At 39.8% G+C, this 72,089-nt stretch overlaps 1 protein-coding gene across 1 annotated transcript; it reads left to right on the forward strand.

Moving 5' to 3' along the window:
- The first annotated feature begins 4,551 nt into the window (after positions 1–4,551).
- CAND1 (cullin associated and neddylation dissociated 1) lies at positions 4,552–44,925 on the forward strand. Its single transcript, XM_014863988.3, has 15 exons — positions 4,552–4,958; positions 14,612–14,755; positions 23,482–23,636; positions 25,453–25,576; positions 27,391–27,647; positions 27,732–27,837; positions 28,903–29,048; positions 32,517–32,809; positions 34,357–34,498; positions 34,851–36,344; positions 37,086–37,181; positions 40,197–40,366; positions 40,449–40,613; positions 42,059–42,166; positions 42,886–44,925. Exons 1-15 carry the CDS (start codon positions 4,891–4,893, stop codon positions 43,108–43,110), a joined length of 3,693 nt encoding a protein of 1,230 aa, XP_014719474.1. The 5' UTR covers positions 4,552–4,890; the 3' UTR covers positions 43,111–44,925.
- Positions 44,926–72,089: the final 27,164 nt, after the last annotated feature.

Raw genomic sequence — 72,089 nt, forward strand, 5'->3', positions numbered from 1 at the left:
AACAGAAATGTAATTATTAGTTGGCAGACAGTGCTGGGTCTTTCCTCCACTTCCCATTCCGAAAAAACCAAACAGAAAGACCCCACCACTCAGAGGAAATGAGAATTCCTGTAGGAAAAGAAGGGTTTGGAGAGCTTCGAGGTCTGCCCAAGAGTTACTAAGAGTGAAGGAAAATACCTGACAGAGTATGTTTGAAAGCAGTAATCAGAAAAACAAAACAAGGAAACATTTCACATTGGTACCCCCAAAACTACAGACTATTCATCCCTTGGTTGGCCACCTACCGCTCTGTGCCCATGTGAGGAGGGCAGAAGAGAGATGGAGAGAAGTGGCAGGATAGAGAGGGTGTATAGAGCAGCAGCCTGCAGCCCTCCTCTGGTGTAGTGAGGACATGGGGGCTTCCAGCGGGCCAGCCACACAGCTCCCTCCAAGCTGGGCTTCAGCCTTCTTGAGGCAGCCCGTCTACGAGCGCTATTTGCCACCGGAGGGCCTTGGAGTGCTCAGATGTGCTGTGCCGTGGAAGTGTGCAGAGGGAAGGCCTTGAAAGACACCCTAAAGAACTCACAACCTTGATTCTCACAAGAGAGTTGGTATTTGGGGCTTTGCCGGATGGCATCAGCCGTCAAGAGAGAAGTATAATCATAACCATCGAATAACAAAGATTTGCCTCTTCCCTTATTTTCTCTTTTGTCATCTTCCTAACCCTACAGGATCGAGAAGCAGACGGGGTATCAGGACGGACATCGGACTAAACTAGACTGGACTTCAAGGGAAAGCTACGGGGACTGCCTAGGGTCACTAAGGGTCATGGAGAATATCCGACAGAGTGTGTTTGAAAAACAAAGCAACAAGTAACATTTCATGCCGGTACCCCAACAACTCCATACTGTTCAATAAATCAATTATATAATGTTTCCATTGCCCTCCCTTTATTGATGTTTATCTCTTAATACTTACTTCACCTCAGACTATGCATATTTGAGCATTTTAAAGACAATTTCAGCATCTATTCCTCATTTCAAATACAGAATATAAATACAAATTTATTTTGATTCTATACTTATGGTAAGCAATTTTCTCAGTTTTGCCTAAAATATAAAACATTTGATATGAAATTTAAGATTTGGTCAGCCTGAAGTTTCCTCAAGATTAAGGAGCATGTCTTGCTCATCTTCGCATCCCCAGCATCTGGCACGGTGTCTGGCACAGTGTAGGCACTCAATAAGTGTTTGTGAATTAACTAAACTGCTGGTTGATACTTGAAGAGCCTCCCAACAGCTTGAAGGTCTCCGTTTTCCTTCCTCTCGCAAATTCCTTGTCTCGGTTTTCCATTATGACCATTGACTAGAAAGAAAATTCTTAGAGGATAGCCTTATCTAGACGTATTTCCTTTTGCATTTAATATTAATTTAGAGTTTACAGATCCTTAAAGGAAAGCATTTTCCCACTGTTTATATTCAGTGATACACAGATCAACTCTCTAAGTGGTCAAGAATATGAAATAAAATTAAGTACTATTGAGTGCCTATTACGAGTGTGGCACCAGCTTAGTACTTGAAAGAAGCAGAAGTGATCTGAAGTTGATATATGTCTTAAGGAACTTACACTCCAGTTGGAGGCTAGCATATAAACAATATGATTGCTTCAAGATCCTAGAAAGGGAGACAGGGGAGGGGAAAGGCATTCTGGGGAGGAGAAGCCTTCCAGAGTAGAGGTTTGGTGAATGGGCTCTGAAGTGAGCCTGCCTGGGTTTAATCCTCACTGCACCTGGTTGGCGACCTTTACCAAGCTACTTCAGCTCTCTGTGCTTCTTGTACTTAAAATGTGGATTAAATGAGTTAATGCAGCACCTGAGCTGTAAGTGCTGCTGCTGCTGCTGTACAAAATCTTGGAGTTGGATCTTTGAGGGACTCAAAAAAATTGATAGGAGCAATTCCTAGCCCAGGGAGGAGGGTTTGGAGGGCACTGTCTTGATCCTGCTCTGGAGGGTTCAATAAGCTTTCCAGGTGTTTGAGTAAACCGCAAATAATAGCGGGAGAAACATCAGAAAGAAAAGGTAAGGGATGCGTGAAGGAGGCCACTGATTGCCAAAACTTTTGGACTTTATTCAGTAGTAGAGAGCCACTGAACTTTTTAAATTGGTGAGTAGCACTATAAAATAATGTTTTGGAAAACTCTAACCAGGCTATGTAGACTGGTGTGGCATAGGGATAAGTAAACAACTGAGAGAATGTAATGATAATAGCCAACTTTTATTAGATGCTTTCCATAACCTTTGTAAGTGTGCAAGAAATATTAGTTATAAATATTGTTATTACGTTCCCGGCAATGTGCTGAGAACGGTATATGGGATATCTGTTATAGACTGAATTGTGTCCCCCCTGAATTCCTACGTGAAGCCCTAACCTCCACTGTGACAGTATTTGGAGATAGCGCCTTCAAAGAGGTACTTAAGGTTAAATGAGGACACAATTAAGGTGAAATGAAGTTAAATGGGTGGGGCCCTAATCCAATAGGATTGGTGTCCTTATAGGAAGAGAAAGAGATACCAGAGGTACGGGTGCACAGAGAAAAGGCCATGTGAGCACACAGTGAGAAGGCGGCCATCTGAAAACTAAGGCCTCAGGAGAAACCGACCTGCTGGCACATTGATCTTGGACTTCCAGCCTCCAGAACTGTGAGAAAATAAATTTCAGTCGTTTAAGCCCGCGAGCCAGTGGTATTTGTACGGCAACCCTAGCAGGCTAAGACAATAGCTCATTTGACTCTTAAAACAGCCGGATGGGGTAATATTCTGATGATCATTGTGTTACCCATGAAGAAATCAAGGCTCAGAGGGCTTAAAGTGAATTGCCTAAGACAGCTAATAAGTGGCGTTAAACAGGATTTATATTAAAGCTGTCAGACGACAAATAGTATAGTTCAGTTGGAGACTGACAAATGACAGGATTTACACACACAAAAGGAGAAAACATGACCTGGTGTCTGATTGCACTGGGGCTAAAAGAGTCATCACCAGATGACTGAGATTTTAAGCCTCAGGGTCCACACAAGATAAATGCCCAGCTTGTTTGTGTGTGACATGTCTGTACAGTTTATATTAAAGATTTTGGAAAGGCCGTTCAGAGCAGAACGGAATTAATTGTGGCTGAAGCACTCAGGGAACCTAATGATGGCTGACTCGGGTAAAATGAGGGAAGAGATATGGTACCACCGGGGAGAAAAACAGTGTTAAAGTAAAAAGACAGAGAGGGGGTAAACAAGAATAATGAGGGGAAATTCAGGTAAGGACTGCGAGTACAGATCATGTTTCACCTTTTGAACTGTTTTTGCCTGTACCAGTGCCTGGCTTTTAGGAGGCACTCAGTAATATTTGGTGAACAAAGGAGAGAGTGGTAGAGAAACGTTAGATTTAATACTCGGAAGAAAGGGGCTATTGAAAGTTGTTTTTTTAAACAGGAGCAGTAACAGAGTGGGATTGAATTTTCCTTGTCTCTTGACCGGGCTTGCTCTTTTTCCTTTTAGAAAGGCCTGTTAGCTAGCTCCAATCCCAATTAAGCAGATAAAAACGTGGATACTGAAACAAATGATTCGGGATCTAATCTCCCATTGCTGCGTGTGTGTCTCAGGGAACAATGAAATGCACAGCCGCAGGATTCTCGGGTGCACAGAAGCGGACCGCAGGGGGCGGACGCTGAGCTGCCCTCACTAAAGGAGTAGGCCGAGCACAGTCATCAGCCATGGCCCATCGGTCTCGCCGCGGTCCCTCTGGCCTTAGGGCGCCGGCCCTTCCCTGCGCCGAGCAAGGATGCTTGTCACTCCAGGATCAGCGCTGGGAAGCCGCTGCTAGGCCTCTGCCGACACCACCAACAGATGCGCAATGCGCCTGCTCCACCGCAGCAGCCCCGCTCTGCAGACATCCCATAGGAGGGAAGGCCGCCGTGCTAGGACACCACAGCCCGCCGCAAACAGCCGGCGCGCGCGGGTCTAAGATTCCAGCCCCGACAGCCGCTCGCCGGACTGCAAATCCCGGCATGCGCGCCTCCCCCGGGAGCCAATGGGGAAGCTGCAAGTTCCCTCAGCCAATCATATCCCGACCCAGTGCAACACCCAGACTGAATTCTGGGACTTGTGGTTTTCACGTGGCAGCATTGCACCATCGTGGTTCAGGCAATGTAGGCCACGCGTCCGATTCGAAACGAAAGCTCCTTCATGTAATTCTTCTGTTGGTCCCCAGACTCACCCCCTTAATTAGCATTAGTTTCATGCCTTACACTCCTTAAAAATCGTAAGCTTATCTCTTACTGTCATACAGAAAAAAAATCAAGTTATTTTCAGAGAAGGCACGCTTGTCCCAGTCGCCCCCCCGTCCTTTAACCGTCGCTTTCAAGTCTCGCGAGAACAGCCTCTTTGGGTCGTTTTCACGCCTCCTGTAAGGCGGTCCGTGTGGAGATTGACACAGACCTTGGCCAACAGGACTGCCCTGTGGCCCGCGTCTCCGCAGCGTGCGTGGGGCGGCCGCCGTGAACCCTGACCTTCGCTTCCCGTACGTCGGCGTCTCCCGCCCCCGCCCCGGCGTGCAGGAGGCGGGCTCTGGCCTCTCGCCCTCCGAGGGAGTGCGGCGCGAGTGGGAGCGCGACGGCCCGCTGGAAGCGTCCTACTGCCCGCAGAGGCGCCGCCGAGGTCCGCGCGGCCCGTGCGCTCGTCCTCCGGCCCGCAGCGCCGTGGTCAGGCCTCCCGAAGCCTCCGCCTCCCCGCGGCCGGGACTGCCCGCCGAGGCGCCTCCCTCGTCAGGTCGGCGTCGCGCCGCGACCCTGGAAGCGAAGCCGCGGGCGGGAGGAGGAGCCCCAGCGGCGGCGGGCGGCGGCCGTCGGCGGCGAGGCCGGCAACATGGCGAGCGCCTCGTACCACATCTCCAACCTTCTGGAGAAGATGACGTCCAGCGACAAGGACTTCAGGTGAGGCCGAGGCGCGGCCCGTGCCCGCGCGGGCGCTCGCCCCACCCTGCGGCTGGCGGCCCCCTCCCCCTCCCGCGGGCCGTTGCCCGCCGCCCGGCCCTGCCCTCTGCGTCCCCGGTGCCCGGCCTGCCCGGCCCAGCGCTAGGCCGCCCGCTGCCCACCGGGGCCGCGGCCTCCGCGAACGGACGGCGCCGTCACCTCGTGTCCCCTTCGCGGAGGTGGGAGGCCGGGGGAGGGAGGGCGCGTGGCTTGGAGGGTTTCCCGCCAGCATCTCTGTCATTCTCGCGGGTCGCGGAGCTCGGGGTTTCGGTCTCACATCCCTGCGGCCAGCGTTACTGCCAGAAAGGGGCATCGCTGGACCGCAGGCAGGACGTCCGCCGAGCGGAGGGGTCTGAGCGAGAGGAGGAGTGGCCGGGGACGCGGACGGGGAGTAGGGAGGTGTACCACCGCGGTTCGGTGCCGGGAGACTGGGACTGTCGGTTCCGAACCGAATTGTGTGTTCGCGGATTATCTTGGTTTCTTTCTGTTTTTTTTTTTTTCCTGCACTACAGGAATTGTTATATTCCTTCCTTCCCGCCTGTTGTCCCATCCCAAAATAAATAAGCTCCCGGTCTAAAAAAGCTGCTTATTTCTTTGATACTTGTTTTGTTCCCTATGACTTAGCGGTTGTGTTTTGTATGCATTTTAAAGGAAAGAACAAATAGGTTTCAGTTAAAATTGTGGATGAAGAGCTTATGTTAATTTATTTTGGGTACGCATGGTACGCTTTGACATCTGAAGACATGTGTAAACCTTATCTACCAGGAAGAAATTTTCCGATTTGGGTGGGAACTATCAAAAATGTAATGATCGTGTTCCTAATTAAATTGATGTACTGGCGTATTAAAATGGCTCATGAAATACAGTTTTGGTTCTGTGACCTCAAAGCCAAAAATGATTTTTAAAAAGTTTTGCTATCGAGATGGTTTTTAAGTATTGCATTTGGAACTTCTTAAGTCCAGGTTTGCTAATACTAAAGATTTTAAGCGTTGTGACTTTTTGGAAGAGACATTTGTTTTGGGTATTTTGGTATTTTAGATCTGCTTAGTTCTAGGGCCAAAATCAAGATTATTGGGAGAAATAAAAGATTTTGTGTTTTTGAAGGATTAGAATCCTGTTAATTCTCTTGAGAGGTTTGCGTTCTTCCGGTGTAGCCCATTGAAATTTAGGTCAATATTTGAATGGAACGTATATATAACTTTCCACTATGTAGAGTGTGTGGTGTGATTTTCTTTTTTCACTCTTGTTTCTATCAGTTTGGCTCATTCTGTAAAAGTACTAAATTTCATTCTGGTGAAGATAGCACTTTCACTATAATGGTACAGTGTGTTCAACTAAGACTTGCGGATGTCTAGAATAAAGAAATCAAGTTATGTGATAATACTGCATATGTGATTATTGACTGAAGCTTCTTAAATTTGTTGTAAAGGAAATGTAATATATACGTGTTTGGGTTTTTTGTTTTTGTTTTTTTAAATAACCTATATGAAAGAAATAGTGCTCTGATGTTAAACTGTAGTCAGTGTTGAACTTGCTAAGGGTTCTCTTCCAGTTTGGGCTGGAATAAATCAAAACATTGCTTGGAGGATTATTCTAAAAGTGTAGTAATGATATGTTACTAATAGTTGGTGGTGAGCATTATAGAAGATATGTTTAGGTGACACAGTAAGTGACTTCCAGTAATTTGGCATCATTAAGATATTTTTATTAATGTTGTTTTAAAAAGTTGTAATACACTCAAGCCATCCAGTCAACAGACAAGTCTTTGGAACTAAAGCATTATGTATATTAAGTTACAGATATTAAGAGATGAATTAAAATAGTGAACATTTGAAGTCATGTATTTTGAGGATTTTTCTGTATGTTTCTAGTACAGGCATTTATTTGAATATATGTGTTCTATTTTAAAATGATGCTTTCTGATTCCTCAGAAATTTATTTACTTGTTTATTTGCATGTAAATATCAGTTTGTTGCCACATGTTTTAAAATCTTAGTGCCAGAAGGATTTTGAGGACGAGGTTAATTAACAGTATAGAATAGCTAACATGTGCAAACCACTCTACTTTGTGCTAAGGGGAGAAGAAAACTATACATCTAAAAGGGAGAAAAAAAATTTATTCTCCTCATGGTAGAATCCAAAGGGAATATGACCTACTAGTCACAAGATATGGGTTCTACTCATGTAGGATTTTTTGTTGTGACCTATCTGTGAAATCTTGGGCAGGCTACTTAATTTGGGATTAAATTTTCAGTTTGGGAGAGTTGTACATGGGTGATTACAAAAGGTCCCTTGTAGGCCCGAAATTTCGGGTCTCAGGATAGCTACGTGGTTCATTAATGCAAAGAAGATAAAGAAGTGGTACAGATTCAAAAGTCAACGTTCTTAAATAATCCTTTTGTAGATCTTAAGTCATAGTCTCAATTTATTAGGGGGGGAAAACTCTAATATCCTTTTTCTTCTGTGTTCTGGTATTCCCTATTCTCTGACGGTGGGATATTAAGGTTTAGTGCCAGTAGGTAAGTGATTTTGTAGATACCAGAATGAAAACTTTAATGTGCCTGAACCATGTGAATGCCCAATTTATGAATATTAATATTGAATATTCAGTAGGTTGGGGTAACTAATGAAGTTTTTATTTTCATATGCTTCACCAACTGAATAAAAGTATTCCAAGGAATCAAGAGCTAAAGAAACAATTTACCGTTTTTTATCTCTCTGTACATAATAGTTAATATTAATGCTTACTGTGGACTTTATACACTTGATCCTTTTTGTCCTTACAACTCTAGTAAAGTGGATACTAATCTCCATTACAGCTGAGGAAAGTGAGAGGTGGCCATGCTAAATACTTGCCGAAAGCCAGTTAGACAGTAGTAGATCTGGGATTCCAGATATCCCCTTAACTACCATATTATGCTACTTCTCCACAGTTTTGACAGGGAACATTGAGAGTAAGACTAAATTTTCAGTTGCAAGTCAGGCTTATGGAATATTTGTGCTAGAAGATGCTTTTAATAATTCCATGAGAGGGACTACAAAAAGTTTAAGATCTGGTGCTTGCCCTCAGTAATATCTACGTGCTTGTTGAATGACTAAAACACTATAGTAAAAAGATAAATAACCCAGGGCAATATATAGTTGTCAGGCATCAGTGGCAGAGAAGATGAAAGCAAGGAGATTCCTGTTTGAGGAGCAGTCTGAGCTAGGTCTTGAAATCCTAGCTAGAGCAAATGAGTACAGGTGTGAAAGCACACTTACATACAACTCCACTGGGAGGGAGGGAGTAGGTAGTCTGGACTGGAGCTGGGGGCGAGGATTGTTTAGGGAATTTCTTGAGCATAGGGACCTTGTCTTACTGAACTGAATCCTCCACTCTGTTTAGTGCCTTGGCCACGTGGGTTCTCAATAGATGCCTGTTTTAGTTGAATTGGATTTTAGTTCCAGAGTTAAGAAAAAAGCGTGTAATGATTTTGGGAAGTTTCTTCAAGAAGCCATTGTAAAATTTACAAGTTGATCTTTTAAAAATACCATTTGATAGGATTTTAAAATAATTCACTGCATTGTAGAGTTTCCTAGCTTGATAATGGTTTATGTTCCCAAATTTACTTATTTGTATGTTTTGGATATTGGAAGGCATTTTGTTTTGGAAACTTGAAAATGCTAATAAAAATCTCAGGTCTGTGATGGCGTCATAGGTTTTCAGAGCTAGCAGGGACCTTAGAGATCCTTTAACAGCTGAAAGTACTGTGTAGGTATTTACAATAGCATAACAGGAAATAAGTGAAGTTATCTCGACTGCTTGTGCTTGAAGAAAAGTAGATTTAATCAGAAGAAACAGACTTGTAGAGGTTAAGCAGGTGATTCTGGGCACTTGTAAAGTACTTTGCAGGTTGATGGCAGTAAGTTACTTGATTTCACTTCTGTGATTTTTCTTGATGTGGGTATACTGCTAACACTGATTATCAGTGATAATTAGGCCCCGCCACTGAAAAAGAGGAGAAAGAGACCTCACTCAGGAAACTAGGAAGACAGATGACTAAAAATTAGTTTTATTTACATGAACAATATTAAGACTGCCCCAAGTTAATTCATAACTAAGGTAATAAGTGAGAGCAAGTGAGCAGTGGTGTGTGTACAAGATCTTTGAAAGATAATAGGTTCACTGAGTGTTGCACTTGGCCCATATCATTTAGATTTCTGTTGGAAACAAGGGTAAAATTGTATTTATATGTGAGGGGAAGGGTTGTGGTGAGAGCTACTCATTGTGCGTTACAAGGTGTATATTTCTGTCATTATTTCTGCTTCTCTACCTTGGATTTACTAAAGATGAATAAGTTCTCTCCTCAAGGAACTTTTCAGTCCGGTATAATAAGCCAGGTGTGTAAGTTCCAGACAATGACTGTCTTGTTTATAACTGTGTTTGCACAGCCTGGCACAATTCCTAATGATGGTATCCCCAAAATACTTGTTGAGTAAATGAATGGGATGGCACTGCCTGTAGGTTATGTCCACCTGGGACTTCTCTGGGAGTCTGAAAGTTAACATCTTAATTTCTCCCTCTCCCACCCTAAGCCTTTTTTATTCTTACTTTGTCCTCTCACGTTACCGTCCACCATTTTTCTCAATTGGAAAACCTTGACGTCACTCTTCTCCTACCTTTCTTCTCTCCTTTAGTCCTCTGATGACTATTTCTCAAATTAATCTGTCTCAGGCCTCTTTTTGGTCCAGTCTGTTCTTAACTCTTCTGTTAGAAATTTCTTCCTAAATATCACAGCTGATCATTGCCTTCCGCACTAATTCCCATTGACTACAAGATGAACTCTACACTTCTTAGCTGTTGCCCACCTAAGCTTGCTGAACTTGCTCTTCCTCACGTCCCTGACAGTCCTCATGTAGCTAAGTTAGTGGATATTTTCTTTGTTCATCTATTTGATATGTAAGCACTGTTTACCACTTTTTCCTTCTTGAAATTCTCTTAGGTAGGCCTCTCTGGCACAGGTTGAGGAAGAACACACACTATGGGATGTTGCAGTAAGAGGGTCTTAGGACCTGTTTATCTTGGTAATTTGGGGAATGGTCTAAGGAAGTGGAGATTCACTTTAGATTGAATGTTGTCAGGAAGTGGGGGCAGTTCTGTCATTTGACATCTTAATGTTATAGGGAGGGCAAACTAAAGCAGAGGAAAAGCTGTAATTGGTGAAGAAGTATGAGTTACTCATTTAGAGAGGAGGATGTTTGGCATTTTGTGTTGCTAAGTGAACTTGTCTGAAATGGATGTTCTGTGAGGTGGTTTATGTCCACATCAACAATATGCTGTGGCTGTAAGCATCAGATCACTTTGACTAATATTGAGATTTAGGTATGAGCCTCAGTTCCTGGACTGCAGGGGCTTTTTTTTTCCCTTTTTCATTTCTCACTTTTGGTGAAGGGCAGACAAAGTTGGGTTGCAGGACGTTAATTTATGATCTTCACATATGAAGTTCACACCTTCACTATTGCTGAGATTTTGTTGATTAGGATCAGAGGAGTGGCCATTCAAGGCCGTCTGTAGTTGAACCAGGGTTTTTAATCCTTTCTCCTTTTGTTGTAAGATGAGTGGTTGAACCATCTGACGTGACAATGGCTGTTTAATAACATTAAGACTCTGGACAGGATACATACCAGACTGTAACACCCAAGCCCTGTGGTTTTTCTCCTCCTTTGTCCATTTCCTAACTCGTCCCTTACCATCTGTATATCCAATCCATTTCAGCCTATTAATTTTACCTTCGTAAATCTCAAATAGAGTTGGTTCTCATTATTTGCGGTAGTTATGTTCTGTAAAGTTGCCATGAATATTGAATTAGTGATACTGAACCATTGCTTCTAGGGGAAATACAGGTTTAGGTTCCAGTAGGCCTCTGGTCCCAGCACTTTCATCATTTGATTGCTTCATAACCTTGTTTTATGTGTTTCTGTTTAAAGATGCCTTATTTAATATATGTTGATTCATTAACATTGAACTCATGGCCAACAGCGCTGTACCTCATGCCTGAATGAAGCTTATCTAACATATGTGTATTTTTCTGAAAGACACATCACAGCCTTCTTGTACTTAGAAACACTAGACAGCACTGCGGCACTATGCTCGGGGGTCATTTTAAACAGCAAAATTGCCAACAAAAAGTACAAACATGCAAAAAATGTGGCACTGTATGGACCTGGAAGAGGATGCTTGTTTACAGTATGAGAGCTGAAACAAGAAGGCAGAGTGTTACCATATTCAAGATCAGCTGAGAATGGGTGGCTCAAAGTTTTCCTGGTTCTGCACAGGTCTGCAAGAAATGACTGTGAAAGTGATGGAGAATTGATTTGGGGGGTTACAAGTAAATTTACTCTGCTAATAATAGAATTGACTGTATTGCATTTTTCCATCTCCCTTGCTTGTCATAACCCTAATTCTGGCTACTGTCATTTCTCACTTAAATGGCTGCAAGAGCCCTCTCCTAACTGTTCTCCATTCAGTCCGGCCAGATGAAGACGGGTTCTCTCCAAACTCTTATCCCCGGTGTAGCTTTATGAAATGCAAATGTGATCATTCCACTTACTCCCCATCTCTACCCCCAAATGCCTTTCAGTAGCTTCCCATTGCTCTTCGAATAAAGACTAAAATCCTAAAACCTACAAACCTCTTTAATCTCTTGGCCCTTGATTGGCCACACCCCCTCCCCTTAAATTCCTGCTCATGCTTCGGATCTCAGTCTTCCCTGATACACAACCCCCAATCCAGTCTAGTCTAGGTCAGGTTACTTTGGTTATATCATTGTGCTTTCTTTGTGCCACATTCCTTTCCTTCACAGCATTTATCTCAGCTCATAATTACATATGTAATTACTCGTGTAGTTTTAAAAATTACTATGCCTCTAGTATACTGTAATGTAAGCTCCAAGACAGCAGGAACCCTGTTTGCATTTGCCAGCCCCTGTGTCCACAGCACCCAGCACAGTACCTGATACGTACATAATGGTTCTCACTATATAGTGAACGAGGATGTAAGACTTTTCTTGTCTTGGCCTCAGCCTACATTTCCTTCTTCTTCCTGTTCAATTTCTTCTATCTCCCTGTGCCCCTGCCACACGAACTGCTCCTTAGTCCTTCACTGTGAGGTGCTCCTTACCACCACCACACACACTCACAAAGATAAAAAATTTAAAATCCCAAACCAGCTTCTCCCATGCAAACCCCTGTTAATCCTTTGAGACTCAAACTAACCATCGCTTCTTTGGTGTGATGATTGCCAAATACCCTTGAGTATTGTTTAAAAAAATTTGTAAGATTGAGATTTGTCCATTTACCTGTCTGCCATATTAGATGAAAAAGTTTACAGGGAAGACTGAATCTACATTTGTCATCTCAGCCCTTAGCACCATACCTAAAGCAGTAACAGACATTTTACAGACTGGCTTTTGAATCTGGCATGGACAGCGTTCAGACTGGTCAAACAGCTTCCTTAACAAGAAGATTTATAGTCCAAATTTTTATATCAAATTAACAGAAGGAAGAAATCCTTAGAACTACCAGTAAAAAGTAACTCTTATAACCTTACACTATCTCAATGCAATTTTTCTGCTTTTTAAAAATACGTCTATTGATAATTTTACTGCTGTTCATTTCAACTTTTAAAAAACATTTGACCATTAATCATAGACTTTTGAAAATCAGTAGACTTCTTTATTAGAATATAAACTCTCTGGGGCTGGCCCTGTGGCTGAATGGTTAAGTTCACATGCTCCTCTTCAGTGGACCAGGGTTTCGCCAGTTCGGATCCTGGGTGCAGACATGGCACTGCTCGTCAGGCCATGCTGAGGCGGCATCCCACATAGCGGAGCCAGAAGGACCTACAACTAGAATATACAGCTATGTTCTGGGGGCTTTGGGGAGAAGAAGAAAGAAATGAAGATTGGCAGAGCTAAAATCTGGTGCCAATCTTCAAATTAAAAAAAAGAATATAAGCTGTGAGGTCAGGAACCAAGGTTGATTTATCTTCTATCCGTCCTTTGCTCCTAGTCCAGCCTTTGTAGAATAATAGGCAGTGAATAAATAAATGGTAAAGGAATGAATCTGTGTACCAGTAGAATCCCTTCAGAACCATAAAACAACTTTTTACATTGAGATTGTCTGCTTTTTACTTAAATTCTTGATGCCTGTGTTTTCTCTTCAACTAGATGGTTAGCCTTTCAGAGGTCCTACCTACTGTGGTGATTTCATGGATTTTTCTCTAAGTGTTAAGATACTTATAATGATTGTGTGTAGAAGTGCCTGCATTAGTGTGCTATTCAGTTTTTCTTTTTTTACTTTCCATAATATTCTGTGGTTTTAATTCGTTTTGTCATCATATAAAATGGGAAGGGGCTTCCAATTAGGAGAACTATGTGCATTTAAAAAAATGTACGATTAATTTACCTTGTGTTATTCCAGTTTGGACATAAGTTTTTCTTTATAAGCAGCTTTTGCAAAGCTTGCTAAGAATTGTGCTTGCATATCGTTTAAAACTTTGTCAAATCAGCATTAAGTGAACATACTAGTTACTGGAATTATCCTTAAGATTACCTTATAAGCACTGAATTGCTAAATTACTAAGTTGTTTTGCCACTCCTTACCACATAGCTTATTGCCTGGCTATCTGCACAGTTATTTATCATTTCAGCTCCAATAGTTGTTTTTTTAATTGACTTAAACATGGATTTTGACATTTCTGTGTGTAACATAAAATAGTAAATTTTTACTCAAACTGGATCTGGTTCAAATAAAAGGAAAAGGCGTTAAGTAGTTGGTATTTCAGTTAGATTATTTCAGTAGGTGGAGGTGAGCCAAGAATTATGAGAAAAATGCATTTGCCTTTAAACAGGTTTTGGGGCTTTATTTCGTTGTGATTATCTAATATTCTGAGAATTACTTTTAAAATAATGAATTGTCTGGTGAGGTATGTGAGGAAAAAATCTGAGTCTATTTACCTTATTTTTATCTCCTGTTAACCCTTTCATTAAAAGCTGAGATGAGACAGTTAATCATTCTGGGTTTTTTGTGAGGCTGTTCAGTCTTAAACCTTCCTTTGGCTGTGGTTCTTAAGGGGAGGGGGCTCAGTGTCAAGTGGAACAGCTTTCTAAAATCACCTTTTCATCATTTTGAAAATACCTCTCATACCTGGTGGTGGGAGTTGGGGGTGGAGGTGAGAATTTGTATTTTGGATATTTTCCATTAATTTCTGATATATGACCAGCAATCCAGCAAACACAATATTACACAGGAAACTATTCTTAATGTTCATAGTTAAAGGCTTCCTAGATATAATTCAAATCTTGGGCAGAGAAAAAGTAAAGAGGAGCTTTTATCCCCCTAAAAGCAGTGATACAATTAATTAGAATGAAAGAGCACTCCCTGTAGATCCTGTCAGTAAATTTGAAATCAAGACTAACCTGGGGAAGACACTTAGGGGTAATGAAACCTTATTTAAAAGAGTGTATCAGGACTTAGATAGATAGATAGGAATGATGGCATTGGATTTGGAAGCTGTAATCTTTTTAATTAATGCTTAATCTTCAATTATTGACAAATTGAAATTTTTTTGATAGGTTTATGGCTACAAATGATTTGATGACAGAACTTCAGAAAGATTCCATCAAGTTGGATGATGATAGTGAAAGGAAAGTAGTGAAAATGATTTTGAAGTTATTGGAAGATAAAAATGGAGAGGTACAGAATTTAGCTGTCAAATGGTAAGTTGTTTTTTCCTTGCTTCTCACCCCTTCCACTCCTGTTAAAAAACTCAGTGTAATAATTGGTAAATTATCCTAGGCTTGTACTGTGTCTTTCTGGAGTTTTTCTTTAGAATTTGTAGGTGATTGAGGAATGCTTAGTGTTTGTATTTGGTACATATGATACATTTCCTTATAGTTTCTCTGTTGACTAAACGTAGCTTTCATTTAATTCTTATGAGGTACATGTAGGAAACTCCAGAAAAAGTGATTCTCTCGTTTGTTTAACCTGCTGTTTTAGCTGGGTTAAAGGACCTGCCTGCCTCCATTCATCTCTGTATTCCAAGGAGGGGGTCAAAATATAAGAACCAATAATCAAGGAAAGTAAAAAATAATAAGACCTAATGAAGAATAGGAGCAGTTAAAACCGTGGTTAACACAAATCAACACTGATGATATAGTTAAAAAGGATCTTTCCTACAAATCGTGGAAATTCCAGTTGTCCTTGTGTGTACAATGCAGTAGGAGCATCTTGTTAGGCATGATGTTGACTGTTAGACTCTTATTCTTAGTAATAAAGTACAGAATTTGAGTTCTCAGTAAATTCTATTGACGTATCTATTTAAATTATGCATACCACATTTGAGAAAGCCTTAACAATTTACGTAGTAAGTTATTTGTAAGTATAACCTTCAGTGTCATATAAAAATTAAATTATAGAATTTTATGTGATACATTAATTCAAATAAAGCATTGTCTCATTACTCCTTTATTGGATTTTTTAATAAAGGCTTTATATTTGTTTTAGGCTAAGCTTTTACATACCTGCTGTAAAAGCAAGCAAAAACGTGAGAAATCATTGGTCAGTATAGAATTTATAGATGTGCAGGACAACTTTGTTTAACTTGGGACATTTGCAAATTTAAAATAAAATGGGTCTTCAAAAAATGGTAAGTTGCAGAATAATGCAAATGAATCTATAATTTTAATTATTTTTCATTTTTTAATTCTTTCGTTTGCCGTGTGTTTAGTAAACAAGATTAAGTTTTGTTCAAAATACATGGCAAACATTTACCAGCCTTTAATAATGATAATAATGATAATGATATGATGTATCATTATCATAATAATGATAATGTGGTCTTTGTCCCAGTTTGAGAGTTGAGAGGTGCATTGGTCGTAATCACTTGAGTATGAATCTTTACTCATTAGGAACCTGAGCTTTTGATTTTTTGATGATCTTTTATGCTTATAATTAACTGGTTGGGGGAAGAAATGACATATGTTGAAGAAAATTAAAAAGGAATTAAGATATAAGCAAAAGTAATATATTAGGAGTTGAAATCCAAGAGCTAATTCTTGGGGGAGGGAAAATCCTAACAGATAGATAAATTACTAAGTAGCCTTATCAGGAAATTGGGAAAGTTGTCGAAGAACTCATCACCCAAAAGAAACTCAGGCTCAGAAATCTTTTACATGAGTCTTCGAAACTTCAAAGAACAGACAGTTCTAGTACGGATACTTCTATTGCTAATCTGGTACATAAAGCATGAAAACCTTTCAGTCTTTTATGTAAACTGAATACTGATAACAAATCCTGACTAAAGAGAACACCAAAAAAGAAAACTACAGACCAGTTTCATTTTAAATGTTCAAGATAAAATCCAGCAGTGTGTTAAGTGTAACACACCATGACCAAGTGTGCTTCATCCTGAGAACATAAGGGCAGTTCAGTGTTATGTGCTTCATTAATATGTTCATTTCATCATGTTAATAGATCAGAGGAAGAAAAAACTGTCTGGTTATTTGTCAAGGTGCTGATAAGATTCCGCATTGATGCTTGATTTAAAAAAAAAAATAAAAAAACCTCAACACTTAGGCTACTTAGTATAGTCTAGAGTGAAATACCTTCCAAAAGCCAGCATCATCCTTAATGTGTCATTAGAGTGAAGAACAGGCCAGGGATACTTTATCTGACTGGAGAGAATTCATCACCTATTTCAAGTAAAACATTTAATAACATGGAATTGGTAGGATGTTTTTTAACATTAAAAGTACACAAACATGCACATTTATACCTCAGCCCAAAAGCCAATAAATTACCAGATACCTTTGTGCTAACATCAGGAACAAGGCAAAGATGTGTGTCTATCTCCACTGTGTTTCTTTTGAAAGTGTTAGCCACTGTAAGACAAGTGGGGAAAAATTAGATGCATAAGAATTTGAAAAGTGTACTTGGGAAAAATCAAGTTAATCAAGAAAAAAGTTTAATGTAAACAAGAATTCAGTGAATTAATAGGATATAAAAGTAAATAACAAAAAATCAGTCGCTTTCAAATAGGCAAATAATAACCAAGTGGAAGATATCATGGAAGCAAATGTTCATTTGTTCCAGCAACAGAAAGACAAAATGCCTAGAAATAAACTTAACAAGAAATGTTACAGTGGTGACCTTGATTGAGGGTGTTGTATGGTATAAGGTAAGGTTACAGTTTTATCTTTTTCAAAACTTATAGAAGGAAAACTTTAAAATACTCTTGACTGATAAAAATGTACTTGGAAACAAATGTACTTGGAACAAATGGAAAGACATCCCATGTCCTTGGATAAGATAATGTAACCAGGTTGTCGGTTCTCTTCAGGTTAATTTAACGCTAATTGTAAAAATCAGTAAGTTTTTTCCCCAAGCTAGAAAATTGACTCCAAGGTACATTTTGGTGGGAGGAAGAAGTGGGGCAGGGTGTTTGCCAAAGATAGCCAAGAAAGTCCTGAAAAATTAAAACAATTGCTGGAGTTGGAGGGGTGTTGGTTAGCCCTACTATAGAAACATACTATGATGTTTCTCTACTCAAAGCAGTGAGGTCATGAGGTCTTAATAGAGCAGTGGAGTAAAATGGAATGGAAAGTACACGATGAAGGTGCCACCACTGGAGACAAGTTGGACCTTTTTTCCAAAAGATTGAATAACCATTTGAAAAAGATAAAATTGTATCTTTACCTCACATACAACAGCGCTACTGAAGGTCACTGTTGTTTTGTTCACCTTAAATTGGTTTTGCCTTTTCTAGAACTTCAGAGAAATGGAATCATACCGTATGTGCTCTTTTGTGTCTGTTTTTTTTTCACTCGCCTAACATCTGTGAGATTCATCAGTGTTGGGTATATTAGTATTTCATGATACCACATGAACAGCCCATCGATACCACAGACTGTTTATACATTTAATTTCTTTCTAGAGTTTGGCTATTCTGAATAAAGATACAGTGAATATTCTTGTATGAATTTATTTTAGGACATGTGTCTGTCTTTATTATGGATAAAAACCTAAGAATGAAATTGCTGTTGTCCATTTAGATTTTTAAGAAACTGCCAAATTCCTACCTAAACTATTTGTACCATTTTACATGAAAGTACCAGTTGCTTCACATTTTCACCAACACTTGGTTGTATCGCTCTTTAATTTTAGCTGTTCCAGTACGTGTATAGGTGTTTTAATTTACATTTCTCTGATGACTAATGATGTCCAGTGCTATTTTGTATATTTATTGACCGTTTATTTTTTTGGACTTTTCCCAATTTTTAAAATTGTGTTTGTCTTTTTATTATCAAATTGTAGGAGTTGTTCTTGTATTCTGGATATAGCTCCTTTGACAGAGAATGTTTTGTAAATATTTCCTCCCAATTCGATGAGCTTAAGTTTTTTAGTTTTAGATTTAGTTTAGTTTGATTTAATGTATAAGTTAATTTCAATGTTTCTTTTATGGTTATTGCTTTCTGTGTCCTAAGAAATCTTTGTTTAGCTTATGTTGCAAAGATTTTTCTCCTGTGTTTTCTTCTAAAAGCCTATAGTTTCAGCTTTTACTTTAGCCCTGTGATCTGTCTTGAATTAATTTTTGTGAAATAGGAATTGAGTTCATTTTTATTTCCATGTGAATATCCAATTGTTGAAGCACCATTTATTGAAAACACTTCCTTTCCCTACTGAATTGCATTGGCATCTTTGTCACAAATCAATTAACTATAAAAGTGTGGGTCTGTTTCTAGTCTCTGTTCTGTCCCACTGATTTGTCTATTCTAATGCCAGTACAACACTACTTTATTAGCCTAGCTCAGGCTTTTTCAGCCTTGGGCACTGTTGACTTTTTGGGCCAGATCATTCTTTGTTGTGAGGAGTTATCCTGTGTATTCTGTGTGTTCTAGGATGTTTAGCAGGGTTTTGGCTATTACCTACTGTTTGCCAGTAGCATTCCTTCCTCACCTAGTAGTGACAACCAAAAATGTCTCAAGACATTGCCAAATGTCTGTTGAACTGTAAAAATCGCCCTTGGTTGAGAAACGCCGGTGTAGATCTGTACAGGTATCAAGTAAGGTAGTGTAAGTTCTCGAGCTTCATTCTTCCTTCCCCAGGAGTTTTGATTTTTTAAGTTCTTTGTATCTCCATGTTAATTTCAGACAGTTTGTCAATTTCTATTTTTAAAAAACTAAACTTCCTCTAATTTGAGGATTCTGTTGAAGCTGTAGAAATATTTGAAGATAATCAACATCTTAACAATACTGAATCTTTTAACTATGAACCATAGTATCTCATACTTACTTATTAGTTACAGTAGTTTTTGTTGATTCCTCAAGATTTTCTACCTAAATAATCTTCATCAGTGAGTATCCCCTTTCAATCCTGATTTTGGCAATTTGTGTTTTCTCTCTCTTTCCCTCAATTCATCTAATTTAAGGATTTACCAACTTTAATCTTATCAAAGAACTGAGTTTAGGGTTAATTTTCTCTGTTCCCTATTTTATTGATTTCTTTTATTATTTCTTCTACTCACTTTCTTCCCTTCTAATTCTTAAAATTGTCTAGAAGCAATTTTCAAATATTCGGAGGTTATCTGGATTTTTGTTTTTGTTTTTACTGGTTTCTAATTTAATTGCATTATGGTCAGAGAACAATACTGTTAAGATTTCAGGGTGTGTTTGGGTTTGTTTCGTCTACTTATTGAGATGTGTTTTATGGTTCAGCGTACGGTAGGCCCTGGTGAACGTTCCGTGCACGCTGGAGAGAGAGCGTGTTCTGCAGTAGTTGGTGATAATGTTTTATGAGTGTCAGGTCAGGGGAGTTGATAGTGTTGTTCAGATTTGTATCCTTTGTGATGTTTTTCTTTTGTTGATACTAAATACTGAGAGAGGGGTGTTAAAATTCCCAACTGTAGTTGTCCATTTATCTGATTTTCTCTTTAATTTTAATGCCAGTTTTTGCTTCATGTATTTTCAAGCTGTGTGACCAGGTGCCCGCATATTTATAATTGTGTCTTCCTGATGATCGACCTTTTTCCCCCAAAGACTTTATTTTTCCTTTTTCTCCCCAAAGCCCCCTGGGTACATAGTTGTATATTTTTAGTTGTGGGTCCTTCTAATTGTGGCATGTAGGATGCCACCTCAGCATGGCCTGATGAGTGGTGCCATGTCCACACCCAGGATCCGAAACGCGAAACCCTGGGCCGCCGCAGTGGAGCGCAGATTTAACTGCTCAGCCACTAGGCCGCCCCCTGATGGTTGACCTTTTGATGAGTATAAAATGTTTCCTTTAAGCACACCTTATCTTGAAATACATTTTCTCTTATCTTAATATAACCAACATGTTTAAGATTAGTGTTTGCATAATGTGTATTTTTCTTTTTCTATTACTTTAATATGTTTTTATTTTTAAGTTATGTGTCTTGTAGACAGCAGATCATTAGGCCTTGCTTTTTTTCTTTTATTTGGTTTCATGATTTCGGCCGTTTAGGAGTGTTTATTTAGTCCATTGACATTTATTGTAAATATTGATGTGGTTGGATTTAGGTGTGCCATTTTGCTTCTTGTTTTCTATTTGTTTATTTTGTTGTTGTTGTTCTGGTTTTTATTGTTGGTTTTTTCTCTTCCTTCTTTGGGGTTAATCAAATATTTTATAGCACCAGTTCTCAGAGTTTAATCCAGGGTCCCCAGGGACAGTCTGTAACCCTGAAAGTGTCAGAACTATCCTGTGAATACTACTAAGGTGTTATTTTCCCTTGACTCTCATTTTCTCGTAAGTGCTCAGTAGAGGTTTTCAGGGGCCACATGACAAATGATGCCACAACACATGAAATGCAAAAGCAGATGTGAGAATCTGGTGGTTTTCTTTTAAGCCAAAACATTAACTTGTAAAAATGTAGAAACAGGGGTGTTTTTTTTACTTCTTGTTTTGGGAGAATTTAGTTGTTTTCCTTAAAAACGTTATTATTTATGTTAACATGTAATGGGTTTATTGTTGTTACTTTTAATTTTTAATATGGTAAACTTTGACAGATACAACTGCAAAAAATAAAGTTCTTTGGGGTCTCTGTTGATTTTTAAAGTGTTGGAAGAGTTCCTGAAACCAAAAAGTTGGGAATCACTGTTTTATATTTCATTTTGATTTCCTTTGACTTTTTTAGATATATCTCTTTACATTATTTTTTTAAATTGTCACTTTAGGCCAGGGATTATAAATTGCATCTTAAATTTATCAGTCTGCTAAGAAAGAGTTAATATTTTGCCATTTGATATAAATTATGTAAATCTTGCAGTAACATTTTTCCATTTGCCTCCTTCCTGTCTTTGTGCTATTGTACCTTTTTTTATATTTGTATGTGTATTTTCATAATACAGTAATACTTTGAAGAAAAAATGTACGGTCTTTTAAATACAGTCTTTTATGTATACACACATTTACCATTTCTGGTGATCTTTGTTCCTTTCTGTAAATCTGAGTTACGTCCGGTTTAATTTTCCTCTAGCCTGAAGAACTTCCTTTGACAATTCTTGTAGTATATGTCTGGTGGAGATACATTCTCAGTTTTTGTCTGGAATAGTCTTTAATTTGTCTTCATTTTTAAAAGGTAATTTCACTGAAATTCTAGGTAGAAATTTTTTCCCCATCTGCTTTTAGTTCCATCATTCTCTGGCATTGAAATTGTTGTTTTCTAAAATGCAGTTTTAGAGATTTTACGGTTGGTACCTCTGGGAGGGTTAGTCCAACAAAGCTGTTTTGCCCTTACTGGAATCTAGAACTCTTTAAATTTATTTTTGAAATCCTTTTCATTTTCACTCCCAATTTTCATTGTTTCCCATTACGTCTCTCTGCATATATGCCTTTTCTCTGTTGTCACTGCCATCATTTTGGATTGGGTGTTCTTGGATTTCTCCATCCCTGTTTTCTTGCTTTCTCCTCTTAATTCTCTCTAAATTGCACTGCCTACTACTTCGCTTGCTAAGCGGTTAGTCAGCAGTTATTTTTTAAGAACCTATATATGGAGCATTGATCTGAGCATTTATCAAATTAAACTATCTTTACCCTTCACTTATGCTTGAGAAAATGCATTGGCTCCCATTTTACATCACATTTAGATTTCGTTGGCCTGACTTCAGAGGTTCTCCTCAATGTCCCCGGCGCCTCCTTGCCAGCATTTTCACCTGCCTTTGGTGTCAGTCAGCTCTTTGCACTTCTCATTTCTTTCACTGTGCATTCCACTCATTCTGGTCTCTGATCTTTCCATTTGAAATGCTCTCCTTTTCTGACTGTATCCCCTCAAAACCCAGTACCTAAAAATCTGTTTCTTAGGTGCAATCTCCTGTCCTGTAAATACTAACATTGAATGTAAAAGTTAAAAACAAAAAAAAGGAGAGTAGTGAATGCTTTCAATTCACTTCCAGAGTATTTCTGTGATTCCTTACCTCACCAACCAGATGGTAAATATTTGGGAATAGGGGCCATACTTTTGTGATTCAGTACAGCCTGAATACAGTGCCTCCTCAGTGAATATTTGTGCACTAAACATTACCTTCTGTGTGCTGAATTCTGTGAGAAGGGCTTTTCTCTACCCTCAACCAGTGGGCGTACGTGCAACCCTATAATAACAATATAAAATAACTAAGATGAAAGGCAAATGCAAGGCTTTGGGACCACAGAGGAGCGCTGACTTGTTTGCTTTTTGCCACCAATTACTTTACACTTTTAAAATTTAAAAAAATAAGAGGACTATAAATTCTTTGGTTCATGAGATGGAGTTGGTGATAGATGATAAGAAGGGTCAGAGTTGGCAAAGTGTGTATTGGATGGAACTTCCATTGCAGGTAATCCATAGAATTTTTGTTAGAAGCAGACTCCTTAAGTAACCTGATTATTATTAAAAAAATGTTTTGTGGCCCTGGCCCCATGGCCCATTGGTTAAGTTGGCTCACCTTGCTTTGCTGGCCCAGAGTTCACCAGTTTGCATCTTGGCTGTGGACCTACATAATTCTCATGAAGCCATGCTGTGGCAGCATCCCACATAGAAGAACTAGAATGACCTATAACTAGGATATACAACTACGTACTGGGGCTTTGGGGAGGGAAAAAAAACAAGAGGAAGGTTGGCAACAGATGTTAGCTCAGGGCCAATCTTCCTCACCAAAAAAAGCACGTACTTAAAAAAAAGTTTTGTATGTTTGAAAGGGGAAGGTGGAAAGCATCTTAAGTTTCCTTACACTATGATGGAAATCAGTGGGAAAAAAATTGGAAACCAATTGCAAGGAGCTTATCAATCAAGAATTTCTTTCATCCTCTTACTCATATACCGTTTATGACACAGGCATAGTGTGTTTACTTTGTGTTGACACTTGCTAGGCAGAAAAGTTAATGTTTCTATTTGTCTATTTTTCTGTTTGTGTTTATGTTGATTTAAAAATGTTTTTTCTTCTTTATATTACAGTCTTGGCCCTTTAGTGAGTAAAGTGAAAGAATATCAAGTAGAGACAATTGTAGATACCCTCTGCACTAACATGCTTTCTGATAAAGAACAACTGCGAGATATTTCAAGTATTGGCCTTAAAACAGTCATTGGAGAGCTTCCCCCGGCGTCCAGTGGTAAGCGAGAGTGCCTGGTCTCCCTCTCCCTTCATAGGGAGCTGTTTCTCTTCCACCCTGTTTTCCTCCTGGCCAGGGAGTGGGGAGGTGTCTATTCTGAAAGATCTCGTGAACATCCCTTTGGACATTAAGGGGAAAAACGTCTGGAGTCTTATTTTTGCTTAATTATAAATTGAATTTTCAGTTTTAAATGGATATTATATTGATTGAATTTAAGTATGTAATAGGAATACCGGTTCTGAAGGATTTTTATGTTGGAGCAAGATTTTATATTGTCGTATGTGCTGTGACTACAGAATAGAGTTGTGCCAGTGTATGCAGTGAGGGGAAAGATAGCCAGAATCATGAGCTATTTCTGATTAGCTCTCTATTGTCAGTATTAATTTTGCTTTGCATTAGAATTTATGATGTAAAATTTAACACAGTTAAGGCAGTTGTGAAATAAATAGTTCGTTTTACTAGTGTCTTTAATTAAGTTTGAGCCTTTTACAGCTACTTGGTAATTTAAAAAATTTAAACTACAATTGATGAATCTGTCAGTTAATTAGCTTTTGGCCTCTGACAGAAATGTTTAGAAAATGTAAGTTATCGAATTAGTCTTGACTACTAAGTGTTGGCTAAAATCAGCAGGCTAAAAGCTATTGTCTCATCTGCAAATGAGGTGAAATTATCGTCTTCCTGTTTCATGGAAAGATGTAGTGGTGATAATTTAGTCTGGGTATGTAGTTTTCACTCATTTACTTAATAAATATTTATTAATCATTCACTATGCTAGCTATCATGCCAGATGCTTCATGTGCATTATTTTACTTAGTTTGAACAGCCATATGGGAAGTCTGAATAGTCCTGGTTTGTTGATGAGGGAACCGAAATTCAGGGAGTTGAGGTTAGTTCACCCAAACTTTGGATTACCTGGTTGGGTGAAGATTCAGATCCATTATCTTTTAATCCAAGGCTGATGCTTTTCCCACTGTATCATACCAGTGTTACTTTACCCTTATTAATTGTTATTTCAGTAAAATATCTCACCAACTCTGTTGGTTATTTGTAATTATATTATGTTTATTTATATTATTATAAATTATATCATTGTAATTATGTTGTTTGTAATTATATTAGCTATGTTGCTATTTTCCTTAGTTTTTTTCTCATTGAAACATGTTTTTAGCTATTTCTGGTTCTAACAAGAATTCTCTTAACCATTCAGATTTTCACTTTCACAGTTTCTTGTTCCTTTTCTTTCTCTTACTTGTCAGTAATGACAAGGACTTTAAAATAAAATAGTAATAGCCTTGATTTATGAGCCCTTTGGAACAGCGTTTCTACTTTATAGTGAAGTTATGGAATCTTTGGATTGGAAAGGATATTTTTAGAGATTGCAGCTTTTTTTTTTTTTTGAAGAAGCCAAGTTAATTGTTGGAGCTCAGAATATATTTGGTTTTTAATTCACTGAAATGTAAAAGTCTAGGTTACTGGTAAAAAGGACTCAAATGGAGAGAAATACCATTGCTGCTTTCCAGTCTGGAGGTGCAAGCACTATAGCTGCTCCTGGCTCTAGCCGGCGCTCATGCTAGTGCATAGAGATGCTTGTGTCTTCCCTGTGTCTGTAGCTGTGATCTCTAATTCTTGTTAATGTCTAATAAGTTATGGTATTGAGAAACAACCTGTTCTGGAATACGTATTTTTCTGACATGGATCTCTTGAGTCAGTCTCATAATCAAGTTTGGAGTTGTTGACTATTTGGTGACTAGCATGAATGTAAGGTGGAATGCAGCACACTTGCCTTGAAATTATCATTGGTTTCTTACTCATGCAGGCTCTGCCTTAGCTGCTAATGTGTGTAAAAAGATCACTGGGCGTCTCACCAGTGCAATAGCAAAACAGGAAGACGTCTCTGTTCAGCTGGAAGCCCTGGATATTATGGCTGATATGTTGAGCAGGTAAACATGCGTATCACTTATAATACAAGTATTATGGGCAATTATTAAAAATCTCCCTGGTAAATATAAGGAAAGTTGGTCTAAAATTATTCGTTTAAATCGTGACTGTTTTACAAATGTGTGTGGTTAGGGGCAAGGGGAGAAATAAAGTAATAATATTTATCATGTAATATTGCATATAACAAGCATGTTTTTTGTAGTTTTTGAAAAATAATTAATGAAATTTGTCATTTAAATATTTGTGATTTAAATAGCACAGTTTTTATGTCTTTTGGTTTTTCTTTTGCTGAGGAAGATTTGCCCTGACCTAAAATCTGTGCCAGTCTTCCTCTGTCTTTTAGTATGTGGGCTGCCAGCACAGCATGGCCGGTAGCAGGGTGGTATAGGTCTATGCCTGGGAACTGAACGTGGGCTACCGAAGCAGAGCGTGCTGAACTTAAGCCAGTAGGTCACTGGGGCTGGCCCCTAGTTTTTATGTTTGGTTTAACTCTTATTTTCTTGAATATGATGATCTACTTAGATACGGAGATGTGCCAGTAGGAGTAACAAATTTTCCAGTTAAAATAATGCTGGTAAACTGTAGCAGCCTTGTTTATACTGCGGGTTTCAGGGAAGGAAGCAGCTTGGCTTTATATATTTGTCACTTTTCTACTTCTCTGGAAGTCAAACTTGGAAAGATAGAAAGATCTAAGCAAATCCTAGGGAAAAATACCTTAGAAGACCTGTTGATTTCAGTTTATCCCTGATTCTCATAATAATACATCATCGTTATTGGTGTGTTTCATGTAGTTAATTCACTTTAACTTGAAAATAATCAAGTGCCTTCATGTGCATATTTATAGTCAAGTGAGGAGCTATCCTCCTGGCCCACAAAGAGCTTTTACTTTACTAGAGGAGATAAGAACACAAATGGCTATAATGTAAGGCAGAATGGGACAAAATACTAACTGGAAGTATAGTGTGTTTTGGGGTTGAAAATGGAAGGATCCAAGGAAGTTTGTTACGGGAAGAGTGGCGTTTGAATTCAGTTTGGAAGAATGGGTAGGGCACAGATGTTCTTGCCCAGGCACAGGCTGTATCAACATAAGTAGTCTTGGAGTTGGGAAACATTGTATTCTAGTTTTCCAGAACATAGAATGAATGGAAAAGTTGTAGGAAATCGTTCTGATAGAGTGAGGTCATGGTGAGGAGGGCGAGGAATTTATACTTAATTGGTAAGTGGTGAGAATTCAGTTGGACTCTCTGTCCTATGTGTGACCTGACCGCTAGCACTGTCCTGGCACAGAGATGTCTGACTGCTAATTGCCTCAGTGAAGCGCACTTGTGAAATGATTTGGAAGAGCGGGTTGGACCAGCATGATCAATGAAACTTAGTCTATAGATGTGTAGAGGAAAGACGGTAGGCGGGGGAGTCATAAGATGTGGAGATTTTAAGTGTCATGAACCCCCAGAAAGCTGTAGTAGAGAAAAAGCTATCGATGGAGATCTGGGGAGGGGAAAAGTGACGTTGGCATGCTTTTTTGATTTTTGATATACTCCCAAGTCTGTTGGTTGGATATCCTATAAATCGGGTTATAAGTCTAGATTCCAGAAGGTAGTTTAGGGATACAACTTGCAAAACTGCATTCACTTGGCTCAAGTTTTCAGTTGCCTTGGTAGAGATAGTAAGAATTTAGTTTTCCTTTCATTCTGAATTTGGTTTAGTGTCATCTAAATTTTTACTCTTTGAATACATTGAAATGAGAGGCCAGAATTTCATTGGTGCTCAGATATCTTCAATTTATTGTTGTTTTCTTTTTTTATTTTATTTTAAGGCAAGGAGGACTTCTTGTTAATTTCCATCCTTCAATTCTGACCTGTCTACTCCCCCAGTTGACCAGCCCTAGACTTGCAGTGAGGAAAAGAACCATTATTGCTCTTGGCCATCTGGTTATGAGCTGTGGAAATATAGTTTTTGTAGATCTTATTGAACATCTCTTGTCAGAGTTGTCCAAAAATGATTCCATGTCAACAACAAGAACCTACATACAATGTATTGCTGCTATTAGTAGGCAAGCTGGTCATAGAATAGGTAAGAAATGTTTAAATATTTTAAAATTTTCTTCAATTTAAAACAATTAATGAATGTTTTTAAGAACCAGTATGCTTTTCTTAGGTGAATACCTTGAGAAGATTATTCCTTTGGTGGTAAAATTTTGTAATGTAGATGATGATGAATTGAGAGAGTACTGCATTCAAGCCTTTGAATCATTTGTGAGAAGGTAAGGTTTTAACACATCTGTTTTTCAAATAAAAATTTTCCTTCAGAATAGAATAATAATTAAGATCTACATTAGGTAGGTGACGAGAAATGGGTTATTTTACTAATGGTGGCTAGGATTGAGTTTTGGATTTCAGATGTGTTTTAATTCTTGTTAAGCAACAACTGATAGCCAATATGATATTTGAAGTGAATATCATCTTATATTTTAAAATACGGTCCTTACATTTTTCTTGAAATGTTTCCTGCTCATTGTTAGGACTTTATTTAAAGAACTTGGCAAAGGTATTTCATGTCTTTTCACCAGTTTTTGACGTCTGTCACATCCATTTTTCTAGGGCAGTGATTTTCAATTTGGAAACCTTGGTAATAGTTAAAACTGTGCATTTATGGCTTTAAATAACAGACTTTGTCTTTGGCTAGAATTGACAGTGTCGTAGCACTATGTCTGGAGACTTCACTGTTTATCTGCAGTGATCCTTGCCACCCGTGGTTTAGAGGAGTAGCTTTATAGTCACGTCAGGTTGCTTAAAATCAGAAATTATGGGATTCCTTTATGTCCTTTTAATTGAGAAGCAAATCTTTCCTTTATTGTTGTGCATGTGTATGTCCTGTCTTCTCGGCACAGAGCTAGAAGAACAAGACTAGATGAGTGTGCACTGGCATTGTCGCAGATAACCTTCGTGGCTGAAGACCATGCTTATCTGGGCTTGGTCTTCTAGTCAGAAATTGAGAAGATAGAGCATGTACAGATTTCTCTCTGCACTGCCCCACGTTAACTGTAACATACCATTTGTTGTTAAACTCATCCTGACTTCAGAGATGTTAGAATGTGGGGGGGATGGTTCATCTTAAAATTAAGTAGTTTGAAAAATAAATCTTTTAAAACATGAAGTCACTAGGAGAGAAAGATGAAGGGTCCTTGGTGTTGAAAGGCTGGGGACCACTTCCTGTGCTGTGTTAAAGGGAAGGAAAAAAATCTGATAATAAACCAAAATGTGGCTGATACTGAATCAAGGAGTACAGTTATTCAAGACAGCTTTTGATTTTTTTTTTTTTTCTTCAGATGTCCCAAGGAAGTATATCCTCATGTTTCTACCATTATAAATATTTGTCTTAAATATCTTACCTATGATCCAAATTATAATTATGATGATGAAGATGAAGATGAAAATGCCATGGATGCAGATGGTGGTGATGATGATGACCAAGGTATTTCAAATTAAATAGAAGGAATTTGTTAAATTTTCCTGAAGAACCCAGTGGTATAGACGGAGATGGTTCTTACCCCAAATTGCACTGTTTGGTTTTTTGTTTGTTTTGTTTATAATAGTAAAATGGAAATGACCTCAATATTCAACAGTAGCAAGTTATGAAATAAATTATGGGGCATCCATGTATTGAATTGTTACGCAACATTTTCAAAATCACGTTCTAGAAAAATATTTCTTGAAGCAGTAAGTTGAGTGAAAAAGTGGGTAGCAAAAATTACTGTGTCCCAGTTTTTTAAAAATATACAGGGAAAAACTTGAAGATTTTTCTCTTGGCTAGCATGTTTGTAAGTGACTTTTGGTCTTTATTCTTAAGATTTTTTATAAAGCGTTGTTATAAGGAGGGGTCATAATGAATTATTTTAAAAAGTGTACCTATAGATACACATTCAGAGCAGTTTGGTTTTATATATATTTAACTTTCATGAAAAATCCTAAATATTATTGGAGGCTCCGTTTAGCTTCTGTGAGTAATCTAACTCTGAGGCTTCTGAGACCACTGTCAGCGTGCTGTGATTCGTGGTGTTTACTCTGGAAACGGGCAGCGGTTCAGGGTGTAGGACTGTAGTTGTTTTTGCTGGTGTCAAAGGATCGTAATAGAGGCGTTTAAATGGGCAAGTTACTAGGTATGTAGGTTGGTGGATTTCCGATTATTTTTATAGTACTTTTTAGTTTGATTCTTCGAATTTGTGTAATGACTTTCCTCTAAAGTCTATGTCATCCATCTTTTAAAAAACAAAACAAAAACAACTACAAAGAAACCTCTCTTGACCCCATATTGTATGCTAGCAGCTACCACCCAGTGTCTCTCCTCTACAACAGAACTCCTGCAAAGAACGCTCTCCAGTTGCTCCTCGTCTTCTCTCCTGAATTGGGTCTTCCACTGGTGGACAAGATCGCCAGGGACCTCCGTGTTTGACTCCGCCTGTCATCAGTCTCCGCGCATTTCTTATGTAACTTCCAGGCTACCACTCTCTCTTGGGTTTAGTCCTGTCTTGTGATTACTCCTTCTCGGCCTCCACGCTGGTTCCTCTTCATCACCCTGACCACTACACTTTGGAGATTCCAGGCCTACTCCTTCAACTTCTCTGTTACACTGTTATATTCTTGTTGATTCGCCTAGTCTCCTGACTTTAATACCAGTGTGCTGAAACCCCAAATTTTATCTTTACCCCAGATCTTTCCTGTGAATTCCAGGTTCATATATGCGACGCTCAATTGATTTGCTGCTTAGATATCTAAAATATCTTCTCTCCACCTTTCCCCCATCTCCTGCCTAACCTGTTTCTTTAGCTTTTCCATCTCAGAATGGCACCTCCATTCTTCCTAGTTTCTCAGGCCAAACAGGTTGAGGTTATGCCTGATGACTGACTCTCACACACCTCCTCATCCAGTCCCCCATCTCAGGGTTTCCCCTACTTCATCCTCTTACTGCCCTTTTCAGCATTTTGATTTTCTTCATTTCACTTAATCACTTGCTGACATAATTATCTTTCCACCTACTAGGTTATAGGCTTCATGAAGGCGGAGATTTTAATTTTAGTCTTTTTATTGCCTGCTTTTTCATAGTGCCTAGGACAGTGCTTGACACACAGTAGGGACTCAGTAAATATGTTGCATTAGTGAAGGGAAACCTTAGCTTATAACAGGAATATCCTTTGGAAAAAGCATTAACAGTATATGTTCCAGGTGTTGATTGTTGGTTTTTAGTGTGCTAAGTACTTAGGTTGAATACAAATCAAGTCCTTCAGCTGCTTTATCGGTTACATGGATTATACCTAATAATTATCTTTCTATCATAGTATTGGTGTAACTTAGGAAATCAACCTAATTTCAGTGGTTAGGATATTTGTTAAATTTTTTATAACCTTTTTTTCAATAACATATATTTCTGGAAAGTAATTCCCGTAGCTGGGTTGCCATGGGAAAAAGTTCATTTATTTATTTGCTCTTAAATAGTCTATTTTATTTTGATAGGACCTTGTAATTTTTATTCCAGTAGCTACTGGTGGATAAATTAGATGCTTTGGGTTTAGCAGTATTTGGTTGGGTTTTCTTATAATGTGCTAAGTGAAATTAAGTAAACCTTTTGGAGATTGGAAAATTTGATTATATATCCTAGGATTTTCTAAAGTATAGCTGGCTCCTTTAGCAGTCACTAAACTAATTGGAATATAATCCAGTGTAGAAATGACGTCTTTTTTCCTTCGCTGAGGAATCATTTCAATGCTATGGTCTTACTTAAGAATGACAAAATTATTCTTAGATAATTTTAGAGTGTCCTGAGAACTGCTAATATTTTTGCCGTCCTCCTGACTTCATGTTACCCAGCTGATTCAGCTTCATGGTATTAGAAGGAAATAATTTTCAGAGAATATATACACACACAGGTTATCAACTCTACATAAGTGAGATGGAATTGTTAATGCCTGTGCTTGGAATATTGTTTTGATGTTTAACAGGACTTTGGAGAAGATGGCGCTCTGTTGTTATGTGGGCAGAATTTTCTTGTTGTAATTGGGAAAGTAGAGTTTCTTTATACTACATTAAGACAATGTAATACCTTTTTCTGCTGAGAAAGATTCACCCTGAGCTAACATCTGTTGCCAATCTTCCTCTTTTTGCTTGAGGAAGATTCACCCTGAGCTAACATTTGTGCCAGTCTTCCTCTATTTTTGTATGTGGGTCACCCCCACAGCATGGCTGCTTACAAGTGGTATAGATCTGGGCCTGGCAACCGAATGCATGCTGCCGAAGCCGAGTGCACTGAACTTAACCAGTAGGCCACCGGTCTGGCCTCAGACAATGCAATATCTTGAAAGGTTGAGCATGTGCATATTTGTTCCTAATAGCCCATCGGCAAATTTAGTGAAAAACCTTGTTGTCACCAAGAAAGTAGATTTCAGGATTCTTTTTCCTCCCAGAAAGGTAGTTCTACAACACATCCTGGGACTGAAAACCATTCTTTTTATCACATCATCTATAGCCACAAATCGGTTTCATAGTTTATCTTAGCTCTCCGATTGTGTAATTTTCCTATAGCATCAATGAACTTCTATTCATATTGTTTAAAAGGCTGGGACATTTATGATTTTATAAATATTTTTGTTCTAAAGAAGTTTTATGTGTTAATGATTTTAAAGGGTTAATAAGCAGCTCATTACCCACAATAAATGAGAAAATGTTTGACAAATTAAAAACAGTCATGATCATTTTTCTGTAGAGGTTAATTTATGTGTAAATTTACGTAAGTACACTGCATCTGTTTGAGTTCTAGGTCTTTTTAAGCTTATCTACTGCTGTGTATGTTAGTGGAAAGTTAGAAAACTGCCTTAGTTGTGAATGTCAGTTCACTTCCTATATTGAATGATAAACTTGATAGCCTGTTAACATTAAAACTTCTCTTTAGGGAGTGATGATGAATACAGTGACGACGATGACATGAGTTGGAAAGTGAGACGTGCAGCTGCTAAGTGCTTGGATGCTGTAGTTAGCACACGGCATGAAATGCTTCCAGAATTCTACAAGACCGTCTCTCCTGCACTGATATCCAGATTTAAAGAGCGAGAAGAGAACGTAAAGGCAGATGTTTTTCATGCATACCTTTCTCTTTTGAAGCAAACTCGTCCTGTGCAAAGTTGGCTGTGTGACCCTGATGCAATGGAACAAGGAGAAACACCTTTAACAATGCTTCAGAGTCAGGTCGGTGTCATGCAAGTAAATGTGATCTTTTAAAATTGTGTTTTTATATGTAAATGTGAGTGCCAGAACATCTTTAGAGAAACAGAGTTCTGTGATATGTTTGTATAGTAGTTTATGTATGTTCATATTACATTACTTGTAACTAGTTTACTCTGAATGAAGTTTTCTTTTTACTGGATAAACAGTATTAAAATAATTTTAAGATTCAGTAAAGTAATCTTTATCCCTGGTACCAATGGAGAAGTCTTAGAGCTATGGAGTCAGACTATTTGTGTTCATAGCTGGCTTAACTCTTAATTTAGTTGTGTGATCTTGGACAGGTTATTTAGTCATTTTATGAAACCTCAGTTTTTTCATTTGTAATAAAGATTAACTTAGAACTGTGTACCCAAGGTAGTGAGAGATGAGATGATCTGTGTAAGCATTTAATGTAGTGGCTACTACATAGAAAGTACTTAGATATGCTGGCTCTTATTATGAAAAAAATGCATATTTTTCACTTTAGGACATCTTTTCTAAGATCTTAAACAGAGCTATATACCTCCCATTTAGTGAATATTTAGTACATGCCAGGAATTTTTCTGTCTCATGTGTAATTCCTACAGCAACCCCATGGTGTACATATTTGTCCATTTTTATAGATTACACAAGAGGTGTTGAGAGGGACTAAACAGCTAAACCAGAGGAGGAGATGTACATAGCATATCTGTCTTGTTTTCGAGTAGTACAAATGAAAAAAATTTGTGGTGAACTTGAAGGGGAACTTTGAATGTTAATTGTAGAAAGCAATGAGGTAAAGTGTATGGAGGACTGAAGCAACTGAGTAAGTGTATAGCAGTCAGGTCAAATCAGGAAATTATGATGATGGTGTGAGGAATTAGATAGGTGTTTTCTTTTGTCTCTAGTTCTCAGACCGTTGTTTGATAATGGTGTGTGTCTGTATCCTGGCATCCATAAAATTTATTAGTAAATACCCTATTTTAGTTTTACCAACTAACAAAACATTAGAAAGTTTTGAGACATCTGTCCTTGGATCATACCCCTGCTGCTTGTAGCTACATTTGAAGTTGGGTTGATTTCATTGTAACAGCAAACTAAAAACAGAAACAAAGACCTATTTAATGGTTTCTTTTCCATAGTTTGTCTTTTTTTCCTTTAATGCTTATCTGTGCTATTTTTGTTGAAAATGCCATTTATAAATTATGCTCCTAAAATTTTGATTGAAAGTTATTTTATTATTTGGTTAAATTTCTGTTTAGTCTTTTGTAATTAAAAATTAATCAGGGAATACTATTTTGTTGCTCTGTAGAAAGCTAATGATAGCTTTTCTCTGTTTTCTTATTTATCAGTATGAAGCAAATAGTTACAAGAGAACATATGTAAGAGATTCAACAGAATGTGTATCTAACAATCTTGTTAGTGGTTGGCAGATAGAAGAGTTAGAAATTTAACAAAAAAAGATATTTTCCTGTCCCCTGTAATTGGTGTTAAGTGTACTGAGGAAATACCAGTAGCTGAACCAGCTAATGAGTGTGTGATAATTACAGGTTCCCAACATTGTTAAAGCTCTGCACAAACAGATGAAAGAAAAAAGTGTGAAGACTCGACAGTGCTGTTTTAACATGTTAACTGAACTGGTAAATGTGTTACCTGGGGCCCTAACACAACATGTTCCTGTGCTTGTACCAGGTATGAAAGAAATGGTAAATCACTTTCAGGTCTTAGTATAGACTTTATTAAGACTTAGATAAGCTTAAGTAATTGTTTCCTTTAAAAGGAAAATTTGTGACAACTTAATTTGCACATGAACTAACTCTGAGGGAACCATCTTAAACACCTAAAGTTAGAAATTTGCAAGTATAAAGTTTAAAATCTTAACGTAAAATTTTTGGCTTTAATATTTATCATAGGCTGTAGAATTTCTACTACTTTGAAGATAATGTGATGAATTGGAAACATTAGCAATATTTTAGGGATTAGTTTCTGATTTTTCTTTCATAAAACTATACATAAAATTACTGGATTTTTGTTGGCTTTTTAGGAATCATTTTCTCACTGAATGATAAATCAAGCTCATCAAATTTGAAGATTGATGCTCTGTCGTGTCTCTACGTAATCCTCTGTAACCACTCTCCTCAAGTCTTCCATCTTCATGTCCAGGCTTTGGTCCCTCCAGTGGTGGCTTGTGTTGGAGACCCATTTTACAAGATTACGTCTGAAGCACTTCTTGTTACTCAACAGCTTGTGAAAGTCATTCGTCCTTTAGATCAGCCTTCCTCGTTTGATGCAACTCCTTACATCAAAGATCTGTTTACCTGTACCATTAAGAGGTTAAAAGCAGCTGACATTGATCAGGAAGTCAAGGAAAGGGCTATTTCCTGTATGGGACAAATTATTTGCAACCTTGGAGACAATTTGGGTTCTGACTTGCCTAATACACTTCAGATTTTCTTGGAGAGACTGAAGAATGAAATTACCCGGTTAACTACAGTGAAGGCATTGACACTCATTGCTGGGTCACCTTTGAAGATAGATTTGAGGCCTGTCCTGGGAGAAGGGGTTCCCATCCTTGCTTCATTTCTCAGGAAAAACCAGAGAGCTTTGAAATTGGGCACCCTTTCTGCCCTAGATATTCTAATTAAAAACTATAGTGACAGCTTGACAGCTGCCATGATTGATGCAGTTCTAGATGAGCTCCCCCCTCTTATCAGCGAAAGTGATATGCATGTTTCACAGATGGCTATCAGTTTTCTTACCACACTCGCAAAAGTGTATCCCTCCTCCCTGTCAAAGATAAGTGGATCCATTCTCAATGAACTTATTGGACTTGTGAGATCCCCCTTATTGCAGGGAGGAGCTCTTAGCGCCATGCTGGACTTTTTCCAAGCTCTGGTTGTCACTGGAACAAATAATCTAGGATACATGGATTTGTTGCGCATGCTAACTGGTCCAGTTTATTCCCAGAGCACAGCTCTTACTCACAAGCAGTCTTATTATTCCATTGCCAAATGTGTAGCTGCCCTTACTCGAGCATGCCCTAAAGAAGGACCGGCTGTAGTGGGGCAGTTTATTCAAGATGTCAAGAACTCAAGGTCTACAGATTCCATTCGTCTCTTAGCTCTGCTTTCTCTTGGAGAAGTTGGGCATCATATTGACTTAAGTGGGCAGCTGGAACTGAAATCTGTGATATTAGAAGCCTTCTCATCTCCTAGTGAAGAAGTCAAATCAGCCGCGTCCTATGCGTTAGGCAGCATTAGTGTGGGCAACCTTCCTGAATATCTGCCGTTTGTCTTACAAGAAATAACCAGTCAACCCAAAAGGCAGTATCTTCTGCTTCATTCCTTGAAGGAAATTATTAGCTCTGCATCAGTGGTGGGCCTTAAACCATATGTTGAAAACATCTGGGCCTTACTGCTAAAGCATTGTGAGTGTGCAGAAGAAGGAACCAGAAATGTTGTTGCTGAATGTCTAGGCAAGCTCACTCTGATTGATCCCGAAACCCTCCTTCCACGGCTTAAGGGGTACTTGATATCAGGTGGGTAGCTAGATTTTCTTGTTTTATTAGCAGTGGGTTGGTTGCCTTGAAAGATGCCTAGTGAGGAAGTTAAAACATTTTTGTATCTTGTTACATGTGGAAGCTGTTGCCTTATGTTATGATATGGAGCCGTATTCAGATGCCATTTTGTGTTCAAAAGGATAAAGAGGGTAATTAGATATGGTTAAATAAATATGTTCTAGTTCCTAGTGTTTATTATATTTTAATGTTACTCTCTTGACTTAAAATGTGGAAAAGATGTCTCTTGAATAATATATCCTGAGGAGCTTGCCTATTACTATAAATTATAACACTAAAATTGGTAAACTTAATTCAAATGAAAGATCCTAGTAGTGTCAACCCCGTTAGGCCAACTAGAAGGTAATAATAGCCACTCATTCTTGGAAATTGCTTTCTTTTTTACTAAAAAATTTGAAGATCTTATGAGCTGTTTATGGATTTAAGTAGTTCCCTTTTGTGAGGGCTAGGTCCTCCATTACTGCCGTCCCAGGCCGCCTCCTTCCCAGAAGAAGTTGTTTCTTTTGAAATCTGTTGGGAGTATGTTTCATGAGTTGAGTAAACTTTGCTCCATTAGTATCGTGAGAGCAATAAGAAATCCTCCTCTTGACCGAAGAGAATTTTAAAGAATTAAAGACACTGATATTATTTCAAGTGGAATGAAACTGATAAAGATGTCCATGGATTTTAGTGGACTTAGACTTACAATTTATTTTCAATTAGGCTCATCATATGCCCGAAGCTCCGTGGTTACAGCTGTGAAGTTTACTATTTCCGATCATCCACAGCCTATTGATCCACTGCTAAAGAACTGCATAGGTAAGTGGAAACAAAAATAAACATACTGATTAACTATTTAATAGTTAATTGTCAAACACTCATTTCAATAACTAAAGATATCACCAAGGAGCTACAGTGCTTTTAAGGGTCTGGTAATTGTTTCATTAAAGAGATAATTGATAATATATGATCTTATATACTTATATTCTGTCATCCCATAGTTTGAAATTATGAGATAATTTTGCAAGTAACACTAAGATGTCTTTAGAGTCAACTAGACATTTGATAATCATATTTTGGGATGACCTGAAAAAAACTAATGGATAAAGGAAAAAGATATTTGATCTGTTTGACCAGTCTGAAGTTTTCTCCCAGATATAAATGAGTCTCACTTGATCTGTTAGGGCCCCAATTTTCAGTTTTTAACTTGTAACCCTCCAGCTCCCAAGGGGCTCTCTGGAGACTTCCATATGTAAGGTGGAAACAACCTAAGAGTGAAAAAGATAGAGTAGGGTAGAGCTAATTCCCAGAAGAACTAAGAGGAGATACCCCAGAAAGACTAGAGCTGTCTCTATTTTTGTGAAGACAAGAATTAACCTTTAAGATGATGATGATGATGATGATGATGATTTTTTGTTTGATGAGGAACATTGGCCCTGAGCTTACATCTGTTGCCAGTCTTCCTCTTTTTGCTTGTGGAAGATTGTTGCTGAGCTAATGTCTGTGCCAGTCTTCCTCCATTTTATGTGGGATACTGCCACAGTGTGGCTTGATGAGTGGTCCTAGGTCCACACCTGGGGTCCGAACCTGCAAGCCCTGGGCTGCCGAAGCGGAGTACATGAATTTAACGACTACACCACTGGGCCAGCCCCTAGGATTATTTTTCATGATGTTACAGTTTCCATTTGTTTTCATCATCAGTTTTCCTAGAGTTGGTAGTAGCTTCAGAACTCGGTTTGATGCTTTCTTGAGGACAGAAGAAAGGGGATAAAGGGATATGGCAGAGAAGCATTGCAGTTTCATGCCATTCTGCAGGGCCAGAAAGGGAAAGAACATAATTTAAAAGAACTACAGAAAGGGATTATCAGTTCATGGTAAGGGGGACACAGGCATAAATGGGTGCTATTGCTGGGACCTAGAAATAATTCAAAGAAAGTCTTTGTCAGAAGATTCTTGCCTTTGTTCCCATCACCTGTTTTTTGCTTCGATGTATTAGTTCACATTTTTGATTTTGTACAAGATAGGACAAAGGAAGAGACCTGTGCCACATCTCTAGAGTCATCTTTCCAGGTTGACAGCAGTCAACCAGTGTCCCTTGTTGGTATAGTTATTTAGTCATGATGATGATTCTAGTTGACTGATGATCTAGTTCAGTATTATTTGTGACTATATGAACATCAGAACAACCTAGGAAGCTTTTTAAAAATTGAAACTCCTAGATCAAGGAGTTGGGCACCACTGATCCTAGTCCATGTCACCATTTGTCCATAATAATAGCAATATTTTACATGCTCTACTGAAAGTAGATACATACTTTGATTATTGTTCTAATCTATTCTAATCTATCATTTTAGTAATTCTAAACAAACGAGTAAAGAGGTTTAGTCTGGGAGATTTAAATTCTTTTTTTTCTTTTTTGGCTGAGGAATATTCACCTTGAGCTAACACCTGCCACCAGTCGTCGTCTTTTTTTTCTTTTGCTTGAGGAAGATTTGCCCTGAGCTAACATCTGTGCCAGTCTTCCTCTATTTTGTATATGAGTCACTGCCACAGTGTGGCCACTGACGAGTGGTGTGGGTCTGCACCCAGGATCTGAACCCAGGCCGCCAAAGGGGAGTGCGCCAAACTTAACCACTAGGCCATGGGGTCAGACCCCCTTAAATTCTTTTTGAATCTAAACTATGTCCTAAAGTTTTTTTTGTAGTCAGTGCTGGGATTTTCCCGAGTGGTCAGCCTTGAGTTTACCGGTCTGTGGTGGTTAAAGTATTTCTTTACTCCCATTTTTCTTAATTGATGTTGTGATGCATTCAGGTTTCCTGGCAGCTCTCTTTTCCCCTGTGTATTCTAAAAGATTGTTGATGGCAGGGTTAAGATTACATAATGAGGAATGGGAGTTTCATACAAATACCACCAGGTGTGTACCAGACACTGTTCTCACATGCATACTACCAGTTCTGCTCGGTAGCCCTAAAATGTTTGTAGTCCTCATTTTGCAAACTGGGAAACTGAGGCTCTTGCCCAAAGTAACTTGCCAGAAGTTACACAGTTGACAAGTGAAATGGTTTGGTTCACCATCTGTGTGACTCCAAAGATCTTTGCATTATAGTTTCTTGCCCACATTTGAAAGAACAACTGCCTTATGTCTGGTTTTAAAGTGGCGATGTGTTTTCTTTAGCTTTTTGTCCTGTTTTAGGTTTCCTTTTCTCCTTTTCTACTCTTACCCTTTTATTTATGGATATTTATTGATATTTATTTATCAAAATAAAACGATATTTTATTTATCATCTAAGATAGAAATAAAAATAGGGCTTTTGGAGGCACATTTCTCTTTGTCATCTGATAAATTATGTGCTTGGTAACAGTATTTCATCTTTATCAAGCAATGGATCTGTCCTCACCTTGTTTATCTTGTTTTGAACTCAGTTTTTTAAATTCTATTTTTGTTGCTTTTGGTGCAAGTACCAGTTTTTAGCTCTGAGAATCATTCAAGTTATTCATCCTTGTGGCTGCTGGCTCCACCACTTCTCTGTACAACCCACCGTTTTATAAAGTATCTATAAATTGGAGAACTTTTTGGACTCTCACTCCCTACGCTCTGCATTGTAGGTGTTGAGAGTAGGTTATCAAGTCCACTCTGGTTCAGACATAGTTTACCTGCTGCTGAAAGAAACTGTAGTTCGCTTAGGATTTCATCATGTTCTGCTGTGACCCGCATTGAAGAAATAACTGTGATAGCAGCAAAAATAAACTATCAGTTTAGATAAAGAATAAAGTGTATATGTAGTGTATCTTAAGCTTATTTAATCTTAAGTTGCTTCTCTTACAATTTTTCAGGTGATTTCCTAAAAACCTTGGAAGACCCAGATTTAAATGTAAGAAGAGTAGCCTTGGTCACATTCAATTCAGCAGCACATAACAAGCCATCCTTAATAAGGGACCTGCTAGACGCTGTTCTTCCACATCTTTACAACGAGACAAAAGTTAGAAAGGAGCTCATAAGAGAGGTGAGTTAGTTGGATGACACTGTTTCTCTAAGCTTGTCTTTTACCTGTGAGGATGTCCGCTCATTCCTTTTTGTTTCAACAGGTAGAAATGGGTCCATTTAAGCATACGGTTGACGACGGCCTGGATATTAGAAAGGCAGCGTTTGAGTGCATGTACACTCTTCTAGACAGTTGTCTTGATAGACTAGATATCTTTGAATTTCTAAATCATGTTGAAGATGGTTTGAAGGACCATTATGATATTAAGGTAAGATGTTTGTGCCTGTTGATAGAATGTTTGAGAAGACGACTTTGCTAGAGTGACTTACACCCCTGTGATTTACTATTTTGTATTAAGTGAGAAAAATTGGTTTTCTTGTCATGACTTTAGTAAGTATGTTATAAACTATAATATGCAAAAGTGTGCATGTGATGCAGTGTAAAAGTAAGTTGACATAGAGGAAAAATCCAGAAACCTTTTTATTGGAGGAAGAAGTTAGGTCTCAGTGGATGGAAAATTCTAAGAAATTCTCTGCGCCAGCTTGCTTAGTGCATAGTTCCTGGATCCTTTCCCTCAAAAGAAGGTCCAGAAGGTTTTGCTGTTCAAAGTATAATCTGTGACCTTTTGGCCTGTCTCTTAGTATCGGACTGCAGCCACTACCCATGGAGAGTGTTCTGAATTTCCCGTGATTTTCTTGGCTCATTCTCTTTGGCTGTGGTAGAGTGTCCTCCCTGATATCTGTATTATTTACCTGAATGAGAGATTTTTGTTTTCTAATATAATATACGGGGTTTAATATCAAGACTTTTGTTACAGGAAGAACTGTTTTTGTTAAATGGAAGAACTGTTTTTCAGATACACAAAGCAGTCTGTGTAGAAGCAGCTAGAAAGAAATCATATTGCTCCCTAGGTTTATAACATGAACTTTGCTTATAACTCCTTTGTTTCCTCTTTGCTCAAGTCCGTTTTAAACATGAACTATAAAAGGGTGATTTAAAAAATAAGTCAGTGCATTGCCTCCTTCTTCTGCTCTTCCATTCAAGGCCTTTGGTCAAGCAGGGAAAAGTGGTGGTTGAGTGGTAGTTCAGCCGTACTATTAGAACGCCAACGTTTCTGTTTCCATATCTGATTGTATCCTGACCCTCCCAGAATTCAATGAAAGGAGCCCCCCCAAAATAATAGGATTCTCCTGTATGATTCTGCAGTTTATAGTCTAAGAGAAAAAGGATTATGAGTTGCTGGGCTTTATATGGATTAATCTGAATAACCAGTCTTGGTTTTTTAGGAAAATCTGCCAAGACAGTGGAAACTTATTATAAAGCTTTTCTCCTTGTTCACTTGTTTTCTTGTTAAATGATTTTCCATTCTGGTGCACATGAGCTTTTTAAAAAATACTGACTCTATGGCCCTATCATGAAGAATTAAGTAAAAGTCTCGGAAACGGGGCTGAGCCATGGGTCTATTTCTGAAGCTCCCCAGCTCTAATGTACAGCCAAGACTCAGAACCACTTTTCTGGTGCTGTACTTGAGGACCAGTTATAGGGAAGTCTCTCTAGTACTTGTAACTAAAATTCCTCAGATACAGTGTGAGACAAATCTGTGTGTTTCCAAATGACAGATTACATTAAAATAAAACTTCATGATGCATGCTAGTCATTTTCCTTTTAAAAGCTTTGTCAGAATTTGGAATTTTGTCTTTTTGTTCCTGATAGATGCTGACGTTTTTAATGTTGGTGAGACTCTCCACTCTTTGTCCAAGTGCAGTATTGCAGAGGTTGGACCGACTTGTTGAGCCGTTACGCGCCACGTGTACAACGAAGGTAATCATTGACAGGCATCGACTTAGGCCAGACATGGGTAGTCAGGATTCCTAGTCGATTCTATACTGTAGTTTTCCAAATTTAATCAGGCTAGACCCTGTGTAGCAGTTGGTTTTAAAAGTTAACCTATTGAAGTGGATGGTTTAGAAAACTTAGACTGTTGAATGCTATTCCTAAAAGTTTTAAATTATTGTTATAACAATATGATGCATATTTTGAAGTACTGATATGGGATAAAGTGTGATAGGGCCACAAAAGAGGAAATGTTTCAGTCTGGTGGAGGTGGCACGGGTGAGGGTCATAGAAGGCTTCACATGAGCATGACGACATTTAAAATGGGGCTTGAAAAGTCAGAATTACTTCTAGATTCAGAAGGTGAAACAGGGTTTTTCATATAAAAATAATTACATGCACTGGTGGAGGCCGAAGTAGGACTTGCTAAGCAGATTAAGGCTCTGGGTCCCTTCCTTTGTTTCAAACATGATGGCTCTAGAGTTTCTGTTTTTGTAATGGGCTTTGTGTAAAATACTCCCTTAAAAGAAAAGGTGACAGCTACTGCTAAAAAGTTTAAAAACAACTGTGCTTAGAGTACAGTGTGCCTTTTGGACCTATGAAAGAGTAGCTTTGCTTTATTTACAAGAAATTTCAATGTGCTTAAATTTGGTTCATGTGTGAGCTGTGTTTTATAGCATATGATATAAATTTACTCGATGTTACAGGTGAAGGCAAACTCAGTAAAGCAGGAGTTTGAAAAGCAGGACGAACTGAAGCGATCGGCCATGAGAGCAGTCGCAGCCCTGCTGACCATTCCCGAGGCCGAGAAGAGCCCGCTGATGAGCGAGTTCCAGTCGCAGATCAGCTCCAACCCTGAGCTGGCAGCCATCTTTGAGAGCATCCAGAAAGACTCATCGTCCACTAACTTGGAGTCAATGGACACTAGTTAGATGTTTGCTCCATACGGGACCATTACGTTGACCATATGATGCACTGAATTGACAGGTTAATCATAAGACATGGAAAGAGAAGTGTCTAAAAGCTTCAAAATGTTCCACTTTTTTTTCCTTCATGGAGACAGTTTGGCTTTCTTCCATTGTTTTTGTAGCATTTATTTCAGAAATGTGTATTTCCATAATCCAGAGGTTGTAAAACCACTAATGTCTTAGTGGTTGGGGCAACATTTAAAATGGAAACTAAAAGTTAGGATTTATGGAGATAGGGTCCAGTATCTATTTGCCCTGTAATGTTTAGGATTAAAATGTTAAAATTTTGTGACCATGAATTTCTTTCTTTTATAAATTTTCTCTTATTTAAAAATCAAAAATTTTGCAAGACAAAAACCATGTTTCTTTTTCTTGTTTAACTTTTTATTTCTGCAACATAAATTGATTTTTAGCTGGCAGACAAGAATATCTGTGTAAGATTTGTTACAATTCAGAGGGTTTGCAGTTTAAAAAAAGATAATAAGGTATCATTTTTAAGTATAGGGATTGACAATATCCCTGTTGCGCACACTAATTTTGCATGAGCAAGTTTACAAATATGTATTGTCTGTAAAGCAGCATGTGCAGATTATTCATAATACAAAAGTTAAAATAAGTATTATTGTATTAGTGCAATTTTCAGATATTTATTTTTGCACAGAAAACACATATCTGGAGAGAAAGAGAGGAGTAAATTTTTGAAACTTTGGTTTTCTTAATGCCAGTGTGAATTTGCAGATGTTTTCAGCAAATCAAGTCACAATAACAATTTGCCACTTTTTTCTATTATAAATTTTCTTACACATTTAAAATTTGAATATTTAAGTGCTCAGTTTTTCTCAGTTACCCATTTGTGTGCGTGTGTTTCCACTTAGAAATTCGTAAAGCCAGATTTTTCTTTCATTCCCTTTGAATCTCTGCATTCCTAAACGAAGGATACAAATACTGTGTATGCTTTTGAATTTTATTTTTAGGAAAATTCTGAAGCCGGCTATCACAGGTTTGTTAGCTAATAATACTATTTTCTTTTAGTTGAGTTAGATTTTCCCCCCTCTCTTGTAGAGCTAATTTACATTATTGTATTTGGTAAGTGTTAACTACTTTTCCTGATTAAGGGGTCTGTGCTGGGGGTCAACAAAGCTTTGCAGTACCTTTTATCGTAGTTAAAATTTTATTTAACATATCCTTCAGTGAGCTAGCTCATTTCACACTGTAGCCTCTTCCTTCAAATTTGTGGTGCTCCTGTAACAGTAAGAACTAACTTCTGAAATAAAAGGCATCTCCTAATGCTGTGCAAACCAGTTTACATGTGTTGAAGGAGGCAGTTGTACATTGAGTGACCAATTTTAAGCAATCAGATATTTGAAAACTGCACCCTTTATTTTTGAAACTGTGAATTAGAAATACTTTTTCTGCTGTATTACTTACCTGCTTTAACATCTGAATATGCAGTGACTTTAATTGATAACAACATACTGTGGTTATTAGATTAACAGCTTGATTTCAAAATGTTCAGATGATAATGCATAAGACATCATTATCAGTAAGGAGTTTGACTAATACATTGACATGAAACTTGACATGAAGTTGGTGCCATTTCAAAATGTGGCAGGTGATAATCTTTTACCATAATTTGCATAAAACTGTAATAGAAATTTATTTTGAGATGTTAGTATATTATGTACTATGCATTACCGTGGTATAGATGTTGTGGATATATTTAAGTATTTGGTTACATGGTTTCACAATAAATTACAATACTGCAGGCTCTAGGACCAATTAGGAGACTGACATGCATATGTTGTGTGAATGTCTTAGTTAATTATCTGAAGTTAAATCCACATACTTTTCATGCATTGGATTTTCCTTTTTTTTATTTTTCAACTTCCAAGATGCATGGTGGGTTTTTTTTGAGTTTTGCAAGATGGCTAATTTCTCTAATATAGCTGAAATTCTATGTTTTAATATAAAAGAAATAGATTCTGCTCTTTTCTAGCCATAGATATGGTTTTAGTGTTTATATACATATATATAAAAAACATAACAAAATTACATAACAAACTTAATAACAGAAGAACACTCAGACTTTAAATGCTGAGTCATACCAGTTAACTCCACACTTTAGTGGTAATGTCGTGATACCGGAATGGAATTTGCAAGGTGTGGGATCCAGTCATAATCTGCCACTCATATTGTTTACTGGTCTTTTAAGTAGTATTAGGAAATTCTGCGTAGCAATTCTCCATATGTAGGCTCCTCAAGAGATCTAGAAGTTAACAGTAAGAAGACAGCTGTTTGATTTTCTTGAAGATGTTTAAATTGTTTAGATCTACCTGATTTCTTTTTAAAGAGTGGCCAGTATGGGGTTGTATTTTGAGGTCAGGTTAGGTTATGAAACTAAGGCAGAAAGGGAATTTGGTATGGCAAGGCCTAACCTAAAAATTTATTTCTCAAATCAATAGCACTGAACAGTAATTTTTAAAATGGTAGTCATGTGTTCATTAATGATACCTAAAGATTCTTAACCACTGGGGAATTAGAATTCTTAAAAGGTTGAAGTATTACGACTTCATCAAGTGTTTGAATATTTACATAATTTTTATGTAACCATAATTAACCAAATCAGTCAGTTTTTAGCAGTTTCGTTGGGTAAATGGTTAATAACAGGGTCATATCTAATTCAGCCACTTTTAAGGGATGTTCTGATATCTTTATGTCTAGCTCAGTCTCAGACATAATATGAATATGATTATATAAGCATAATTTAAATTCAAAATAATGAAATACATAAAATCCTTAGTCATTGAAAAATTCAATTGGTTAATTAATAAGCCTTGTAAGCTGTGTTTAGCCACATGACAAAGTATATTGTAATACTTCACAGTTTAAAAAGTTGAAGTAACATTTTCTGCCCACGTTAAATTCTACCCCAAACTTAAATTGTTAAAATTAACTGCCAATCTCTAGATATATTTGCTTAATAAATGTTTTGATATTAAAGAGCTTAAAAATTTCAGCAAATAAATTTTGGGTTCTAGCTCTATCGTAAATTGAATCCTAATTTTCAAACCACTGCCACCTCAGATTCATATCTGTTCTTAAAATCTTCTTTAATCCTCTCTGGGATGGAAAGTGGACAATACAGTTAACAGTTCATTTAACTGTTTGGGAAAAGGGTATTCTGGTTTTAACTGACTTTCCCAGTTAATTAAATAAAACTCCTTTGATACCTTTGGTTGCAAAAATGGAGCACAGTGAAAGTATTTGGTGACAAGCTGCCAAGAGCTCACCAGATAAGACCATTTTCTTAAGAAAGATGCACAACGAAATTACGTATTTCCTCTTTACAGTACAGTAAGTTGCTTGTTTTCCTGTTAGTACTCAAAAAATAAGATTCTGCAAACACCTGTACTGTAATTTAGGGCAAGATTTATCAGCAGCATGTTTTTGCTGCGTGTAACAGAAAGCTCTACGTTCAAAAAGGGAAAACTAACTTCAGTTGAAACTACTGAGGGGAGTACTGTAGATAATTTTACTTTGTTAGACCTTGTAGTCAATGTGTGTGTGAATGACTGTTAGTAGAGGGAGTCTTAATATCCTGACGTCTTTATACTTTTTAATTCTGATCTTCAATGATTATCAGTGATGATTTTGGCAAACTGAATTAAGTTCACTTAGGTCTTAGAGGAGAAAAAACTTACATTCTGTGAACTGAAATTCTTTCCAAATTAGGGAATATTGGAATTAGTGTATATAGCCATTATTAGTAACTAATGGTTGATGCACATTGAGTAATTTTATTCTAGAATGCTGTCTCACAAAAAAGTCTATAGAATTGTACTCCAGAACTGGGTAATGTATGATACCATGATAACCTCATGTTTTAATAGCCTGTAATAATCCTGTTACTCTGAAAAGCTGTTCTACTTGTTTCACAGACATTTCACTTTTAATATAAGCCTAGCTGCTTGCTTAGGTAAGGGCAGCTAAATGGTGGACGCTTACTATAATTCCAGCATAGTATTTTTAAAGACACACAGATGTGCATTTTGCTTGGAATCATTACCACCTGTGAACTAAATTAGGCTTTCCTAAAGGTTTGGAAATAAACTCCTGGTTCCTTATTCTAGAAATAAAATCCATACTTTCCTCCAGAATTTACACTTTATTAGAAAGATGCCTGTTCTCTTTAGATCAGCATTTCTCCGCCTTGGCACGGTTGACATTTTGGACTGGGTAATTCTGTGTTATGGGGCTGCCCTGTGCATTGTAAGATACTAGCAGCATCCCTGGCCTCTACCCACTTAGACACTGCTAGTACCAGTGCTACCCCCAGTTGTGACAACCAAATGTCTTCAGCTCTTGCTAAATGTCCCCAGTGGAGGGGGCATGGATGGGGGGGTGGTGGGGGGGTGTGCACAAAATTGCCCTGATTGAGAATCACTATTTTAGAGAAAGATTTTTCTTCATTTCTAGCAGCTATTCTATACATGTCGAAGTTTTCAGACCTTAAGTCAGTTCTTAGTCTTTTACCTAGATGTAAGTATAGGGGCCGGCCCAGTGGTGGGGCGGTTAAGTTCCCACACTCCACTTCAGCGGCCCCGGCTTCGCTAGCTCGGATCCCAGGCGTAGACCTATGCACCGCTTGTCAGGCCATGCTGTGGAGGCGTCCCACATATAAAGTAGAGGAAGGTGGGCACGGATGTTAGCTTGGGGCTAATCTTACTCTAAATAAATAGATAAACTGATAAGTATAGCTTCTAATCAACTTGTTTTCTTCCACCAATTAGAACTATCATGATTTAGTGAAAATAGTTTTCTACTCGATATACGATTGCTGACTTATGGATAGTGTTTCGTAAATCGCTTAACATAGATACTGTTTTTCTCTGGCTAGGAGATGCTTTCTGCATACTTTATAGCTCCACCACGACACGGAGGGTGAGGCAGTTAGAGTGCTTTGTAGTCGTGCTGTACACAGGTGAGCAACAGTAGCCATGAACCGCTAGTGCATTTTACTTGAGTTCTTGTAAAAACAGTAAATGGATTTTCAACATTACTCATTTACATTCTCTTCAAGAGAATAGTTTGTGCATTAATTTACTTTCTTGAACTAATGACTTGTTTCCCAGTATGGGTAGTTTCCTGTTTAGCTGTAATATTTAAAGACATGCCAGATAGTGATACTTTGTATAATTCCAAAACAATATATATTTGAACTTTGAAAGCAACTATTAAAGTTAAGATGACTATGGCAGATTTTTGCTATTTTTCTAGGATTAGCTGATGTTTCTAGACAATAAAATGCTTCTCTCTGAATCTTGGGACCTAAACAAGGGATATTAAAGACCCATGGTGGTAGGCAGGCGGCAGGAAAGCTACCGCCACTTGCCTGTTCTTTGAAACAAGACTGTTGAGTGAGTGAGTGATCTTTCAAGCTTCAGAACGACTTCAGTCGCACTTGGGAGAATTGGCATAAGCAAAAATTATTTTCCTTTGACATGATGTTACTGAAATATTAATAGGGCTGATTCATCAGCAGTTTAAGTCCAGAATGCTGAGTTTGGAAACCCTGAGAATCATTTATAGTCTTTAAAATCTACATTTAAAAGATTAAGAAATTTCTTTCAGCATCAGTTGTCCTTGAAGGTACAGTCAAGTGTTATGGAATGACCACATGTGGCTGCCCAGGTACAGCCCACTGCTGAGCTGTGCACTGCCATAGCCTCTGCTTACAGTGTCTGTGGCGAAGATGGGTACAAAACTTAGTATCACGCCACCTCCATCCTGTGAATGGAGCAAAGGCAACGCTAGCGACCTTCCCCTCCTTCCCTTGGTACCTCCTACTCCTCGGTCCTATGTACTCGACGTTGGCGACAGTGTTGGGAAAACACACTCTACATAATTACTATCAAATAGTGTTGTAATAGGGCAAGTACAGGGTTCCGTATGATTTGTGGCACAGGTTCCTGGTCTGGGGATCTGAACAAGCAAACCAAGGAAGTTGTGTACTCCTTGTGGTCGGAACAGATTGGCAAAAGCATAGAGCCCAGACGTCATGGTGTGTTCAGAAGCGGAGTTGTAGTCTGGAATGTAAGAGGGAGAGCAGTGAGTGACTAGCGAGGGTACATTATAGGGGCCTTATAGACAGTTTGGATTTAATTTCAGGGATGATGGCAAGCCATAGACTGAAAAGCCAGGCAGTCATGGGATCAGATCTGTGTGTTTGAAAAATTGGCTGCAGTTTAGAGAATGGATTGGAAGGAAGCAAGGTAAGACTTGAGCTAGGATGTTACTGCATGGATACAGGGGAGGGAATGGGGTGCTGTAGTGTTGGGGTGGAAGTCAGGATGTTTGCGATGAAGTTGACAGGACAGCAGTTGATCCGACATTGGAAGTATATAAGATTATGTTATGCTGCAGTACAACAGTCCCCAGAATAGGTGGTTTAGGGCAACTTCTACGTGTCTTGTGGGTGGGATGGGGGGAATTCTGCCCATCTTACTGGGACCAAGTTACCATTAAATGTTGTCAGTTGCTGTGGCAGGGGAAAGTGAGAAGTGACATCTGTCCCCTTGTGCTTTCTGTCTGACGATGACATTCCCCACTTGTGACCACATTTGGGCAGGCAAGAAGTCACGGTCACACCTAACGGCCGGGCACTCATTCACGAGGCATTGGTGACAGTGAGCTCAGCTGAGTGACCCTCCTTAGAGGCACCGGGGCAGAGGAGTCCCATCACATTGTGTGCCCCGCCACAAGCAGCGCGGGGTTAGATGTTCCCTTCTTCCACAGGTTCTTTTCGGCCACCCTGCTGCTGCGCTCCCCTAAGGTCATCCCCACCCAGTGCCAGGAACTGGCTCTTCCCTCCTCCCCTTGTCTCTTCCTCTTCCCTGTTGTCTACACCACCCCTTCCAGAGGAACAAGCAGATTGTGTTACCCTCTTTTTAAGCTGTGGCCCCCAATCCCATGGGGAGTGGATCATCTGCCTCAAGCATTTTTCCTCTTCCCATTTCAAGTGTATTTTTCCAAACAAAAACAGCAAGTCTCCCTAAGTGCCAGCAATGTAGATGTTTTCTGGCATGTACCTATGTAGATACCCTATTCAATATTCCAGCCCCAGGATTCTTGCTTTTTACCCTCATCTCTCCTGTTTCCACCAACCCCTCCGAAGGCTGCAGCGTGGATGTTTCCATCCGGAGCTGTTTGAACATAACCTCCAGTATCCTCTAACTAGGACATGCTGTCCATCAGGTTCTGTCCTTGCTTGCTCTAAGCTGATCATCGACCTCAGAGTCCTGCAGGCTGTTTCCCACCATTTCTCTAGTCCGTCCTAGCCTCTGTCCCTGCAGCCTTGGTCCCCTGGTTGATTTTATATGTGGCTCACTCATGAAAGTACTTGTCCTTTTATTACATTTAATGACGCTCCCTCTCCCATTTCCCACACCTTCCTTTCAGTGTGACACTTAACCCTCGCTTCCGTTCCCAGCATACCACCATTAATTTCATTTTATCAATACAATTAAGGTCATCATTCCTCTCCTTTCACCTAACAATCTCACGTCCATTCCCACTCTCATATCCTCGTCTCATAGACTGACTTGTTGCCCTTGGTTCAAGACCAACCTCCTGAGAGCCCAGCCCTCTGCAGTGACCCCCCACCCCAGATTTTGGCTAAGTTGGTCCTCCATCTCTTCCCTTTAATTTCAACACTGGTTCCATCTGCTGGACCCTCAAAAATACTCTGAGGTCTCATCTAAACGACTGAAGCTTTTTTTATTGCATCTTTCACCAGATGCCACCGATCTGTAGAGTTAGATTTGCTTTCCTGATGCTTTGCCTTCTACTTACTTCTTACCTTTTCTAATCTGGCTTTCATCCCTCTGTTGGTGATCAGAGCAAAACCATTTTGGTAAAGTCTGAGATGCCAAAAGGTCTTTAGTCCTTTCCTCTCTTGAACGTATTGATGCTAACACTTGGTCACTTCCTCCATGAGACTACTTGTGGCCTTGGCTTCTAGGACACTCCAGTCTTCTGGGGGTCTCCTTGTACCTGTGAGGCCATTGCATCTTAGCTTCCTTAAATATCGTTCACTAGGGCCTTCAGTCCACATATCTTCTCATTATATATTATCCTTCCTGGGTCATCTCATCCACCCTCATGGTTTACTTGTCATTGATTTCTAAATCTGTATACCTAGCCCCGTGCATGACCCTGCATTTCAGACTACAGGCATACCTTGTTTTATTGCACTTTGCAGATAATTGCATTCTTTCTAAGACCCTCCACCAGCAAAAAGATTATAACTTGCAGAAGGCTCAGATGATGTTTAGCACTTTTTAGCAATACAGTATTTTTAAAATTAAGGTATGTACATTGTTTTTTTAGGCATAATGCTATTGCACATTTAGTAGACTGCAGTATAGTGTAAACATAGCTTTTATATCCCCTTGGAAACCAAAAAATTCATGTGACTCGCTTTATTGTGATATTTGCCTTATTGCAGTAGTCTGGAATGGAACCCGCAGTCTCACCAAGGTATGCCTGTTTTATGTCAAACCACTTGCTGGACACCCCGTAAAGGCATCTCAGACAGCACAGCTGCAGCTGAGTTCAGCATCTTCCCCTGGTTTTTCCTGCCTTTGTGTCTTTGCTGATGGCACCCTGTTTACCCACCCACTCAAGCCGGACCTCTTAACACAAGTGTGGAGGGAAAGTAACACAAAGAACAAGAACTGTGCTGCCAGACGTCACCTGGGTTTCAATCTTGGCTGAATCTTAGCTGTTTGACATGTAAATCACTTAGCCTCAGTTTCCTCATCTATAACATAGGGATAAAAATAGTAGCTCCCTCATAGGGTGATTGTGAGGATTAAATAGGAATTCTTGTAAGGCACTTAAAACTGCCTGGCACAGAGTGAGTGCTATATCTCGGTTAGCTCTTATTAGCATTCTGCCTGTTTTATTTCCTAAATATCTCTCAGGTCCAACCTTACTACTATTTCGGTTCGAGACTTCACTTCCTCTTTACTAATTGATCGAACTACTGCAAATGTCTCCTAATTGATATTTTTGTGTTCATTCATTCATTCAGCAAGCTAATTTTTCAAGTACTTTGCTGGGTCCTGCAGGGGCTGCAGAGGCAGATGAGAGAGAGTACCTGATCTGAAGAAGCATGCTGGTGGCCATGAGAAGACTGACATAAGGAAGCACCATAAAATCCTACTGTGTGAGTGTGTGTCCAGGAGACATAGGGGGTGATGATGGGGGGATGGTCCATTCTACCTGGGTGGGGCCCAGAAGGTTCATAGAAGAAATGACGTGTCTTGAGATAAGAGGTATTCCTTAGAAGAGTGGTTTTCAAGTGAATGTGCACCACTGTCACCTGGAGGGCTTGTTAAAACAGATTGCGAGGCCCCACCACCAGAGGATCTGGTCTAGTTGGTTGGAGTGGGGCCCAATAATATGCATTTCTTGTAAGTTCCCAAGTCCCAGCATTGCCTCGGCAGACCACACTTTGGGAACCACTGCATTAGGATATCCAGAGGGCATCCATTCCGAAGTCCTCTCTCCACACAACTGCCAAAACAGTGGTCTTGACCATCTCGCATCCTTACACTACATCTTTCAATGGCTCCCTTTTGCCCACCAGGCAAGTACAAGCTTACTTGTCAGATCTGGCTACTGTCTGTCCCTCTAGCCTCAGCCTCTGTCACATCTAGGACTGACCTTTATCCCCAGAGGGAATAGAATAGTTCCCTCAGCCACCATGCTGTTCATTACCTTCCTACCTTTGCTCAAGTTCAAGATAATGCCGTTTGCCTGGGATATCTTGCCTTCTCCTCCCTTTATGTGGCTGGCTGCTATCTTGTGGGCTGAGTCAAGGACTCCAGGAAGTCTTCCCTGCTGTCAAGTGACAAAAGGGCACAATTTGGGGCCAAGTCCCGTGTTTGGAGTCTGATCCCATTACCATGCAAGTAATACAGTCCAATTTCTTTGAAAAGCACCTCTCTGTTCACATTTTGCAGACAGTGCCATCCCCCAAGTCATCGCAGTGGTTGCTGGGTGGGAGAGGGCAATGGGAAGAGCCACCTGATCGACTGTCCATGGCCAGCCCTTTAAGGGAACAATAACCACCAGCAACCAGTCCCATTCCGTGTGTCACAGCTCACAGCTTGGAGTCCTCTTTGGGGCTTGGCTGGACTCAAAGGATCCCTGCTCTGTCTGGTCTGTGACTTCCTGTACTCGGATGCCCTCTGCTCAGTCTTCTAGAAGTTTCTCAGAATTTTTGAAATACTTGGGCCTTCCCTTCTGCTCTATATACTGTTTTGGATTTATTCCCTTTTACAAATGTTTACTGTCATTTCAGTAGAATTTGAGACTGAATAAATAGCACATAGGTTAGTCCGCCATCCCAAAGCCTCTGTCATTTCTTGGTCTCCTCTAACGCTGTAATGAGAAACAGAATACCATAGTCGTTAAGGAGCTCAGGCTGTAAACCTGGGTTCAAATCTGGTCCTACCACTACTTACTCGTGGGACTTTGGGCCAATTATTAATGCTTCTGGGTCTCTTTCCTCGTTAGTAAAACAGTTATATATTTGGAAAGTTACATAAGTGACTGCCTAAAGGGAGCTTAATAGTTCACTCATTGATTTGTCCTTGTCTCACTCCTGTTGCTGATTAGTTGGGCTTTTCTAAGCAGGGGGAGGGATGTTATGATAGATACTTTGAGGGGTCTTTTTACCCCATATTTTGAAAATGCTAGGATGGCTCAATATTAGAAACTATATCAGCATAAACTATGATATTAGTAAACTAACATAGTAAAACTATAAAGACCAGTTGTCAGAAACCAAGAAGAGAGAGTATCCTGAATATGCAACACTGAGACAATTTGATTTGAAGTCCACTGCCAGACTACCAGGGTTAGTTGTTGCACAGCATTATCTTGGAGGTTTTCAAAAGGTGAAATAGAGCAAGAAAAGATCATGAATGACAGGAAAAGAAAAGAGATGAAGGAGGGCGGGTCAAGATGGCAACGTAGGAAGATCCTGAACTCACCTCCCGCCAAAGACACATCGAATCTACGGCTACACATGAACAATTTCCTCTGAGAAAACCTGAAAACCAGCTGAGCAGCTTCTTCACATGGTGCACGGGAAAAGGGCCACATGGAGGGCGTAGGAGATGCTGAGAGGTGATCTTGCCATACACCCCACCTCTAGCAGGGCGACTCCCAATCAGGGGCTCACAAACCTGGAGCTTCTCCCTGAGGAATGAAGGGCTTGGACCCCACATTGGGCACCCCAGCTTTTAAGACCTGCACCTGAGAGATGAGCCCCCAAGACATCTGGCTCTGAAAATCATTGTGGCTCACATCCACGAGGCCCGAGGGGCTACAGGAAACCGAGATCTGCCTCTGAAGTGGCCCGGTGCAGAGTCACCAAGCGCCCAGACTTAGTGAAAGATTTGTTTGCTGTTCTTCAAGTGCGTCGGGAGGGCAGGGGCCTGCTGGGAAACTCTCGAGATGGAGACACCGGCGGGCGCCAGTTTTGCCGTCTTCTGCCACCTTGCTAAAGCCAGTGGGTGCCATCTTTACCCTCCACCTGGTGGGCACCATCTTTTGTTCTTTCTTTTTCCTCTGAGGGTGTCATCTTTGCACTTTCCCTCTGCCGCGCTCCATGGTGCCAGTATGTCTCAGGGGGAGCTTTTACACGTGTTTGGTGCCCAGGTTTTTGTAGCTGCAGCCCAGGGGACGCCCTTGATTGTCTGGCTCTGGAGGCCAGGGGTGCTTGCGCCCCTGGGTTCCATGGAACTGTGACAGTCGGAGGGACCACCCCAGGGCACTGCACAGACACAGACTGAAACACCCGCAGCCTTTCTGTGGGGGAGGCCTGTTGCTCGTCCTGAGGGGCAGCTTTCTGGGTGGGCACATTTACAGGGGCCTGCAGAGGTTGACGGGTGCAGTCTTTGCACTCTCCCTCTGCTTGCTCCAGCTCACTGCTATCTCCCAGGAAGGAGCTTATACACTCCTCTGGCATCCGGATTCTTGTGGCTGCTGCCGGGGAACACCGCTCCCTTTCCTGGCTCTGTTGGCCAGTGGGGCTTGTGCTTGTGGATCCCACAGGACTGTAACCTATGGAGGAGAGTTCTTAAGCAGCTGCCACCCTCAGGGCATGGCAGAAGCCACAGACCCAGCAGCTCAGTCTTTCTGTGAAAGAGGCCGTAAGCTTATCCTCATAGCTGCAGCCCCAGGGGCAGGTTCCTACTTAAACACACATCTACGGGCAGACTGCAAGCCCTGCAGAGACCTGGGAAGGCAGGCGTTATCTTTATACCTTCCCTCTGCAGCCCTCCCCAGAGCAAGCATCTCTTGGAGGAAAGCTCTTATCCATATCCAGTGCCCTGGTTTTTGCAGCTGCAGCCCAGGGGACACTCCTTGAATGCCTGGCTCTGGTGAGCAGAGGGTTTGTGTTTTGGGGTCCCACAGGACTGTAATAACCAAGGAGACAGTTCTTGACAGGCTACCACCCCAGGACATTGCACAGACAGCAGACAGAAAAGTGCCCCATTCTTCTGTGAAAGAGGCCTATTTGCTAGTCCTGGAGCTTCGGCCTGAGGGGTGGGCTTCTGGTCTGGCATACAGCTAGAGACCTGCAAAGGTGCTCTCAGGGAACTTGGGCTAGCAGACACCATCGTTGCGCTCTCCCTCTGACTAGTGCAGCTCACCAGTGTCTTCCAGAAACAGCTTATACACTTGTCTGGAGCCCTGATTTATGTGACTGTCACCCAGGGGACACCTCTAGATCTTCTGGTCTTGTGGCCAGCATGGCTTACACTTGTGGTTCCACAGGACTGTATATATTTGCATACTCTAAAAGCTGCATCCTGAGAGTCTGGCTTCAATCAGCATGACTAAGAATATCCCCTTTTGGGGTGCTGACAAGTCTTGGCACAACCTCAGCAACTGAGTGATTAAAAATAAAACAGGCTGCTTGGACAGTCACAAAGGTTTGAGAGACAAACACAAGCTAGGGCAGGGTGTGGTGGCATAGTGGTTAAGTTCACATGCTCTGCTTCAGTGGCCCAGGGTTCGCAGGTTCAGATCCTGGCAGTGGACCTAGCACTGCTTATCAAGCCATGCTGTGGCAGCATCCAACATAAAATAGAGAAGATTGGCACAGGTTTTAGCTCAGTGACAATCTTCCTCCTAGAAGAAAAATTCATCTCCTACACGAGGTCAATCCTTCAAGGTGGAGATGGATAGCTGTTTCATCTAATACATAGCAACCAACAAAAACAGTCAAGAAAAATGAGAAAGCAGTGGAATATGTCCCAAACAAAAGAACAAGATGAAAACTCAGAAAAAAACTTTAATGAAACGGAGATAAGTAATTTAACTGATAAAGAGTTCAATGTAATAGTCGTAAAGATGCTCATTGAACTTAGAAGAAGAATGTATGAACACAGTGAGAACTTCAAGAAACAGATAGAAAATATAAGAAAGTACCAAACGGAAGTCACAGAGCTGAAGAATACAGTACCCAAACTGAAAAATACACTAGAGAGGTTCAACAGCAGACTAGATGAAGCAGAAGAAAGGATGAGTGAACTCCAAGACGGCAGTGGAACTTAATCAGAGCAACAAAAAGAAAAGGAATTTAAGAGGGTGAAGATAGCTTAAGGGACTTATGGGACATCGAGTGGACTAACATTTGCATTATAGGGGTCCCAGAAGGAGAAGAGAAAGAGAGAAAGGGACAGAAAACTTATTTGAAGAAATAATAGCTGAAAGCATCCCTAACTTGGGGAAGGAAACAGACATCCAGATCGAGGAAGCCCAGAGAGTTCCAAATAAGATGAGCCCAAAGAGACCCACACCAAGACACATCATAATTAAAAAGTTAAAGACAAAGAACCTTAAAAGCAGCAAGAGAAAAGCAACTTGGTACATATAAGAGAACTCCCGTAAGACTATAAGCAGATTTTTCAGCAGAAACTTTGCAGGATAGAAGAGAGTGGCATGATATATTCAAAGAGCTTAAAGAAAAAAAGTTCTGACCAAGAATACTCTCCTTGGCAAACTTATCATTCAGAATTGAGGGAGAGATAAAGAGTTTTCCAGACAAGCAAAGTTAAAGAAGTTCATCACCACTAAACTAGCCTTACAAGAAATGTTAAAGGGACTTCTTCAAGCTTAAAAGAAAAGGCACTAATAGTAACAACATATGAAAGTATAAATTTCACTGGTAAAGGTAAATACATAGTAAAGGTAGTAGATTAATCACTTATAAAGCTAGTCTGAAGGTTGAAAGACAAAAGTAAAAATAACTATAACTACAATAATCAGGTAAGGGATACAGAAGATAAAAAGATGTAAAATGTGACATCAAAAACAAAACGTTGGGAGGAGAGCAAAAACATAGAGCTTTGGAGTATGTTCAAGCTTAAGTTATCAATGTAAAATAGACTTTATAAATACAGATTGTTAGCCTCATGGTGACCACAAAGCAAAAGCCTACAGCAGACATACAAAAGATAATGAGAAGGAAATTTAAGCACACCACTAAAGAAAGTCATCAAACCACAAAGTAAGAGAGCAAGAGAAGAAGAAAGGAACAAAGGAATGACAAAAACAGCCAGGAAACAATTAACAAAATGGCAGTAAGTACATATCTATCAATAGTTACGTTAAATGTAAATGGACTAAATTCTCCGATCAAAAGACATAGATTGGCTGAATAGATGTGAAAAGCCCAAAGTTCATCTATGTGCTGCCTATAAGAGACTTATTTCAGATGTGAGGACATACACAGCCTGAAAATGAAGGGATGGAAAAAGATACTCCATGCAAATGGAAACCGAAAGAAAGCTGGGGTAGCTATACTTACATCAGACAAAGTAGACTTAAAAAGAAAGACTCTAATAAGAGGTAAAGAAGGGCACTACATAATGATACAGGAGTCAATCCAACAAGAGGATATAACATTTGTAAATATTTATGCACCTAATATAGGAGCGCCTAAATATATAAAGTAATATTAACAAACCTAAAGAGAGAAATAGCAATACAATAACAGTAGAGGGCTTTAATACTCCACGTACATCAATGGATAGATCATCCAGACAGAAAATTAATAACGAAACATCAGTTCTAAATGACATGTTCGATCAGATGGACTTAAAAGATATATACAGAATATTCAATCCCAAAGCAGAATACATAGACTACTTCTCGAGTGCACATAGAACATTCTCCAGGATAGATCATATATTAGGCCACAGAAAAGTTAATAAATTTAAAAAGATTGAAATCGTATCAAGTGTATTTTCCAACCACAGTGCTATGAAACTAGAAATCAATTACAAGAAGAAAACTGGAAAATTCACAAATATGTGGAGCTTAAACATGCTACTGAACAACAAATGAGTCAACGAAGAAAAAGAGAAATAAAATAATACCTGAGACAAATGAAAATGAGAATACAACATACCAAAATTTATGGGATGCAGCAACAGGAGTTCTAAGAGGGACATTCATAGAGATAAATACCTACCTCAAGAAACAAGAAAAATCTCAAGTAAACAACCTAATTTTATACCTTGAGGAACTAGAAAAAGAAGAGCAAATGAAGCCCAAAGTTAGTAGAAGAAATGAAATAACAAAAATCAGAGTGGAAATAAATGAAATGGAAACTAAAAAGACAATAGAAAAGATCAGTGAAAAAAAGAGCTGGTGCTTTGAAAAGATAAACAAAATTGACAAACCTTTAGCTAGACTCACCAAGAAATAAGAGAGAGGGTTCAAATAAATAAAACCAGAAATGAAAGAGGAGATGTTACAACTGATACCACAGAAATACAAAGGATCATAAGCGACTACTATGAACAATTATATTCCAACAAATTGGACAACCAAGAAGAAAGGGATAAATTCCTAGAAACACACACCCTACCAAGACTGAAGCATGAAGAAATAGAAAAGCTGGCTAGACCATTTACTAGTAAGAGATTGAATCAGTAATCAAAAACCTCCCAACAAACAAAAGTCCAGGACCAGTTGGCCTCACTCATGAATTCTACCAAATATTCAAAGATGAATTAATACCAATCTTTCTCAGACTCTTCCAAAAAATAGAGGAGGAGGGAACACTTCCAAACTCATTTTATAAGGCCAGCATTACCCTGATACCAAAACCAGAGAAGGACACTACAAGAAAAGAAAATTATGGGGCAATATCCCTGCTGAACACAGATGTGAAAAACATCTACAAATATTAGCAAACTGAAGTCAACAACACCGTAAAAGGATCATACACCATGATCAGGTGGGATTTATTCCAGGGATGCAAGAATGGTTCAACATCCACAAATCAATCAATGTGATACATCACATTAACAGAATGAAGGGAAAATATTATGTGATCATCTCAATAGAAGCAGAAGAAACATTTGATAAAATTCAACATCCATTTATGATAAAAACTCTCAACAAAGTGAATATACAGGAAACGTACCTCCACATAATAAAAGCCATTCATGACACGCCCACAGCTGACATCATACTCAGTGGTGAAAGCTGAAAGCTTTTCCTCTAAGGTCAGGAACAAGACATGGATGTCCACTCTCAGCATTTTTATTCAGCATAGTACTGGAAATCCCAGCTAGAGCAATTAGGCAAGGAAAAGAAATAAAAGACATCCAAATTGGGAAAGAAGAAGTAAAACTGTCACTATTTGCAGATGACATGATATTATGTGTCAAAAACCCTAAAGACTCCACCAAAAAATTGTTAAAACTAATAAATGAATTCAGTAAAGTTTCAGGATAAAAAATCAATGTACAAAAATCTGTTGTGTTTCTATACACTAATAATGAAATATCAGAGAAATTAAGAAAACAATTACATTTAAAATTGCATCAAAAAGAATAAAATACCTAGGAATAAATTTAACCAAGGAAGTGAAAGATCTGTACACTGAAAACTATAAGACATTGATGAAAGAATTTGAAGAAGACACAAATAAATGAAAAGGTATTCCATCCTCATGGATTGGAAGAATTAATATTGTTAAAATGTCCATATTATCCAAAGCAATCTCCAGATTCAATGCAATCACTATCAAAGTTCCAATGGAATTTTCCACAGAAATAAACAATCCTAAAATTTGCATGGACCTACAGAAGATCTCAAATAGCCAAAGCAATCTGAGAAGAACAAAGCTGGAGGCATCATGCTTCCTGATTTCAAAATATATTACAAACCTATAGTAATTGAAACGGTATGGTAATGGCATAAAAACAAACATGTAGGTCAATGGAACAGAATAAAAAGCCCAGAAATAAACCTATTCATATATGGTTGATTAATTTACAAAGGAGACAAGAATATACAATGAGGAAAAGATAGTCTCTTCAAGAAATGGTGTTGGAAAAACTGCACAGCCACATGCAAAAGAATGAATCTAGACTCCTATCTTACACCACATACAAAAGTTAACTCAAAATGGATTAAACACTTGAATGTAATGAAACTATAAAACTCCTAGAAGAAAACATAGGTGGTAAGCTTGTTGACATCAGTCTTGGCAATGATTTTTTGGCTCTGACTCTAAAAACAAAAGACAACAAAAGTAAAAATAAACAAATGGGACCACATCAAACTAAAAATCTTCTGCACAGCAAAGGAAACCATCAACAAAATGAAAAGGCAACCTACTGAATGGGAGAAAATATTTGCAAATCATGTATCTGAAAAGGGGTTAATATGGAAATATATGAAGAACTCAACTCAATAGCAAAAAAACCAAATAATTTGATTAACAAAGGGGCAGAGGATATGAATAGACATTTTTCCAAAGAAGATATACAGATGGGCAACAGGTACATGAAAAGATGCTCAACATCACTAATCATCAGGGAAATGCAAAGCAAAACCACAAGGAGATATCACTTCACATCTATTTGAATAGCTATTATCAAAAAGAAAGAAATAACAAGCGTTGATGATGTGGAGAAAAGGGAACCCTTGTGCACTGTTGGTGGGAATGGAAATTGGTGCAGTCACTATGGAAAACAGTATGGAGCTTCCTCAAAAAATTAAAAATAGCACTATCATATGATCCAGCCATTCCACTTCTGGGTATTTATCTGAGAAAAATGAAAACACTAATTTGAAAAGATAAATACACCCCCATGTTCATTGTGGCATTATATACAGTAGCCAAGATATGGAAACAACCAAAATGTCCATCAATAGATGAATGGATAAAGAAAATGCAGTGTATACATATACAAGAGAATACTATTCAGCCATAAAAAAGAATGGAATCTTGCTATTTGTGACAACATAGATGGACCTTGAGGGCATTAGGCATGTAAAATACGTTAGTCAGAGAAAGACAAATATTGTATGATCTCACATATATGTGGAATTAAAAACAAAGCAAAACCCAAGCTCCTAGATACAGAGAACAGATTGGTGGTTGCCAGAGAAGGCGGGTAGGGGCTGGGCAAACAGGGTGAAGGGGTCAAAAGGTACAAACTTACAGTTATAAAATAACTCCTAGGGACATAATACACAGCATGGTGACTACAGTTAATAATAAGGATAAAAGCTTAAAACTGATAAGAGAATTTGCTAAGGTGGATTCTGTTGAAGGAAAGTCCCTTTTCAGAAGAGTCTCTTAAAGGGTGGCTGAATTGGAGGTGGTACCTGCGGCTCTTCATCCTAGAACTCCTTCCTTCTGGTTTCCCCAGATTCACCAGATGGGATGTAAGCAAGCACCTGATATTGGCTCCTCACCTCCCGCCCATTTCCAGAGAGGGCAGCCGATGCTCCCAGAGGAGCACGAGCCTACAGATCAAAGTAACCTGAAAGCCGAAAAGTAATAAGAATTCTTGCCTCCTCATCCTCCAAAGTTAATCAAGTCTTTGTGTTCTAAATCTGTTCTCTCTTACCTCAGGTAATAATAATAAGGTTTGTGTTTCATGGCTGAAAACAAACACTCCCATGGACCCTGAAGACAAATGAATGACACCCAGTTTTGGTTTGGAAGGAGGATGTTCGGCAATGAGAGGGAAGAGAGGTGGGACACAGGAGCGTGTGAGGAGAAGCCCCAGGTGGTAGATAGCCGGGGACAGAAGAATGTGATTCTCTGTGACTGGGGAAAATGGAAGAGGGGCATGTGTCCACAACTGGTGGGGAGAGATCTGGGCTCCCACACAGTTCCCAAAACCTGGATGGGATGCACATGATGTCTGTGAATGATGCTCTGTGGGTTCCATTGGATGCAGGCCTTGGGAAAGGATTCCTGAACCTTCGGGAGAATGGACCACCGGGCCTTGCACAATGAGCATCTCAGTGTCGAAGGACAGAGGGTCCTCATCCCTACCCTTGGTCCACGTAAGATACTCGGGACCCTCGCCGTCCCAGCCCCATTAATAAGACTGAGACTGAATTTCATGCCACCTTGGAGAGTGGGGTTCTGAGATGGAATTAATTGGATTCAAAACAAATTTCAAAATGCTTTAATTCCCTGAGCAGATGACGTGTGTTTGTTAGAAGATTCAATATCAAAGAGAAGGAAACTGCAGCCGTGTTAAAATTTGTTGAACGGATTAATTTCTTTACGATTCCCAGGAGAAATAACAAGAAAGTGAGGGACTGGGAAGGAGAACTAAAGAATTATTGAAGCATAACATACACAAAGAACACAAGTCATAAGCACACGGCTCAACGAATTGTCAAAAAGTGAACACACTGTGTAGTCATCACCTGGTCAAGAAAAGGGACATTACCAGCTTCTCGGGCTCCTCATTATTGCTCCTCTTCTCCTTGACCTCCTGACATCGGGGCACCACCCGACGAAGACTGTGGGTCCTTCTCTTTATCTGCGCTTCCTCCCTTAGTGGGCTCGTCAGCTGCTGCGGATTTAAATGCCCTCTCAAACTAGTATCTCCAGTCAGGAGCGCTCCCCTGAACTTGAGCCCTCTACATCCAGTTGCCAACTTGGCATCTCCATTTGGACGTCTGCTAAGCTTCTCAAACCTGACAGATCAGAACTGAGCTCCTCACCCTCCGCCTCCTTGCTGCTCTGTCTGTACTGTTCTTCATCTTAGTAAACAGTAACCTCGTCTTCCAATGACTCAAGCAAAAACCCTTGAAGTCATTCTTGATTCCTCCTTTTTTCTCTTTTTTCCCGTGCTCCACATACAATATGTGAGGAAATCCTATTTGCTCTACTTTCAAAATATATCCACATATCTGCTCGCCTCGGCATCTGTGGGCTACCCATCTGGGGTAGATGGTCCTGGACTCTGGCCTGCGGGGGAGGTTGGAACAGCCCCTCCAGCACCCTGATGCTTCCTCACGTGCTCTCCTTCAGTCTGTTTCAGCAAAGCAATCACCCTGGTTCTGTTAAACAGGAAAGCTGATTACGCCCTTCCATAGCTCAGAATCGTCACGGCTCCCCATCTCACTCAGGAAAGCCCGTCTTTCTGCACAGCCTACAAGGTCCCCTGTGATCTGCGCCGTTAGCGCTCAGACTTCATCTCCAGCTGCTCTCCCTGTTGTCCACTCTGCTACAGCTCCCCCAGCTCCCTGCTGGTTGTTACTTGAACATGTCAGCTATACCCCTCTCCTGCCTCAGGACTCTTGCACTGGCTCTTCCTTCTGCCTGGAACGCTATTCCCCAGAGGGTTCTCTCTCCACCAGATGTCCACATGGATCACTCCTTCCACTTTTCCTAGAGTTTGTTCAAATGTCACCAATCCTGCCCCTTCCAATCCTTATTACCTTTTTTTCATTCAATAGCATCTCTCACCTTCAGATGTACAATATAACCTACTCATTGTATGTTACTTCCCTGTCTCAGAACATAAGCTCCCTGTGGGTAGCGATTTTCCCTGTTGATTTACTGTATCACTAGTGTATAATAAGCACGGGGGACACAGTCGATAAATATTTGTAAATGACTGAGTGAGTAAATACATGAATAAATACTTCCACGTTTCTGGACATTCCAGATGGTGGTGCCAGGTAAGTGGTCCTTGGACAAAGCCGTCTTCACAGAGTCATTTTAGTGCCAGAAACATTATGACAGGTCCACTTGAGGCTGCTATTTTTACATGGGACAATTTTTATCTAAGTATTAATTATTCTTTTGAATCAGTAATATTTGCACATGGTAGAAAATTCAGAAGATTTTTAAAAGAGGACATGATAAGCAAATCTCCCTTCCATCCTCGTCTCCTGGTTTCTCCTCTGGAAGCCACTGCTGTTAAGTTTCCTGGGTACCATTCCAGAAACGGTTGGACACATACAAACTTATTCATAGACATGCTTTCTTACCCACGCGGTAGCATACTGCTCCTTTCTTTGTTCCATTTAACAATACAGCTTGAAGAACCTTGCACGTTAGTAGAAATACGGATGCTTCCTTCCTTTAAAGTGTTCCTTAACGTTCCGTTGTACGGCTTTCTCACGATTTATGTAGCCAGTCCTGTCTTGGAGTTGTTTCCAACATAGCGCTCTTTCAAACAGCGCTGCAAAGAATATTCTTGCACTACTGACATGAAGACATTCTGATGTGGCCAGAACAAACCAAAAAGAAAACATATTCAACTTCTAGGTTTAAGAAAATACTTTTAAATTAAGTAATTTGTCAATGAGATCTTCTTTTCTCTCCTTTTTGGTTTGTTTTGACCTCAATAAAATGTCCCCATCACAAGTACAAGACATTCAGTCTTATTGCAGCATCAGCTCCCAGCCCTGGGGTGTGGATGAGGATCGAATCTTCTCAGACGGTCTCTGCAGTCCCTGTGTTACTGGTTAAACGCCTTTCTTCCTATGTTGCGTCTGCTCAAACTGTCAGTCCTGCCTCACCAGGGAGGGAACCGGCCTGCAGACAAGCTGCGGAACCGGGAGGCCACACGCTGTCATCCGTTGTTGTAGGCAAATCACGCATCTTCTTTATCTTGAAAATTTTGAGAAAATTTTTCTCAAAATTACCTTATATCTCTTTTAAAGCTATTAATATACTTCTTTCCTAATAAGTCACTGCTTAGTGAAACTCTCTATTTTCCATCTGAAAATCACGAGGACGGACTCCAGATCCTGGGAGTCATGATTGTTGCCCTTCCTGCACCCCAGCGTGGGAAGTCAGGGACTGGAAACCTGGAGCCCAGTGTGGTCCCTTATTTTCAAGGCTGCATGCACAGGCAGTCCTCAGAGTTCTAACACATACCTTGTTTCTTTAAGCGATAAGCCTGTTTTATACCTAAGTTTCAAAAACTCCTTTAAAATGGTGTTTTGGGAGATAGGATTGAGACATCTTTAGAGGCGAATTCAGTTTTAACGGACTTTATACATGCATTATTTATATGTGTTATAATGGTAATAACACATACTGTAAAAAAGCGTCCAAACAATATGGGACCTAAAGATGATAAATGTCTCTGTCCTCAGGGTTGTGTGAGTGGATGCAGTAAAGTTCAGGCATGCCTGTTTTGCATATTATTACTTCTGTAATAAAACAGAAAACCCAGAGATCTTTGTTTTTTTTCCTTTTTTTTAGGAAGATTAGCCCTGAGCTAACATCCACCGCCAATCCTCTTTTTGCTGAGGAAGACTGGCCCTGAGCTAACCCGTGCCCATCTTCCTCCACTTTATATGTGGGACGCCTGCCACAGCATGGCTTGCCAAGCAGTGCCATGTCCGCACCCGGGATCCCCCTGCTGCCAAAGCAGAACGTGTGAATTTAACCACTGCGCCACCAGGCTGGCCCCAGAAATCTTTGCTTTTGATAGAGTGACTTTGATTCAGGTGTGTCAGAATGGCCTGGCTTGTCATTTTGCCTCTTTGTTCCCTGAGACCACCTCTGTGTCTTCCTTTCTCTTTCCTGCCCACGTCCCCTGGGCTCTTGCCCGCCGCCGCGCCTCCGCCTGCCCCATCTTCTTCTCTGATTCGCTCTTCACCTAACCCTTCTACCCCGTAGTTAGAATACGGATGAAAGACCAGTGATCTCTATCTTCTGAGACTTAGTTAAGTGTTATTACGTATGTTCAGTGATGGTGGGGCGGAAATGAAATTATTTTTTCTCTGGGTTTTCTCTTGATGCTTTTGCCTCTCTGGATTTGCCGCCCTTGATAGAAAAGAATTACGAGTGTTTGACATTCACTGAGTATTGGCTATAACACTTCTGAACCCCTCAGTAGACACAAATAATTATAAAAATGAACTTGTCAGCATTTTATTTTCGTGACTATAATCATGGCCTTAGGTGTGGGATACAAGAACAGTTGACTAAGCAGTTCTAACTAATTCTGGAGCAACTGAAGCGATTAATGGGGATAGAAAGGAGTTTTTGTTAGAAATAAACATCAGATGTAGTTGATGCCATTCAGTGTGGATGCCACTCAAACTCTTGGAATTAGTTTGTTTTACAGAGTAAAGAAAATGGAAAAATAATATTACTTAATATGTGATATTTAAAAGTCAAAATATTTTCCAGATAAAGGAATCTAGAACATGACAATTATATGATATTGATAATGTTTCAGAACCTAGAAAATTCTGAGGCTATTTCAGGATGCTTATAGCGTTCTTAAAGTTAATTTATTTTATAGATTTCCATGTAGGTTTTGCTTATTTCGGTTAATTTTTCCTTCAAGGAAAAAATAATGAAAAATGTATATTTAATATTTGGCTTTTAAATACTTACAAGAAATGATTTACAATGTTGCTTATATTTAAAATTCCATAACATAAATTGGACTAAAAAAATCTAACTGAAACGAAACTTTGTGCAGAATGGTGAGATCCTATGTTGTTTCATCCACAAATGTAAATGGGGGGCCAGCCCAGTGGCGTAGTGGTTAAGTTTGCATACTCTGCTTCAGCAGACTGGGGTCCGCTGGTTTGGATCCCAGTCATGGTCCTACACACCACTCATCAAGCCATGCTGTGGTGGCATCCCACCACAAAAAATAGAGGAAGATTGGCACAGGTGTTACCCCAGGGCCAATCTTCCTCAAGCAAAAAGAGGAAGATTGGCCACAGACGTTAGCTCAGGGCTGATCTTCCTCACCAAAAATAAATAAATAAATAAATAAATAAATAAATAAATAAAATGGCATTTGAAAATTATTTATCAACTTTTGATTAGAATTTGCTGTGAAAGTTCATTGCTTTCATTTGATAACACTATCAAATTAAATATTCTACTATAACAAAACATATTCAGTGTCACAATGCTCAGAAGCATCTTTTAAGGGTCAGAGGCAAGCATACATATGATGTTTAAAATAAAGTTTTATTCTAGATATAGTAATGTCATTAAAATTTTTAAAATACAAACAAGAAGAAATTAGTATAATTTGATCACCTAAAATAAAGTTATTATTGCTGTGAATTTCTTTTCAGAATTTTCTATGCATAGATTTTTCTTACGCAGTTGTCAACAAGCAGTATATGAATTTTAAACTATGCTTTTTACATTTGCTATTACATATCAATCATTTTCCCATACTTTGAAATCTATTCTTTAATTTTAGTTGTTCATGGAATGGAGGTACAACTGTGTACCTATCAATGCTGTTTTCTGGGTAATTGTGTAGTTTCAATTTCCTCTTGTATGAAATAACCTGCCGTCTATCTGGTTAGAGTTCTAGTGTGTGTGTTTTGGGTTTGCTGTTAGGATGAACTTCCAGGAGTAGAATTACTGGATCAAAACGGCTTAATAGTTTACACCACCAGCAGTGACACAATGACACCAACTGTCGATCAACAATGCTGGTGAACTGGCTCGTAGAGACTACAATTCATAAGCAAGTACTAAATCTCCAGTTTTATGACCCATATATCAAATTCTAATATCTGTCTTCATTTCAGTGTGAAGAATAAAGATTATATTGCCACCCAACAAAAAAAAACTGGTTCTCATTTGCTATTATTGCTTTCTTATGCATATGTAAGGTTTTTATATTTACCCACTAAATCACTTTTATGTTTCTGGAAAATTTTATACTTCCTTTCTAAATCTTGAAACTTTTTCAAGAGGCTCAGAGGCAATCCTGTAGCAAAGACCAACAGGTGGTCCTCCTTCCAGTGTGAAACTGATGCTGGGAAGCAGGCGCCCAGCCGTGGCCTGCGTTTTCAGGCATCTTTGCATCCAGGTGTGGCTGTGGATTAGTTCCTGCCAGGAGAATGTGAGCGGAAGTAAGCTGCCTCACTTTGGGCCTCTTTGGATTCATAAGAGGCAGGTATGTCTTCTCTCGGTTTCTTTTTCCATCTTCCATGAGAAATCTGGGTAGCTGCAGCTGGATGCTCACCTGATCCCTGGTGGGGACAGCTCACCCCATACCTCTCTGCCTAGTGTCCTTTCATCCTGGGGACAAGACCCTGGGCAGACCCACTGATGTTTCCCTCATCTCCCAGGGCCCGACAATGGTACTCTGACATCAGTCCTTGGATGTCTCCCGGGCGCTCCTGTAATGAGTCCTGGCCCTCTTATGACGAGTCTCACAGTACTGCCCTCTCCTTGCCCTTGTTGGGCAGAGCTCATCTCAGCTGCCACACTGAGGGCTCCCATAATTCTAGTAGGAAGACAAGCACAGTCACCCTGCTTTCTGATCCCAAACCCAAGAGGGAGTCCCCCTGCCAGATTCCGCCCACAGAGGCGGGGCAGTGGACAGTCTGGTCTACCTTCCAGTCTTACTTGAATTCTCTCTCTGTCCTCTTAGCTCCAGGGCTCTTCTTGGAGTGGCAGGAAGAAACTGGTTTGGCCACCGCATATCTATTTTCAAATCTTCACTTTCTCATACCTAAACCTTTCGCTCTTGAGCTTAGGAGACAAGAATTTGTCTTCTTTTGTTTCTTTCTTGGTCTATTTCTCAAACTCCTCCTAGTGGATGGGGGGCTGTGCTTTCCAAAGTTCGAGAAGGAGAAAGTCATGGGCCGGGGTCAGAAAGCTCTAACGCTCCCATTAGTATTCTGCTTCCCTTTTTACTTTCACAAGTAGCCTCTGTCCTGTAATGTGTGTTCTCTCTTCAAATGTCAAGAATTTCTTGTCATTTCAACACATAAACGTCCGTGTATTCACTTCAGTATCTTTATTGAAATTCATTGTCTAAGTCGATTACATTGAAAATAACCTAAATGTCTTTATTGTTGGATATTTAGGTTATTTCCGACATTTCTTTAATGATAAAGAATACCCTGGACATACTTGTAGTAAATCTTTGTACATTTGTGCAAATAGTCCCTGAGAAAGGAATTGCTGGAGAAAAGGTTATGCACGTGTGAAAGCTTCTCAGTACAAATCGTCAAAATGGCTGGAGGGCTCTGCAGATTTACATCTGGCCCCGAGGGTTGGCGCGGACCCACCTCCCTTCTCTCCCCCCACACAGGTATTACATGAGTGACTCCAGAGGAACAGGATGCTGCTAGGTTTGAATTGGTGAAGAAGGCAAACGCTGCTGCCAGGAGAACTTTTAATAGTATTTTACCAGGCCTGTGAGACCCCCTATGTACAGGGATTGGTTTTCACGGACTCCAAACAGGAAGTTAATCTTTCTACTAAAAGTGCTTTAAAACACCTCGCATCAGCGTGGCACCCAGGGTGCCCTGTCCAGTGCGTCCTGAGATACAGCGCTCCGACAACAGCAAGAGCAGCCACCGTGCGCGAAGGCAGGGCCAGCGCTCCTTCCTGGCACCTCCCTCAGCACTGACCTGGTCTTCTGCGTAGATTTCTCTAACTCCCAACTTCCTGTCGTGCTCTGCTGGGGAAAATGATAACTCTGTGCAGGTGAATTTAGGCCAGAACCCCTCTTTGCAGGTTTCTAGAAACATCACCCCGCCTTCGTCCTAAGATCCTTGGAAAGATGGTTCCCCATTTAGGGGAGATCTTGCCTGACTGTGTTGCTCAAAGCGTGGGTTAAACATTTTCTTGGATTGAAAAAGCAAAGCAAGAGACAGCACAGAAGAGCAAAGAAAGAGGCGGGAGCGCCATGTTTCAGAAGGCATCCCTGTTCCTCTGTGCGTCCTTGTTCCGGGCTCTGCCATCGACCCGGTCAGACCCTCGGGGAATCTACATCCTCTTGTGTCCACCTCTAAATGAACGTGGTCACATCAATTCTCCATTTCACCTCCTAAAAATGCTTCTTCTCTTGATTTCCCGCTTCTTCTCTGGCCTGATTAGCTAGCAGTCCATTGGTTTCTGACTCTCACAGCAGCGGGAGGCTAGATTGGCAGAAGATCAATGTGGTCTTTGTAAAGTAAAATACTCGATTATATTAATCCCTCATTTAAAATCTTGCCATGATTCTCCGTTTCCTGGAGAGAAATGCAACTCTTCAGGTTTTCATTGTTTTTGTCTTTTACAAGCGGCCCCAATCTCCCTGTCCTGTCCCATCTCCTACCATTTTATCTCCTACCTCTCCTAATCTAGATGATTTAGGCTTAAACATTCCTGGCTGGTCTATGCTTTTTCACAGGTGACTGCTTCTTTCGGAGGTCCCTTTGCTGTTTCCCACACGCCCAGCGCCCTCCCGCTCCTCTGCCAGACCTGTCTGAGGCGCCGCCTCCCCTTTGAAACTTTCCCAGCCTCCCCCAGCAGGTAGTTGCTGCCTTTGCTGGCTTCCTGAGGGCATGTCCTTCATTCAACACACGCTTGTTAAGGGCTTTGTATGTCTAAGGCATTAAGGGACAAAGATGAAAAAGACACAGCGCTTGTCCTCAAAGAGCTCTAGTGGAGATATTTAAGCTGTCTTAAAAAAATAATGTGGTGGAGACTGTGTTAGTCATCAGCAGCCGTTTGCCCTACCTCGGGCAGCAGTGCCCGGCTTTCATCAGGGGATCCATCACTCTGCCACTCTTAGTCCTGTGTCTGGTGGAACAGTGGGAACAATGGTACATGTGTTCCATTTCTCTGGGCACGGCGGTCAGGTTGGGAGTGGCCACGTGACTTAAGTCAATCAGAGCTCACATAGACACCTAGAAAGATATTCTCTCATCCTAGCTGGACTTCAACCTCAAGAACATGACGTTGGAATTTTCACAGCCACTTGCTACTGCAATGACACTGAAAATTAAATCAACACGTGTCAAAAAGCCAGGATAAGCTGAGAGATAGAGAAAAACAGAGTCCCAGTGACAAATTTTGGGCAGTGAATCCAGTTATTCCAGAAGCCAGCTCACCCTGGAAATGCAGCTCCATAAGCCAAGCAATTCCCTTTCCACACTTCTGCCAGCTTGAGTTGTCTTTTCTCCCACTTGTAACCACAAGAATCTTAACTCATACATTAAGATTTTGTCAGGTGGAAAATGGAAGTAAAGGGAAAGAAAATTGCATATGCGGGGACATGGAGGAGTAAAAGAGAAAGCTGAATTACCAGTGTGGAAGGATGGATAGGAAAGAGACAAAATGGGAGAAAGAGAAAACAGTCAGGATTGGTTGTAACAAACCAGAAGAAAGTTGACAAGGGCATGAAGGAAAAAGCTGAACTGACTGAAGAATCCACAGCTCTTCTGGGATCCATAAGAGAGCTGAGGACACAGCGCCAATTTTTGCCCCTAAGACTGGAGAGTCAGCCAGGCGAGAACAGGGGGTCACAGCTTCGTGAGCAGAGACGAGAGGAGACGCCGCAGGAGCCGGTGTGGGGGCAGGGGCACTGGAACTGTAGGTGACCAGTGCTGGCAACTCTGAGAGTGAAGACCTCCACGGGGACGCAGCCATCGGGGGCCCCACTTTTGTGAGTTTTATCTCCAGGAGCTCGACCAGGTTCTCACAGTAAATATCGGAGGAAAGTCTCAGGCTTCCAGCAGGGTGGGGGGAAGGAGCCGTCCTGAAACAGGCCAGCGCTCTGCTCTCCTTAACTAGGCTGCCCAACCTGCTGGCATCATCAGAGCCTAACTGAGCTGGGGGAGGGAATGCCCAGCCC

This window comes from Equus asinus, chromosome 22 (genome assembly GCF_041296235.1).
Source record: "Equus asinus isolate D_3611 breed Donkey chromosome 22, EquAss-T2T_v2, whole genome shotgun sequence".
NCBI classification, from domain to species: domain Eukaryota; kingdom Metazoa; phylum Chordata; class Mammalia; order Perissodactyla; family Equidae; genus Equus; species Equus asinus.

Coding starts and splice junctions, on each gene's coding strand:
- CAND1 (XM_014863988.3), top strand. CDS start 4,891: ATGGCGAGCGCCTCGTACCACATCTCCAACCTTCTGGAGAAGATGACG. Junction 4,959..14,611: donor TCCAGCGACAAGGACTTCAG/GTGAGGCCGAGG, acceptor TTTTTTTGATAG/GTTTATGGCTACAAATGATT. Junction 23,637..25,452: donor GCTTCCCCCGGCGTCCAGTG/GTAAGCGAGAGT, acceptor TTACTCATGCAG/GCTCTGCCTTAGCTGCTAAT.